Genomic DNA, 71,114 nt, shown 5'->3' with positions numbered 1-71,114 from the left:
AGAGAACTGGCTTTAGTTGGCATCATCCTTTCACAGGAGTTGCTTTGCTGGACTGACTAGGAGGATCTCCTTCCAAAATGTCTGTTGGGTTAAGGTGATTTCTTCTGTTTGTGTGTGAGTTCTCCATGGCCCTCTGGCTCACTCGTGTCTCACCCTAACTGGGCAGCCACATGCGGATTTACACATTTTAAAGGGATGGTCACCCAGGCCTGGATTTACACATTTTAAGTCAATGGTCAACCACACAGGGATTTACACATTTTAAGTCAATGGTCAACCACACAGGGATTTATACATTTTAAACTTTTCTAGTCTCTACTGGAAAATAGCCTGAAGTTCAGTTCTTAACATAGAATATTAACACCATCTGTCTGTAGCCCTAGCAGCTGCTTGAACTGGTGCTTGAACTTTAGAAATTGCTGCTTACCTCTAACCAAGGCCATAAAAATTGTCTCCTTTCCTCTCCCCTCCGTCCAGGGGACGTCTGGTCTCAGAGACGTTTTACGTCTCTCTGACTTTTGGAGAGGAGGGGATAACTTCTGTACTGGAAATTATCTCAAAATTTCTCTTCTAGAGCCAACACACATGTACACACAAGCATTACTTCAGAAAAAGAAATATCTGCTCAAGGGGGAGAGATGAAGCTGCTTTGTAATCTCTTCCATCTAATGTTTGGCAGGAAATATTACATGTTTCTGAGTTGCAAAAGAAAACACCAACTGTTCCAAGCAAAGTAAAGACGTGACTTAGGGTCATTAACTGTCATAAACAGAAATGAGAGAGGCACATGACCGTACCGCAGCACGGGAGATGGCACATCTTTTCGCCTCATGCCTCCCTCCAAGAAGCCCCCTGGGTCTGCCAGCGGAGCCCGGGGAACTCTAACTGCGGAGCCTCACACACAGCGGAAAGAAGGAAGCGTCGTGCACAACACCCTCGTCCTCTCCCACCTCCGACCGGGAGTGGGAAACGTGGGAAACGCCAACAACACGACTGAGTCTGTGTGGAGGAAAGGAAGTCCCCAAGTCCCCGGGATGCCTGTGAATTGAGGGCCAACGTGAATCCAAGGTCTGGCAGGGACTAGACCCTGACCAGATGGGGAGAACCAGGTGCCGGGCATCGGAGGGAGCCTCTCAGTGAAGGCAGGGCACACGCACACGCGCGTGCACACACACTCGCGCGCGCGCACACACTCTGTGCCCTCGGGCTACAGGACAGCGAACAAAATGCAAGCTCAGCTGCGGCACCAGGAGCCGGCGACCTAAATGGGCACAAGGTCTCTCCAGTCTTGAGAACCGGGGAAGATGACGTCTCAGACCCTGCGTGTTTCCTCACCTTGTTTCACTACCGAGTTGGCAAACAGCACGAAAGTGCAAGGTCGCAGGCAGGTGGGGGTAGGTCCTCGATGCCCTCGCTCACTCCCCAGGGTCACCCCAAGTCCCGCTGTGACCGTATCTTAAAGAAAGCGCAGAATCTGCGGGACAGAGGCACGAAGAGCCGCGGCCGAGAGCGACGGCGAGTTTCGTGAGCACCAAACGGCACGACAGCGAGGGCAGACAGGAGAAGAGAGCAAATATCCAAATAATGGAGAACCGGACTTGGAAAGAGCAAGAAACAGAAGGAGCTTTGAGTAATAAGTCAACAACCCCTTGAAACTGGCAAAAGAAGCACACAAAAATTAGTCCACAAAGAGACTGTAATACGAGAGAAAAATACTATTCTCAGAAAATAAAACGAGAACAAAACAGTGTCATTAGAAATAAGCAAGTTAAAAACAAGGCTGACATAGCAAGAAACAAAATGAACTTACATTTGGAGAAAGATCATGATCTCGTGGTAACGCGAAGGAGCGTGGCTGTTTGAGGGTCACAGAGAAGCTGTGAGGACGGGGCCGGAACAGGCCCCCAACGGGCGAGGAATTCGCGTCCCACGAGAACAACAGCAGGTGCAACGAAGTGGAGTGAAGAACTATGGCGGCACAGGGAGCCCACGTGGAAATCAGGGGTGGAATTCCTTACGTTGACATATGTCCCCGTTACATTAGTGAACATCAAGAATGAGAAATAATGACTCAAGCTTTGGGAAAACTAATCCCCCCCCCCCCAGGGGGAGAAATTCAGACGGACCTGGACGGTGGCACAACGACACTTCCCGTTCGGCGGAGGCCACCGAGACCTGCCGGCAGCGTGTGCCCCGCCCCCGCCCCCGCCGCGGGCCGTTCAAGCTGCGGTGTCCTGCGCGGGTAAAACGCACGCTCCATCCTGACTACTCGCTATGAAAACAATTTAAGTCTCATTAATGATGTCTTATGTTCACTCCATGTTCAAATGATATTTTGACATATTGGGTTAAATAAAATATTAGAATAAATTTTACTTGTCCTATACATTATTTTAATGTGGTAATAGATAAATTTTAAATTACATTTTCTATCACATAGCATTATCTACATAGTTTTTTATGAAAGAATATAATAGTTGCCTAAGATGTTTTAAAGTAATTTGTAGTAGCTATACATTTTTTAGTATAAAAAAGGAAATTCAGCTCTTATAAACCTTTATTGAAGAAACTGCTTGATGAAATCCAAAAAAGAATCAAAATAAAGGACTCAGGTTGGAGAAGTCCCGGTAAACAGAGCTCAGGGTGAGCGTCACATGTCATGACACCCCACACACAGGAACCGGGTGCGGAGCCGCCGAGCACCATGGTGCTGGAGAGCATTGAAAAGTAACAACGTAACAGGCCCCACAGGCCGTCCCTGAGAAGGGCCAGGCGGTGGATGCTCTGGGCTTGCGGGCGGTATGGTCTCTGTCTGCATTGTTCACGTCGCAGCTGTGGCTCAGAAGCAGGAACAGGCGACACCGAAGAAATGAGTGGGGCCACTGGGCAAGTCACAGTGAAGCGTCACAAAGGCAGAGCTGGCTGTCGTTTGCTAACCTGCAACAGAGGGAACGGGACAGAACTTGGATGTGATACCCCCGTTAGAGTGGGTGTTACAAACCCCCCCCCTCCCGCCGGCCGGTGCGGCTCCGTGGGCTGAGCGCCGGCCTGCGAGGCAGAGGGCCCCCGGCGCCGTTCCCAGGCGGGGCGCAGGCCTGGGGTGCGGGCCAGGTCCCCAGCTGGACGTGAAGTGCAACCACGACAGGGATGTTTCTCTCCCTCTCTTTCTCTCTCCCTTCTCCTCTCTAAAAGTAAGTAAATAAATCTCTTAAACAAACAAAAAATACCACCTAAAATCAAAATACAGGGTCCGGCAGAAGCAAGGCCTGCTTGACTGTGGTTGGTAGGGTGGTAATGTGGGGGTAATCATTTATAGTTTTAATTTCAACATTTCACCTAAAATGTCATAGGATGTGTGCTTGAGTGTGATATTGTCACGTTACAGAATTCCATGCTTATGATTTTGTAATAAAAAGGGGCATTATCTGTGCCTGGACCTTGTATATTGTCTTTAAAACACATAAAATCCATTTCCAAATGTGTTTACTATAATTTTCTTTAAAGAGGACTTTTTTACAGAAAGTAACATCTTTGGCGACTGGGAACTAGCCTAAAATTCAGTCATTTGCTCAGTTGCACCCAAGTTTATTTTCTCTATCAATTCAATTAAAATAACAATGAAAATTTTTACTTTAAAAACCAGGCCACCGGACTCACGGCCTCTCTGCCTCACCCCGTGTCCCCGGAGCAAGCGGCTCCTCCGTCCTCGCGCGTCCTGCGCAGCCTCCGCGCAGCCCCCGCGCCCGCTGCCCCAGCTCGGACCGACCCTCCCGACACTGCGCGGCCCTAGAAACGCGCCCCGCCGAGCGCGGAGCACGGGCTCCTTCCGAGCCCTTCAGGCGGCGCGGCCCCGCCGCAGGCCCCGACTCGGGCGTATCGGCCGCAGAGCGCGGGCGAGGGCCCAGCGGCCCAGGCGCGTCCGGCCGCCACGTGCCCCGGGGTTTCTGCGTTTGCCCGGGGGCTCGTCGGGCTCCGGGAGCGCTGTTCCCAGCGCGGCTGCGACGCCAGGGACCCCCGGGGACCCCCGTCCTCCGGAGAAGCAGCACCCGAGCTTCGTTGGAAGTGCCGGCATCGAGGAACAGCGCAGACTCATTTCTAAGCGGTGAAGCCTCCGCCCGGCGAGTGTTCCACGCGAGCTCGGCCTCGGGCGCGCCTGGCGCAGCCCCTTCCCTGAGCCCCGGGGGAACCTGCCCCGCAGCTCCGCGCGGCGGGACCCCGCGGGCACGGCTGCCGCCGCTGCCGAACGCCAGCCCGTTCAGGGCTGAGACTTTTGATAACCCCTCCCTTGTGTCTGAACGCTAATCTGTGTGAACTAGTTCGGGCCGGAAAGGGACAAAGGAGAACTGGGTTACCGGAACCGCGCACAGCGTTGCCCGCTGGCACCTCCACCCCTTCCCCGTCGGTGTCCTGGGAGTCGTCACCGCTGCAACGGAGCCTGTTCGCTGCGGAACCAGCAAACGACCGGGCCTGTGCGGGACCGAGTCTGTCGGTTCCTCCCCGATCGCACCGCTGCTCTGAGGCCGAGCCGTCCTGCGGCGAGCACGTCGCTAGGTGATTTTCACGGCACCTGCATTAACGAGGAGAACCCGCTCCTGACGTCAGGCAGGAAAGCTCCCCGCCCCCCCGTAACAGCGAGTGAGGTCGCCCCAGCCACGGCCGTGCGCTTGTTCGCGCGCAAGGCCAGGCCGCGCTCGGTGCACTTAGGGGCGCTCAGGTTGCTGACCTTTCTGTAGCGCCTTCTTTAACAATCTTCTTTAATAAGAAACTTCTCCAGCCCTAAAGTTCATCCCCATTTTGGACAGAGTCCGTGGGTCTCGTGGTTTGAGGTCCCTTCGCCCACACGGTGACTCAGAGACTCTCACTTCTCCACCAAACTCCGTTAAAGGGGTGTGGGTAAGAGAGGACACCCCTTAGGCAACAGAGGAAGCTCAGGGCGCCTGCACCCCCGGGATGAGCATCAGGTGACCACAGCGCGCAGGCAGGCGTGGGGGCTGGGTTGCTGCTTGGTGCCAATTTGTCTCAACTCTTCCATCATTTCTTCTTCAGTGAGAAGAGTGAGGAAGAGCAGCAATGAGCTCACATCCGTACATGCAAATTACTGGTAGCTGCTCTCCGGATTCCAAAGAAAAAGGTTAAACTACTAAATGAAGCCTCAGTTTTCTTCCAAAAAGACAGGAGAAGGTTGCTGTATTTGTTCTTTTCTCGACCATGAATAAGGAAGGAAAACAAACAGGAAGGCTGGTGTGAACAGCAACATCCGGCCTGGCCAGGTGGCTCATCGGGTTATAGTATCGTCTGGACGCGTCGAAGTGATGAGTTCAGGGCTCATCCAGGAGTCGGCCAGTGATATGGGAACGAGGGGGATAAACCACAGCATCTGAGATCGAGATCCAATTGTGGGGAGATTTTTAGGCCAGTCAATAAAATACAGAAATGATTTACTGGGTGAGGTTGTAAACTTCCCACGTAATAAGGTTTTGAGAAGATCCTGAGTAGTCCTTAGAAAACATGTAAGTCTTTAACACGGACTTACAAGTGATTACTTGGTCGAGTTCACCTTTGCTGCCTCAGTTCTCTTGTCTGTAAAAGTATCTGCCTCAAAAGAGCGTAGCAGCCATTGGATGCGTTGATTTAAAGCATCTGGCGGAGGTGAGCGCACCTGTAATCGCTGCTATCGTGTTCGTTGCCGGTCTCACATTTCACGTCTTACTAGGATGAAATGTCACGTCTATATTTATTTTATTTTAAATATTTTTGCCATGATTTTACTTATTTGTTTTTAGAGAGAGGAGAAGGGAAAAAGAGGGAAAGAAACATCGATGTGAGAGAGACCTGTTTCTCGGTTGCCTCTCGCACGCCCCCTACTGGAGACCTGGTCCACAACCCGGGCATGTGCCCCGACTGTGAATCGAACCGCGACCTTTTGGTTCACAGGGCGCTGCCCAACCCGCTGAGCCGCACCACCCAGGGCTATATTTGATTTTCTTATAGAGGTAGCCTGCTATGGAAACCTGGCATAAAAGCAAAGAGAGATGGATTATTAAATACTATTATTCCTTATTTACTCATTCACTGTGTGTGTTGATTCATTTATTCATTACTGACTAGGGTAAAGGGGCGTTGACAAAGGCATTACAGAGAAAGGGATGTTTAAGTTGACTCTTGAAGGAGGAGTAAGAACCTTCAATGCAGAAGCAACTTTGTAACTACAAAGCCTCATACATACGCATAGATACACATAGTGCAGAACCCTGTATAACCTTCAGGGCAGAAGAGGGCTGTGAGGCTTCAGCACATGGACGTCACTGGCCTTGGGGAAGGCTGGGCAGCGCCCAGGGCAGTCTGAGTGAGGGGGCGAGGAGCTGCGCTCCGAGAAGGACCAGGCGCAGCCCCGCCGAGGAAGGGACTCCTGAGCCGAGCACTAGCTGTGAGGACCGAGCCTGCGGCACGCGGGGGCCCTGGGAACAAACGACCCCACCAGGTGGGCGGAGGCCCTCCCGCCAGCACGTGGACGAGACAACACCGACCCATTTGTGTGCTGATCACAGGGCAGGAGAAAAAGCCACGCTGGAAAGAAAGGCCAGGAGACAAGCCCGCAGGCTCAGGAAGCGAAGCGGGGATCCGCCGCTGACCAGCTGGTCCCACAGACGCAGCAGCCCGGGTAGGGGGGGAGTGTCATACCCACGCAGGAAGGGGGCCGCCGGCATGCAGGCCCGCACAGGCCCGCCTGTGCGCAGGGAACTGGGAACTCTCCCCCGCACCCCAAAGCCTGGAGCGTAGCCCGAAGTCTGCCCGTGGCCTTGGACCCGGGGTGGAGAAAACCGAAAACCCAAACCTCAGGCGCACAGGCTCAGGAGGGTCCGCAGCCTCAAAACCCGAGCTGGCCGAGGACCCATGGGACCACTGGGAAACTGGCAAAACTGGTATTTCCAGTACCTAAGGCAAAATCAACCCCTACTGAGCCGATCCCACAACAAAATCGATCGATAAAAACAGAGAGGGACACTCTAGGGAACAACCCACCAGTCAGTATAGGGAACAACTGGAGATGTCACAGCCTCAAAACTACAAAAGATGGAAGTATGGTCTAAATAGCAAGGAGATAAAAGAAGGAATGGAAACAACAGAGCAGAATAGGGTGAAGCTGAGGAAAGACACAGCAGAGACGCGCGCAGGGGGCCCTGTGGTGGGCGCGGGTGCTCGTGTGGGGAGGGGACTGCGGGCCGGGGAGGGGACCGCGGGACCGCGGCGTCAAACACTCAGTCCTGAGAAGTAGGCGGGGTCACGGATGTAGGGTTTTGGGTGCATCCTAAGAAGTGTCACTTTGTTCTTCACCTTCACCCTCATGACCCTAAGGTCTTGGGAAGGGGAAGCCTTTGAAAACATTTAACCCAGAGAGGAATGAGTGTATTTGTTGCGGAATGTTCCTCCCGGCAGTGACTACGGGACGACTGAAAGGAGAAACAGACACCGCTCAGGAGACTCCTGCCGTGGGCCAGACATCTCTCGTTCCCGCGTGGACAGGCCAAGCTGCTGTCGCGTGCGCCTGCCCCGAGGCGGCAGCGGCGGCACCCGGCTTTCACGCTGCACACGAGCCCTTTGGCTGTGAGCTGGTGCAGACGCCAGGGACGCAGCGGTGACGGGGGCTCAGTGCTTCTCTCCTCCAAGTGCTCATGAACCCGCAGGAGAAGCAGATGTGCAACAGATGCCATCACACAATGTGATGCACAGATGTGAGCGGATGTGGGAGGCTGGGGCAGGGGCGTGTTGACAAAGGCATCACAGAACAAGGGACATGTGAGAGGAAGCTTGAAGGAAGAGTAAGAACACTCAGTGGAGGAGGGATTTGGTAACTGCAAGGACTCATAAACGTGACAGTAATGTGATGAAATTTTGGGAAAGACTTCCCATAAGCTCCATCTCTTGGTTTTGTCACATGAATCATCGTGTGGAATAAGCAAAGAATAAAACTTGATCCTCAGGGAGCTTTTGATGTAATAAAATTAAGCGGAACTTTGACTGGAGGCTGGAGTGGCCCTGGGTTCCCGCGCAGGCACGACACAGAGGAGAGGAGAGGGGGCCACAGGGGTCAGGCCGATGTCCGAGGGGCCCTGCACGGGTGCCGCAGCCTGAGCGCCCGAGGGGAGCGGCTCGGCTACACGCGGGGCCGCGCGCCAGGGCAGAGCTGGCAGCGTGGAAGGGGACATTTGGGAAGGGCGCTGAAGCTTGTGACTTTGAGGACTGGATGGGACCTTAGAAATTCTGGAGTCTGTTCTCCCACCATCCCCGCATCTCCGTCCCAGCAGGAGGAGCCGAATAAGCAAGGATCCCGCCTGGACCACAGGGAGCCGGTGAGAACGCGGCCACCAAGGAGCCCCTTGCGCTGGGAAATGGGGGAGAAACACACATCTGTGAACGCTGGACCAGCGGAGCCAGTGTTAGGGTTTTATGAAGGACGTAATTCTTGCTTGTCGAGGGTCCATCCTCTGCTGGCCAGGAGGCCCTCTGGGAATAGGCTGTCCTGAGCCTGTGCTGTCTTCTTGGGCAGCCGGTGTCAACCGCGCCTGCCCCTTTGGGTGCACGGAGTCAGGGCCACAGAGGCGGCTATGTCTCTGGGAGGAGGCTGCCTCTCGGTTGCAAATTGCTCATCTAATCTTTAGGCCACTGGCAAACTACTGAGAACATGACCATTCCACCAAAATACATTATCATCAAACCTGTGAAAGCATTGTGTCCTGAGGAAGAACAGCCGCAGAGACACAAACTCAAGGTGTAGAACAAGGTCAAGTCTGTGAACCACCCCGAGCCCAGGGCGTGAACGGGGCCCCCTCGGCCAACGCTGCCTGGCACCTGCTTCTGTGCTAATGTTGCCCCAGGACACACCACACCAACCTTCCCTGTGTCGTCTGTAACCGCCGTCCTACTGCGCTGGCGGAGCCAAGTGGTTGTGAAAGAGACCGGATGGCCTGAAAAGCATAAAATATTTAGTCTGGCCACGCACCCAAAGCGTTTGCCAGCCCCTGGCCGCTCGGAGTTTCCCGGCCTCCCACGTGTGGCCGGGAGCACTGCCCAGCTCTGCCGGTTCCCTACCGCCCAGTAAACGTGTGCGGAGCAGCGACTATGGGTGGCGCGAGGCTGTCGCAGGGGCGCGGGGGGAACATGAGTAAGACACGGCTCCTGCCGAGAAGGAGGCAACAGGGTCGATTCGGGTTGCGTTCAACACCGAGAAAGCAGCACCCAGCAACGTCATGGGTCAAAACAGGAAGAGGACTTACTGGAAACGCGGAGGCTTTCTGGAGTCATCAGACCGCAGCCAAGGGAGAGCGGAGCAGCAGCAGCTGCCCAGCAGAGGAGCTGGAAGAGCCCCGGGCCTACCCGGGCGGCCAGCAGCCCCCGCCGGGTCCCCTCCGAGCCTCGGCCGCGGCGGCCAGGCCGAGATGACAGGGCTGAGAGGGTCTCGGACGTTGTGCATTCCTGGGGTTGGCTTCTTGGCACTCGCTGTTCGAAGGCTCATGAAGAGGAAGGGGGGAGTGAAAAGCTTTAACATGCAACTTGTGTAAAATGAAACTTTTGTTTCCATGAAACTCCAGTCATATTTTTTAAGCCAGTTAGAACTTATCAATAAATAATTCTACTTGCAAAAAAAATGTAAACATCAAAATTTTTAATGTGCAAAAATCTGGACAATACACATTATGTAACAGGGTATGAAATGAAACTTTTTCTTATTTTTGTCTGAACTCCCAAAACCGCTTCAACAGGAGACAAATAACCCCCTAAAAACTCTTTGTAGCCCTAAACGGCAGCTCATTTGCTTAAAGCATCGTCCATGACGCCCAGGTTGCGGGTTCAACCCCTGGTCGGGGCTTTAACAGGAGGCGATCGATCCATGTTTCTCACCTCTCTCTCTCTCTCCCTCTCTCTCAAATTAACAAAAACATCCTCAAGTACTAAAAACCCCGCTGTAAATTCGGGTACATGGTGTAACTTGCAGAGACAAAGAAGGCCTCAAGCTCCAGAGGTACCTCTTCCACCGGCCCCACTCAGGGGCGTTCCGGTCCGGCCGTCAGAGACACGCCCCGGGGGAGCACATCCAGCCTCCCGCGGCCACCTGCCCTTCCGGTGCGCACACGTGGTACCCGAGAGGCATCCCACGTAGTGTTCTTTTCACCAAGGGCGATAGAGGGATTTTTTTCGTAATTAGCAAGTGAAAAGCAAACCCCAAAGGCCTAGGACAAGTCACCGCCAATGTGGCCAGGATTGGGGAGCCAGGAAAGATCCAGAGCCTCAGTCCTGCAGATTTAATGGACCCTACGGGGCAGAAAAGGCCAGGGAACAAACAGCGCAGGTGCGGAGCAGGCCGACCCCGGCCTTGCGGTTCTAGATGGAGGACGCGTGCGTGTGCGTGTGCGTCTGCCGGTTTGTGCGTCAGCGTCCACGTGGTCTGTGTGCGTCAGTGTCGGCGTGCGTGTGCGTCTGCGTGCTTGTGTGTCTGCCTGTTTGTGCGTCAGCGTTCACGTGGTCTGTGTGCGTCAGTGTCTGCGTGTTTGTGCGTCAGCATCCACGTGCGTCTGTGTGTGTGTGCGTCCACGCGATCGGATGTCTGTGTGTTTGCGTCAGCGTCTGTGTGCGTCTGCCTGCGTGCGTGTGCGTCTGTGTGCGCGTGCGTCTGCGTGCTCGCGCAGCACGGTGCTGGCTCGTCGTCTGTAGCCCCCGCCAGGAGCCGGCGGGTAGGCGCTGTGCGTCCCCGCGGACTGTGTTCTTCAGTCCAGTCCCAACTTTAAGTGCCGTTTGGAAAAGGATAAAATGAATCAAAGGGCTCAGCCAAGTTACTGATAGGTGATGTGACAGAGACAGAAGAGGGCAACCAGGGGACCAGCAGCGGTTTCACGCCGCTGGGCTCACGTTTCCTCGACCCTTTGCCGCCGACCCGCCGAGCCCCCCGGGACCAGAGCGTCGCGGCGCCTCGGTCTTGGGGTCTTCGCGCGAGCGTTTCCATCACTGAGGGAGCGCTGTCCGGGCGGCCGCTTGTGTCCCTGTTCCCCGGAAGGCATCTCTAAGCAGTGGCACCGCAGGTATTAGGAAGTGTGTTTTTCTGTATCCGTAAAAAAAAAAAAAAAAAATCTAAAAAACAAAATACATTGCTCTACATTTTAGGTTAACTGTGTAAAGAAACTATTCCTAGGGCTGCCTGGTGAACAAAGTAGCCCCTGGCCTCAGGGAGCTGTTTAAGTTAAAGTTTAAAAAATTAAATGAAATGGAGCTGCCACAGGATCCAACAATTCCGTTTCTGAATACTTATCCCCCCAAAATGAAATTGTCTCCCCAAAAGGTGTGTGCACCGCACGGTCCCTGCAGCATTTTTCACGGTGGCCAAGACGCGGACACCCCCGGGGCGCCCGCGGCCGGTGACCAGGTGGCGTGCGGGCCGTGCGCGCGATGCGCGGTGGCTCCGCCGCGGAGAGGAGGCCGTCCCGCCGTCCGTGGCGACACGCACGAGCCTCGAGGGCTTTGTGTTTCGTGAAGGAAAGTCAAGTGCTGCGTCATATCATTGGAACACGGCATCTTTAAAAAGCGCAGGCGAACCGGCGGTGGTTGCCAGAGGGGGGGCCGGGGGGTGCGACGGGGGGAGGTGGTCGAACTTCCTGTTGTAAGAGAAACAAGTCCCGGGCCGGGCCGGGCAGTGTGAGCGCGGCTAACAGTGTGTTGCGTGTTTTACAGTTGCTGGGAGAGTAGATCTTAAGCGTTCTTATGACCAAAAAAGTTGTAATTGTGTGTCGATGGATGTTAACTTCATGTGATCATTTCGCAACATAAACACGTCAAATCATTGTTATGTACCTAAAACTAATACGATGTTATATGCCGAAAATATTTCATATTTTTAAAAAGTAAATACTCAGTTTTTCAGTCTCTCTAGCGAAGGCTTGCGTGTTCGGGAGCCCCGTGTGGCTGAGGGCCCCCCCGCGACTGGGATGTGCCCTTTGGAGCGTTTTAGTCGTTACAGAAAGTGCTGTTGGGTCTCGGGGCCAGTCACTCCGGCCTGGGAAGACCCCTCCTGTTTCCCCTTCGGGACCAGGTTCGTAACACTTCTCTCCTCCCTGACTTTGAGCTTGTCAAGTACGGTGGGCGATAGCAGACGCTTGTGAGGACAGGCTACTATTCCTCAGTATAGAGACAGGGTGCGTTCTTTTCATAAGTTCATTTTTGAACAGTCTCATTTGGGCGAAAAGACAGGCAGGGATCCAGAGTTGCAAAACTCTTTCCTAGAAGCCTGAACGGCTTTCATGCTTGTAAACCATAAAAATTCAGCACTGGGGTTTAAAAAGGTGAGTTGGTGACTTCACGCATTTAACTTTTTCTCAGGAGTTTTCTTGATTTCTCTACTAAACACAGACTGTACTTCTTTATTTCACACTCTTCCCCATATTTGTAAATTTCACTTCCCTTTTACATGATACATATTTTACTATATTTTGGCAACATTACTTGCTGACATGAATAGATTCCAGTTTGAGTACTGAGAGAGAGAACTTTAAGGAGTATTTTTAGCGTTCTGTCATCTTACAGACTAGAAAACGTAAGAGACTTGTTATTTGCTTGGAACAAAAAAAAAAATGAGTTTTGGAAAAAAAAGAAAAAAATGAGTTTTGAATACCTTAGATTTTGGTATACAGCTCTTCTTCCCCCACGAGAACAAGATGAATGGATCTCTGATGAATGTACGTCCCCCTCCCCCCCCCCACCCGCTTCCTGTGAGAAAGTGGAAGACTGAGGCATCAAAAACCACACCATTACCTAGAGAAGACATGTTCAAATCTCAGAAATTGTATCTACAAAATATGTTCTTTAATTTGCCTGGAGTAGAAAAGCCTATATTTAAACTATAGGTTCTCATTATGACTTTTTTTTTTAAGTTTCAGTGAATTACAGAGGGGCTGAAAAGAACTGGCCCCTATGAGCCACATGGCCCCCCAGTCCCCGCCCGCAGCCGCGCAGACGCAGGGAAGCGGGCTCCCCGGCCCCGGGTGCGTGGTTTCCTGTGGCCGCCGCACTGTCCTGGCGGTCAGGCTCCTGGAAGTAAAGGGCTGTGATAAGGAATGTTATTTTTTGTATGTGCAGAATTTATATTTTAACTCTTAGGAACATTTTTTTTAAATGGAAAGGGATCATTCATACACCCCACCCTTTCCTACAGAGAAAGGTTCAGAGAGACTTAGGGAAACTAACCGACAGGTTCCACAATTTAGGAAATGTTACTGTTTTCTTCAAGTCTACCAAGTCTGCGTAGGATTTTCCCAGGCCCCACCGTAATACTGGTATAAAATAAACCACGTTGGCTCTTAGAATACAGAAAAGCGAAAGAGGAAAAAATCATTTGGGTTTATTTGGAGGGTGAAGCTGTGTGTCTCCCGGAAGGGAGCAGCACAGGAATTAGAGGTGGAGCAGGCGCCGAGGGTTGGGGGGTGCGGGCCAGGCTGTAGTCGGACTCAGAGAGGCCAGGCCCGTCGGGCGCGCGGTGGCTTCTGCAGCTGCTCTGTGATCGGGACCTGTGGCCTGCGCACTCGCCAGGCTCCCAGGCAGAGCGCTGTGCGCCGCCGAGTCACAGGGCAGGAGCTCCCGGGGGTAACTCACACGCTCACGGTGCTTGGTCACCCGAGACTGGCCCTCCCGTGTCTCGCTCACTTTGTCACAGACAAATGCGGCAGGGTTCTGTGCCCTAGTCGGTGTCACAGATCAGTTCACGTCTACATCTGTCCTTCCCAAGCTGGAGGGGAGTAGACGTGCCCGCCATGGACACATTTCACGCTGCGAGAAGTTGGACACTGTTGGCTTCAACGCAGTTAGATGAGTTTCTTTACTATGAGACTGTCAGAGCCTTCAGCACAAACGTTCTTTACGAACCTTCGAGAGAACTGACCCCCCAGAAAGCGGTGGTCGCAGGAACCCTTTCCACACGTCCTGGAGAAGCTGCCCCGCACTGGGCACCCAAGTCTGCAGTGTCTGGTTCTTCAGTCCAGACACTGCTTGGGTCAGTGTTTTGGGTGGGCAGAAAAGCCCACTACGCCTTCGCCCTGTACGGCGGCTCTGGTAGCGCGTAGCTGTCTCTAGCTTCCTTCCAAATAGGTTTGTTAGAGTGTATTGTGGCAGCTCTCGTAGCAGCATGCAATAAAAAGAAAACATCAAAATTGGTGGGTTTTTGAGTAGCCATTTTAACATTGACAATGGAAGAAAACGCATAACCTTATTTCAAGAAAAGGCAAAAACACAACTGACATGCAAAAAAAGAAAAGATGTGTGCGGTGTATGGAGACGGTGCTGTGGCTGACTGAACGCGTCAGAAGTGGTTTGCAAAACTTTGCGCTGGAGATTGCTCGCCGGTCACGCTCCACGCTTGGAAACCGGTTGAAGTTGATAGCAATCCAGTCGAGACCTTGACTGAGAACAGCCGGCATCCACGTGGGAGCGAACCGTACTCGAAGCGTCCAGAGCGACAGAGTTGTTGGGGAAGCCGAGAAATGTGTCTTGCGGGGAAGGGGGTATAAGAGGACTCAATGGTAATGGAAAACATATAATAAAGATCATATTTTTTTAATATGTCTTTTATTTTACAGAAAAAACGAAATGGACTTTTTGGTCAGCCCAGTAACTGGTGACCTGCAGGTCCCTGTCAGTCACACGTAGGGGTCCCCAAAGCGGGCGAGCCGTCAGGTTAGAGCGGACGGCCACCTTCACCTCAGGCCGTCGGAGGGGAGGGCGCAGAAGACCCTGGAAAATCACCATGTACTGGGGAGACCCCCCCGCCAGCCGAGGAGCCGGGGCTCCCGCCGGCGTCAGCAGCTCCCCACGCAGGCGGCTGCGCCGGGCGCTCCGCTCCGCCCGGGCAGCAGCGTGTGTGACTTCAGGTCGGGCCGGGCTGTGCCCGTCGCCACGGGCCAGTCACAAAGTGTGACACCGGGGAGGGTGAGGCCTCCAGCCTCCTCATTCCCTCAGGGTTGCTCTGGCTCTTCAAGGTCTTTTGGGGTTTCATCCAAATTTTAGGATTTTTTTCTTTCTATTTCTGTGAAAAAAATAAAGGCCGTTGAACTTGTGACAGGGGATTCACTGACTCTGTAGGTGGCTTCCGGCAGCACGAACACCTGAGCACGTTCCTTCTCCCGACCTGTGGGCGCCGACCCGGCGGGTGCCCGGACGCCCTGCCCCGCGCCCCACGTCCTGTCTCTGTGGCAGGTGTCGCGCCCTGGGCTCAGGCCGAGTCCCGCGGCCCAGCTCCCTGTGTGCGGGGGTGTCTCCCAGCCGCTGCAGGGACCACAGGGAGGGTTGGGGAGCCACACGCGGAGTGTGCCACCCGCCGCGGGAGGACACGCCGGGGCGCGAGTCCAGGGGTCCCCACGCCCATCCCACCGAGCAGGGCGGCTGCGTCCCGCTTCGGAACAGACGGTGAGACCGGGGCCGCCCCTCGGCTCGCCAGGCCACCATTTAGTGCGCGTGTCCCCTTTCCCAGCGCGGCCTGTCACGCAGTCGCTGCTGCATCCCTACCAGCACCCCGGCCTGCGGCCCCCGCACTCGTCCCGCGGCCCTGGCGGCGGGGCCTCGGCCGCTTCCCCGCTCTGTCCCCTCCAGCTGGAGGCGGGGACAGCTCGCAGGCTGCCCGGGCTGCTGTCCCCATTGAGGGGCACCCCGGCTCTGGTGGCTGCTTTTCAGTTTTGTGTTTTGCTTCGTTTGTTTTTTGCCACCGTGCACAGCAGGCAAATGAGAGCCAGACGGAGTTTGGAGCTGTAGCCACTGCGGGACAGGAAAGAGGCGCCTGTGAAATCGGCGCGACAGAGAATGAGAGTCTCCCCCGGTGCAGCCAGAGACAAGGACAAACGCAGCACACCTCTGTTTTCTTTTTAAATATATTTGTATGTTTTTAAACATTTTTTGAAGATTTTTAAACATTTTTTTTGAAGATTTATTTTTCAACAGAGCGAAAGGGAGGGGGAGAAACATCCCTGTGTGGTTGCTTCTCGCCTGCCCCCTGCTGGGGGCCTGGCCCGCAACCCAGGCCTGTGCCCTGCCTGGGAATCGAACTGGTGACCCTCTGGTTCGCAGGCCGGCGCTCAGTGCGCTGAGCCACACCAGCCAGGGCTCTGTTTTTTCTTTTTTCTTTTTTTTATGGTCAGGCACTAAATGACTCCATCGCGGGAAGCCAGTGTAGAGAACAGAGATGGAAAAGGGATGGGGCCGCAGGGAGCCTGCAGGAGGGACCCCGGCAGCCTCCCCCGTGGGGCCGCGAGCGTCTCAGCTCCCCACATGGGTTCACTCTGTGATTTCTTTGCGTTACCTTCCCTGACGGTTTTTCTCCGAGTGGCTGGAAGTCAACAGTCCCAGACTCTAGATCTGTCGGTTACAGCAAAACGCTCAAGTCCCTCCAGGTCCCCCCACTCATACAAGGAGGAAAGCCCAGGTTTTTAGACCCTGAGAAGTTTCTCGAAGCGTTGCTCATAGACAGACCATCAGCGCTGGGGCGGCCTTGCCCCGGCCCCGACCGGAAAGCCCCGGCCGTGGAGGGACCGGGCCTCGGGCAGGGTGGCCGCTCCGCACCCGGGTGCGCTGCGTTGGAAACACTAACTCACATCATCCAATGAAACACATTTGCTCCCATTTTTCTTCTTTATTGAAAAGGAGGAGCTACAGCAAGGAAGTCATGGGTTGCTATTCCGTGAAAGAGGCATAACTATGTTCATCATATGTCGTGTCATGAACATTAAATGTACAAAGTTACAGGTAAAACAGTGCGTGGCGTGGGCCGAGGGACTGGTGAGAACTGCCTGTCACTGTTGGTCATCACGCAGACAGAGGTGGGTCTGAGCACCAGGGAGGGTTGCCGGCAGTGGAAGAGCTGATCCAGGTCATTTAGAATGTTCCATGGAGCATGAATGGAAAATAGAGTAAGTTTTCAGTTTTTGTGCCAAAGTATAATTCATTAATGCTAGACCCTCAACAGCACCCTCAAGTTTTACGTTATCCAAAATGAAGTTCTGTGCCAAAATTCCTGTATGTTCATCTTTAATCCCCACCAACTAATTTTATTCATTAGCTAATTTCTGAATCTTGAATTATTTATAAATACATAGATGTCAGATACACCAAAAGTACCCTTTAAAAAAGCAACACATGAGAAAAACGTGAAAGACTTTGATACTTGCTAAGCGTCCTGTCTAGCTCATGCACCTGGGCTACCTCTGCCTTTGTTTGCCTCTAAGGTATTTCACAATCTTCTAGGTACAGAAATTAGCAGGGAGGAAATTGATTGTCATATAAATCATTCCTTTCCATAAAAATGAAAATGGTGTTCCTGTGAATATTGACCAGTTTTACCAGTTTCACATCTATTTGTAAATTCATTTCACATTCTTTGACTACAACTGTGTGATTCTTTTTTCAATTGGTGGTTCACATCTATTGGTCCCTCATTAATTCATTGAATTAAAATCTTTGATACATGTTGATTTTATACTGTATAAAAACCATAACTTTATCCTCACTGAAAATTTAGCCTTTAATAGGTACACACAAGCTTCCATCTTACATGAGCCCGTAAGGAACGTCTGAAGTTCAAACACATCACTTTCCTTGCAGATTTTCTAGCCCAGGCCCAATGACACCCTTTTTTCTGTGGCTTCTGAACCATCGGGCACCACCTGTTAGAAAAACCAACCCATCAACGGCAGCTGTCTAAGCTCACGGACTAAAGGGCAGTGCCCAATGCGTTTTTGAAGAGCACTTTCTGTGCTAGAAAAATGTGCAAACCTTCAAAGACAGCAGACACATAAGTTAACCCCAAGGAGCCAAGGCCTGCGTCGACCCGAGGCTCCCGGAGAGCGGGCTGGGAGCCGGGCTCCGGCTGTGAGAGGCTCACGGTGCTGGCTCACGGTGCTGGCTCACCTCACAAGAGTCTGTTCAAGACCAACACTGTCGTGTTTTAAAGTCAAATTTGGTTCATGTCTTTTTAAAAAGGGAAACATTTTGTTTTCATGTTTTATCATGTATTTTTGAAAATATAGAAATAGAATTATTCATTTTTACAGATAATGTAGCTAAAATTTCAGGCCTTTTTATTTTCTTTAATCTTACCTAACTATGGTAGTGAATATTTTATAGCTATAATACCAGTCCAGTCATGTCAGTAACATTTTATATCATTGAAATAATGGTGTGTGGGAATTTAGCCAACCCAGCTGTGTAACTATGTAGGTTATAGAATTACAAAGATATTCTAAACGTATTTCTATGTAAATGTGTAGTGTTCTAACAAAAGAGGTACCAAACTATAATCGCACAAGAAGCTGAAAATTATAAATAATGACCATTTAATAAGTATGACTAATGATACCAGTGGGTGTTAGATTAAAAAGGGAGCAAGTATGAGCATTTAAGTGTGTGATCAATGTGGAATATTTAATAACAAATTGCATAAACCTAACGAGAGCTTTTTAGAATGAACTTCTTTGATATTTTAAAAAAAAACCAGTCACACTTCTTACTTGTGAATATTCTCCACGTACTGCCTGTTATCAATCTCCTTAGAAGGTGAGGTACTGTTGTCAGTACCCTCCCCCGCAAAGCCACCTGGGCCCACAGGCCGGATCCGCGCTCCCGCTCCCGCGGGTGAGGGGGGGCGTGTGAGCGCTCAGCGGCCGCGGGGCCTGTGGGTCTGGCCTGTGAGTGCGAGACAAGAGGAACCACGCAGACGTCACAGGCAAATCAGACGGGAATTTCAGAATAACAAATTGTTGAGGGATCACTCTGAGCAGATAAACATTGTGAACCTCAGCAAGATGCACATAATTGCTCTGTTATTACTGTATCTACTTAAGCGTACAATAGTGTTCTCGTATTATTGTATCTACTTAAATATACAATAGTATTATTGTATCATTGAGATTAAGGAAAATTACATAGGAAGCCTAGTAAGTGCTCAATAAGGTTATAGGAGTATGTCCACCTCTTTCCTGCATAGTAAATAAGAAATTTTTGTCTGTTTCATTATGTATTTGCTCTGTAGCATATGCAGGTTCTGGCAGGAGTAAGGCCTGGTAGAGTGTGGTTGGTAAGGTAATAACATGGGTGTAATAATTTATAGTTTTAATTGGAACATTTCACCTTAAATGTCATATGGTATCACATATGGTATGTCAGAATTGCATGCTTATGATTTTGTAATAAAAGGGTTTATAACAAAAAAGGGGCGTTATTTGTTCTGGGCACCTGTATATTCACTGTACTTACCATATAATGCTAATAGGAAGAAACTAAAATGATAGGCACCGTGGAAGTTGTGGTATCTCCCATGCCCTCTTGTTTTGATGTTGTGATTAGTTTTCATTTTTTTCTCAACTTGGTTAGAAAAGCTGTTTTGACACCCGTGTTTGGAACAAGTGCAGGTGGCTGAGCAACCCGTGCCCTGTGACAGGCTCCCGGGGGTCCCTCCTCATTATTTGCCACGAGACGCTGAGGCCCAACCCTGCTCGTGGTGCGCGCCCCGGCCCCCGCTGCCCAGACGCAGGGTCTGCCGCCAGCGCCGCGTCCCTTGCAGTCGGTTTTGCGTCCTGTGCGCGCGGACTCAGTCCCATCTTTTCCAGAGAATCTTCGCTGAATCAGCGCCTGCTCCCCGCCCCCGGCACCCGGTCGGCACCAGGAATCGCTCCCTGCGGCCGCGTTCCTCTCTCGTCGGCCGCGTTCCTCTCGCGTCGCGTCGACACAACACACGAAGCGCAGGCCGACCCTCGTTTTAACAAACAGTGAAGCGTCCAGAGCCGGTGCCACCTGCGCGGCCACCAGCGGGGTCTCTGCGCCTCGGTGCGCTGGGCGCCCCATGTCACCACCGGCCTCGTGGGTCGTCTGCTGTCGCCCGCCCCGTGTCACACCAGGGTCACAGGTGCTGCCCGGGCGGCGGCTCCCCAAGGCCAGAGCAGCGCCCCCGCCACCAACTGTCCTGCACCCTCTGTGCGTCCCAAACACCCCCGGGCGGGAGCAGGGTCCCCTCTGGCCCGTCGGTCTATCCGTCGGTCCGTCTGTCCGTCACAAGGCACGTCGCCGCGAAGGCACCAGCAGCCCCCGAAGTCGCTCTGAAGATGTGGCTTCAAAGGAGGCACCTCCCTTGTCGGGGAGGAAGCCCGGGGGCCGGGGGGACCAGGCCCGTGGCGGAGCGAGTTCAGTGACCGGGACGCGCCCCGAGGACGGTGGGGCGGGGCGTCCCAGGCCCGGTGCCCGGTGGCGGCCGGGCTTGGACTCCCAGTGGTTGATCTGGATCCACCGCTTCCTACGGAACAGCGACGCCGTGAACACCACGCGCTGCTGACACCCGTGCGCGGGTCACCAGTCAGCGTCGGCCAGCGGCTGGCGGGGAGCGGCGCGCGCAGAAGCGGGGCGGGCCCGGCGCTCCCGTTCGCTTCCCGGTCAGACCGGCCGCTGGGCTCCCGCTCGCTCGGACCCACGACCGCTGCCGCCCCGGGAAGCCCCGCACCGCGCGCCCCGGGCGGGTCTGCGCCGCGCACCGTCCCGGTCCCCGCGTCCGTCTCCGCTCCGTCCGAGCTTCCCTTTCTCCCTGTTTCCTCCTCCGCTGCCCCCCCCCACACCTCTTGGCCCCCCAAGTAACGCCTGGAGCCTTGGGCGCTGTGCGACCCCACTCACCTTCCTCTGCGTGACACCCGGCGGCCTCTGCGCGGTGACGAGGGCCCGGCGGGGCCGCCGCGGGGCCCGTGCGAACACCGGCGAGAACCAGGTGTGGTCCCCGGTCAGCGAGGCAGAGAGGGAGGCGGGAGGGGCTCAGGTGAAGCCCGTTTAAACGAAGGCGCCTCTTGCCCACTGACCGTTGCGTCAACCAGCGGTTCTTTCCGCTCCCGCAGCGCTACCGGCGCCGCGCGGGAACCAGCGCTCAGGGCGGCTGCTGGCTCCGCGCCGGGCCGGGCGCGGAGTGTGCGACGCTAACCGTGCGGCAGCTTGTCTGGGCCCCACGGTGCCCCCACACTTGTGTCACAGGTGGGCACAGGTAGCCAGGTTTCGGGTGATTCGCGGACAAAGCACTGAATCGAACACACAGAGAGTTGACCGCCGAGAGAGCAGGTTTACTGAGCGACAGGAAACTCCGCAGACCCCGCGCGCGGCCAGCCCGGACCTCAGGCTGCAGGGCTTCTGCCTCGCAGGCCGGTCGGTCCTGGCTGGGTTCCGTGCGGTTGTATCGCGCAGGTGCAAGGAGTCACACGGCTTTACAGCCACTGCGCATGCGGCCTCCCCGGATTTTCCCGCAGCGGCCGCCGCAGGAGGCGGGCCCCACGGCGCCGGGTCGTCGTGGCGCTGCTGCAGTGAAGCGGGCGTCGGGGAGCACCCCCCCCCCCCCCCCCGCCGCGCAGGGGCGTCAGGACTCACCGGCGTCCGCGCCGCGGCAGGAAGCGGGAGCAGCCCGTCTTAGAACAGGGTCCCTGCCCGATCCTGCCCTTTGTCTCGGCCCTGGGGCAGCCCCGGAGTTCCCGCCCGCCCTCCTGCCTCCCGCTCACGGCCGGGGAGGGCGTTTGTCGATGAGCTTAAGATCTAACCCAGGCGACTGAGCGGAGCCGGGAGCTCTCCCTGCCGCGGGCGCGCCTCTCGCAGCCCCTTGGGGCCTGAATGGAACAGAAGGGTGACCCCGCCCCCCGTGGGAGAGAACCCTCCCGGCCCAGGTCGCTCGGTCACCGGTGTCGGTGCCTGGTGCCTCCGGGTGTCCGGCCTTCGGACTCAGACAGAAGCGCGCACGGTCCCCTGACCCAGGGACGCCTCCATAGTCGCATGACAGCTGCTTATCGTGAGTGCGCGCGCGGAGCCCCTAGTTTCTCGGGAGAACCCTGACTGACTGAACCTCTCAGGACGTCACTCGGGGCCCGGAGCAGCCACCGGGGGCCGCAGCGCGAGGGGAGCTGCGGTGTCTGCGGGCCGCCCTTCACCGCCGGACGCCTTTTTGTGAAATCAAGGACTAAACCTCTCATAGGAGGCGGTAACATCTGCCCTGAGCCACACAACGGCTTCCGAATCTCGGACGCAGGGTGAGTCGTCCTTCACCCTGGACAGGCTGCACCTGAGTAAGACACGGAGAAGGTGAACGGGCCGGCGCGGGTGGGGTTGTTAACTTGCTTTCATTTCAGGTTCCAACAGGCCAGCTGTTGGAGCCACGTGTTTCAGACGCACCGGCTTCTACAATCGCACCCGCGGACGAGCAAGCTCTCTGTTGGGGGAGATATCTGTATTGAACACACTCTAGGTAGAGACAGAACGAAGAGCCTGGATCTGGTTAAATCTTTCCAGAACTTACATCCGCTGCTTCGGACGAAGGCCCTGGGCCCGCTTCCACGCAGGCTGAGTCCGCCCTGAGGACAGGGTCCCGGCCTGGAGCCTGCTCCCGGCTCCCTGGGCCTCGCCACCCACTGGAGGGCGTGAGATCTCCACCTGCGCCCCCTCCTGCCACCCCGTGGACTTGCTGTCCGCCCTCCATGCCAAGTTCCAGGCCGTTGGGCAGGCGGTCAGCGCTCGCCAGAGAAGCAAAACAGCAGGAGAGAGAGGAGTCGCAGGGAGCTGGAGGCCGCCGGGCCCCCAGATCCATTCTCTGAAGCTGGAGGCCCAGAAAGAGACAACGTTTCTGTCCTTGCCTAAAAGCAGGGACAAACAGTGTCCCGTCTGAGGCCGGCTGGGCCCTGGGCAGTGGGCGAGGCCCCAACGTGGGGCCTGCAGGCCGCTTCACGGCGTCCACCGGTGTGAACACAAGTCTCCTGCACAAACACCCCACACCCCCGCCACACGCCCGGGGCAGGGGGTGACTCCATGTCCGGCCCCCACAGCCACTCAGGCTGGCGCGCGAGGTTGGCCGCCTCCGGGATGAGGTGGCGCGTGGGCGACCCTGTCTGAGACACCCCCGGGACCATGGTGGCGGGCGGGCACGGCCCTCTGTCCGGGAGACCCGAGGGCCCACGGGGCAGGGGCTTGGCGCCGGCCCAGGGCTCCAGTCCTTCCCGCCGGAGGAGAAGAGCTTGCGTGTCCGCCCGCGGGGATGGGGGGCCGCCCTTCCCGGGAGGGATTCGGGTCAGGCAGCGGAGAGGCGGAGACACCTGTGGCTGGAAAAGGGAAACCCCGAGACCTGCGGGGCCGCTCTTGGGGGCGGGGGTCACTGACCCAACTTTGCAGGCCTCTCGCGACATCATGACTTCATTCCTTTCTGAGGCCAACCTTCTAGACAGAGAAAGCTGACATCTTCGCCCAAGGCTTCTCTCCAGGGAAAGGCAGGGTAGTCCGCGTGTGGGTGGTAACTTGGTTTGAATTGATTCTTCATATTGGACTAAGTGAACCTGTACAGGACCAGTGGACAATCAAATATTTTAGCGAATAGGAGGCTCTCACTTTTAAGCCTCTTCAGTAATGCAAATTAAGCCTGAAGCCACGATATGAAGGCAAAATTCTGTTTTAACATGATGGGCACCAAGATGATTTTGCTCAAACTGATGTCAGTGGCAACGTACAGTCACCGTGGAAGAAAACAGTATCCGGCCTGGTCTCCGCGCGGCGCTGGGTTTCGGTGAAGCACCTCAGCCCCGAAGGCCGGGAGGGGCCCTAACCCTGGGCGACTCTAGTTCCCATCCCACTGTTTCCCTGCTTTTGACCATGACACTGTTTTTCTTCTCAGAAATCCGTGACATTTCAAGCACCGTGTGGCAGGAGCACAGTGTGGGAAAGGCTCTGCGCCGCCTGCGTCCGGCCCTTTCTTCTGAAGAGACACCCGCTGAAGTTCGGGGGCACCAGGGTGCACCCCGGAGCCTGCCACACCCCCCCCCCCAATTAGCATTCCTAGATTTATCTGACAGGAAACCAGGTTCTCAGTTAAAATTGAACTTCAGACAAACAGCGATTTTTTTAGTATGAGTATGTACCATGCAGTGTTTGGGACATACGTGTATAAAAAAAAATTCTTTATGTGAAATTCAATTTTAACAGAACACCTTGCATTTTGTCTGATAACTGCACCCCTGACCCTGCCCAGGGAGCATGGGGTCCAAAAGGAACACAGGGCCCTCAGCCCGGCCCGGCCACCCCGCTTTCGGTGCGAGTTTCTGGGCACGCCCACCTCTTCAGCTTTGCTCCATGTGAGGGACTCTCCACCCGTCCCCCCTCCCCGCTCTGTGCCCAGGAGACCCACTGTGTGACCACAGACACGAGGCTCCTTGTCCTCTGCCTGTGGTTCAGTTTGGCTAATGGCAGCCGCCAGCAGAAGACGGAAGGACAGGAGGAGGAAAAAACAGGGGTTCACCCCTGGCTGCTGCCCTGCGCGGGCTGTGGCCTCACTTCCACCGAAGGACAAGCTCTTGGGGATGCGGTGGGGAAGCCTCTCCTGACCCTGTTCCCACCAGGTCCCCACTGCTCCCTCCCTTCTTGGCCCTTGAAGATGCTGGGGAAACGTTCTTGAGTCCGCCCCCCATGCCAAGCCTTCGCCAGCCTTCCAGGTTTCCCTTAGCTCCGCCTGCAACCTCGTAAATGGGCCACCATTGAGTTCTCTTTCACTGGCCTCTTTGGAGGGTGCACCTCTTCCCTGCCAGGACCTGATCAATACGGGGCAAGGGATTGAGGGGAAACGGAGATTCTCTGCCTGAACCTTCACCTGAAATCTCAAACCAAACCTGGGCCCTCAGTCTTGCTCTGGGGGTCTTGGCGCCAGCGTTCAGGGTCCTCACTCCCAACACCCGATCGGACGGCGGCGCTGCTCCACTGGCGTCCTGTCCGCTGGCACCCGAGCACCTGCGCTGACGACATTTCACTGACTGTGGTCAGTTTGGGGGTCAGTATATTCAAACGCCAGCAGCGCTCATCTCTCGGTCCATCACAGGAAAGGAGAGGGGACAGATAGATGCGCCTGCAGGGCACAGGGACCCTGGGAGCAGGAGCCTCGCTTCCCGCCCGGGTTGGAGGCCTGCCCGGAGCTCCCAGAAATCAGAGCACCCTGGACTCTGGTGAGCAGAGCAGATGCTCTCAGAATCCTCAGGGCTAGACGCAATGGCGAGTTCAGTTTTAAAAAATAAATAGATAAATGCCTTTAAAAATAAAAAATAAAAACCCACCCCAACTTACCCATGGCCAGTTTCTTGCTTCTTCCCGGCTGTTTTTAGCAAATCCAATCGCCGCGGTGCCTGCGGCTTTGGGGAGCTGCCAGGGTCCTGGGTCTCATCCTCAGTTACGGGAACGTCGGCGTAGTCGGCACGTTCAGCTTTTGCTTCATTTTTGGGAAGTGAGCGGGTGACCGGGAAGCTGGGACAGAGCTGTTTCACTTGTCATTTCACTTTGGCCACGGCCATGTCACCTTTCCCTCTCCAGGGACCAGGCCCTGGAGAACAGCCGTGGCTACATTCAGGGGCAGAAGAGTGGGCTGGGGGCTGCTGGCCGCACACCCATCTTCCTCCTCGCGGCCTTGAAAACCTGGCGCCACGTTTCCTCACACAGGCTCAGCCCCTCTGCTCAGGGCTCTTGACCTAAACACCTGCGTCCTGAAGCAGTGAATAAAAGGCTGACAGACAAACGCATCAGGAAGGACCTGGTTCCCTGCTTGTGTGACGTGGGCCATCACTCACTGTCCTTCTCACGGCCTCGATGACCTGCACGTAAAGTGACATCTTGCCAAAGCCCCCCTTGTATCCGCTGGCCCCAGAGCTGCCTGAGAAGTGAGCGGCTGGACGTGAGGCCTGAAGAGGACGTTTGCGAAGTTTCAGAGAACGAATGAAATGGATGAGATTTTAACACTGTAGCTTAAAATTCTCTGAGTGTAAGACGTTTTTCCTTCAGGGAGCATTTGTTGGGAGCCACAAGAAAGAATATATCCCAGTTCATTACAACATGGATGTCAGAACGGAAGGGTCTTCCCAGACCTGAGGGTGAGCACTCGGAGCCTCACGGGTCACCTCCCCTCTGTCCGCATCGCCCCTTCTGGGTTCCTCCTTGATGTGACCGCATCCTCATCTCTGATTATCATTCTTTAACAAGAGGTGAAAATATTATCTTAAGAGTCCTAATTGCTTCACAATATTCTCGCAGCCCTAGCTGGTGTGGCTCAGTGGCCTGTCAACCAAAGGGTCCCGGTTCGATTCCCAGTCAGAGCACATGCCAGGGCTGTGGGCCAGGTCCCCAGCAGGGGGCGCGTGAGAGGCAACACATGGATGTTTCTCTCCTTCTTTCTCCCTCCCTTCCCCTCTCTCTGAAAATAAGTAAATAAATAAAAATTTTTTAAAAAGTATATTCTCTCTTTCTCCTACCAGCTCTGAAAATGTGCAGGTCAGATTTTTCTGTTATCCTGAGGACACACAATGATTGTTGAGAGATCAAAGCCATTCATGAATTAAATCTGTACCTCAGGCCAAATAATTTCAAAAGCAAAACTAACAAATTCCTTCTGCATTTTTACAAGAAGAAAAAAGGAGAAGGAGGAGGAGAAAGGAGGAGGAGGGAGGAAGAAGAAGGAAGAAGAAAGGAGAAGGAAGAAGAGGAGGAGGAGGAAGGAAGGAACTAGTGACCACGGTCTGATCTGAGAGCTGGACCAAGGCAGGGCCATTGGAGGTCCCCACTTTCCCCGCCCTTGAAATGTTACTTCGTTACCTTCCCAGCTCCCAGAAGTGCCCCAGGAAGTCCGCATGGATAGAAATGCATTTGGAATTCTTTGTGCTGGGTATGACCCTGCTAAAGCCCCCCGGGTATGTGACTGCACCCATGTGGGGTCCCCGGATACTTTTAAGATTTGGAGGGTGGATGGGGGAAACTAGTCCTCCTGCCGGTGCCTGAACAAGCCTCATAAATAAGTTCCCTGGTTTACCTGGCCAGCCACCACCCCCCTGGAGTGGCTGCCCCTCCCCAGGACGCTGCCTGACCCCCACTTGTGGAGGAAGCCCCCTAGAGGGTTGTGACCCAGCATTCGTGTGTAAGACACTTTGTTGATTTGACTTCCACACCCTTTTAGTTCCGTATTTGTCCAGAGCTAATGATGCACCCAAGCTCGGGTACCAGAATGAGACAGAGAAACACTATCTGCCAACAGCGGCGGTCAGACAGCTGCCTTCTAGCCCCACGCGACCACATCCTTTCCTGTCCGCAAGAGGTGGACGGCCCGCAAAGAGCAAAGCCCTTCATAAAGCAGCCGCAGGGAGGGGGGCTGGTGGGGCTCCCCTTTCACTGCGGCTCTAGAGCAACAGGCACGTCTACCTGACAGCTGACCGGCCTCTGTGCTCGCCAGGGACACCCCCGGCTTTCTCGCTGCGGTGAACAGCAAGGCCGTCGTGAATGTGTTTGAAGACAGAAAACTTCTAAATGGTTTTGTGTCACCCAGATAATAGGCAGTGCCAAGAAAGATCGAGGGGAACTTGTCAGATAAATGAAAAGGTGAAACTAATATAAGAAATTTTGCTCTTAGGTTTCTCTGACAATGCTACAAAAGTGGGTGATGTTTTCTTATTATTATTTAAAAGTCTGCTTGAAATACACACACCGAGAAATGCTTGCTTTTGAGGCATGAATAGCTGTCCTCTGGAAACACAGTGAAGTCTCAGGCTAAGACCAGCGGAGATATGAACACTGTGTACCCAGCACCTCATCAGTACAAGTAGCATTCATATATTTTGTTAATTATTTTGATTCTTGCAGAACAGAGATTTTGAAACTATGTTTACCAGCCGCCCGCCCCCATTTTCTGTAAGGGGCCATGCCTGCTTAAGACACGAATGCATCATATTTGGCATTTGAGCCGAGTTGTTTATTCAGAAACCACAGTCTTCCCGAGGAAAGGTGCTTCGCGGCTTTGGCGCACACAGCCGCGGCTAAGGACAGATCCCGAGGAGGGCGGGCCAACTCTGACTCAGCACGAGGGAGGTTAACAAAGGGACAAAATGCACACTGAGAGTATTGATCATGTTTAATGAAAAAGAAGTTACATGAATAGAAATGGACATAAAACAAAAATCAATTTGGGGAAATGTGGTGATAAGTAGAACATGGGAAAATTATTTTAATCCTGAATTAAGTCATATATTTCCATTAACTATTACTAAACCAAAACGCCTTCTTTAATCCAAAACAAAGCAATAATTATAATGTTGCTGATGTTTTTATGGGAACTCGCCAAAGTCAGTCTAAACAACGCCTTTCCGTCTCCCCGGCCCCCGCGCACACAGCGCGCGCAGACATTTCCCGGAGGCGGCGCTGGAAGGCGGGCTGCCTTGCCTGCATTTTATCATTTCAACCGCTGGTCGGCCCTGGCAGGTGCGCTGTCGCGCAGCCAGGCTTCTGCGAGCCCTGCCGGGACTGCGCCCTAGGCGAACAGCCGCACAGCTGCGGCAAGACTGGCCGCCAGGAGCGGCTGACTCTGGTGGACGTGGCCGCGGACGGAGGCATTCCTGCCGGCTCGGCTCGGGTTTGAGCGCAGAGGACCCCGAACAGTGCGAAATTTAAAACACACAGACGTGGCCCGGCCGCACGCGCATCCCACCGGCCTGTTCCGCGGCTTAGTTCTGTTTAAGCTGCTTAGCGGAGCCAGTCAGTGTTCTACTTCTGTCATTTTCTACCCCGGTGTGCGGTAGGACCCTATCTTTCTAAGTTAGAAAATAATGCCTCGGAAACTACTTACGATCTTTTAAAACAGATATGGGTAACAGGTCTGTTGCAATCATCTTATTTAAAGTACAATACTACCCCCCCGCACCCCCCCCTTCCTGTGAGACTAGACAGCAAGCGCTGGGCTCGAGCGCCGCCGGCCACGCGGGGCGCCAGCAGCGCGGGCTCTGCTCGTTCCCCCGGGGCGGCGCCCAGCGGCCGGGGCTCCGAGCTAGGACGAGCCCTGCCTCTTCTGGTACTGGACCCTCAGCTTCTCCAGCTGCTCCACGCACTGGGACTGGGCCAGCTTCAGGGCGCGGTTCTCCTCGGTCAGCGCCTCGAACTCGCGGGCCAGCTGAGCCGCGTCCACCTTCTCCTTCTCCGCCTGCGCCAGCTTGGCCATGAGCTCCTTCCTGCAGACAGGGCGGCAGAAGAGCACACGCTGCGATGCGCACGCGCCGGGGCAGGGCGGGAGGGCGGGCGCCCGCCCGTCCGCGCCTGCGCAGCCCACCGTCCGCGCCTGCGCAGCCCGCCATCCGCGCCAGCCTCCTTGTCTCACTCCAGCCCTTCGCTGAGACGTCCCGCAATTCTAACCATTGGCCAGGAAACGCTCGACTAATCCTCCGACAGTCAGAATAGCTGATCTCTTTAAGGGCACAACAAATTGTAAAAACTACAGGTAGTTGAGGGGAAACCCCGGAAACAGCCGCCTGTGACTTAAGATGTTCTCTGGTGTCCTATGGGCAGAACTATGTTCTCTGTCCTGAGGCTGCCTTCTCCCGCCAAAGCCACTCGTCGTCCGTCGTGTTTTCCTTCCGAGTTTAGCAAAGCTCCACTGGTTCTTTGACCTAAGAATCCCGCTCCTCCCTGCAGCCATGACTCCCCCTAATTCACGAAGCAGTTCCGTACGTTCGCCGCACAGCCAGGACCCGGGGACAGGCCGCGGCCAGGGGAGGGCACTTGGGTGATAACCACGCAGTTCTCGGGGAACATCTGTAAAAATCGCCTGGGTGTAAAGACGCAAAAAATGGCGCTCGAGACTCACAGCCCCTGTTCAGAGTTTACAAACGTGACGACCCACACAGGTCGACTCCCCCGAGCGGGTGAGTTAGCCCCAAACCGAATTCCTTTTGCCACAATACAAGCGCACGACGCATCTCTCCCTCCTTGGCGGGGAAACGGGCCGAGAAGCCCTAAGGCCACTGAGTCCAGCGCTCCGACCCGACGTCCCTCGAGGGAGCAGATGTCGCGAGAACATGTCGCCCTTCTGCGGGGTCCCTGCCCACAGTGCAGGCAGCTCAGCGGCTCGGACTGAGAGAGGCTACGTGATCGGGGCCCCTACTCGTCAAAAGGTAAAGAACGTGTTTCAAAGAACTGAAGAGAAATGACAAGTACCTGCAGTGTGCAGCTGTGGACTGAAAAAAACAGCTGTGAAGGACGTGATGGGGAAATGGTTGCAATTTAAGGACAGACTGCGAATTAGATAACTGAATGGTATCAGTGATAAAATTCCTCTTTAACTATTGTGCTGTGGTAAAGTGAGAGAGTGCCCTTGTTCTTAGACCATAATCTGAAGAATTTAGGGCAATGGAGCATGAAATATAACACACCAGGGGCCATGGGAGATGGTCTGAAATGCTGATTTGCTCAGCCACAAAGTTCCTTCGGGCTATTAATGATCTTTGATTCTTCCACGGTGCTTAGGATATAAAGGCTCCCAATAAATACTTCTGAATGAATAACTGAAGAGTCAGCTACCTCAGAGACAAATGATATACATTTTAAAGATGAGAAAAGAGAAATTCAAAGTGTTTAATTTAATTGAAAAAGTCATACAGCTTCTAATAAAGAGCCGGCATCAAGCTATTTTTATTACATGTTTATGGCTCTTTACCTCTAAGCATACTTGAAGCAATAAATGTCAATAATGAAATATTAGTAAAGATCCTTATGTAACTACCTTAAATAAATTGATTATTACAGCATAGGAAATATAGTAGTGATATTATAATAACCATGTATGGCGAAAGTTGGGTACTGGAAATATTGGGGGTAAAAGTATATGATTGTCTAACCGCTGTGCTGTATGCCTGAAATGAATACAAAATAATATTGAAAGTAAACTGTAATTTTAAAAGGTTTTAAAGAAATTGATTAGTAAAACTTACATAAGTAAAAAAGAGCCATGCCTCCAAACTCTTCACCTATCAGATTATCTATTCCTGTCTTTTTTCCCTTTTCAAATCAGCTGTATCACACAAATAACTCAGGTTAAAATAGAGTTTTGCTTTCAAAACAAATAGTTGAAAGAGTTGGAAATCCTGGGTATAACCATGGCTGCTACCCTGGTTCCATGTCTGACCTCATTTAGAACTCCTGGGGAGATGTTAGTAGCTTTGATGGGTAGAGAAAATAAATCACAAAATCAGACTTTACAATACAACCAAAAGGAATGGTCGTGATTGTCTGGTTGAATCTTCATGATTCAGAGAAAGTCAATAATAATTTCTTCCTTACTAGAATTCAGAAGACTTCATTGATAGGTTTCTAAATTAGTTTCATGTATTTGAAAGCAATTATATGTACATATATTCAATGAATACTGTCAAAACGTCTATCATCTTCAGGACCTATTTATGCAGACATATTTATGCTCATCCATTAGCAATTCCTGATTACTGCTGGCACATCAAGCTACAGAGACAATCTTATAAATAGATGATCTAAGGAACAAATCAATATCCGTAACTGGCTAGAATGTGGTCCTGCCTTGCAGTCCTGTTTGTCATTTCTATCATCCCCTTCAGTGGAATGGGATGTGGGGTAGAAAACCACCGTTACAGGAAGTCAAGGACCTGAGACACTCCGTGCGGTGTATCTCACGGGAGAAAAAACCATGACCTTGGGTCTGCCACAGAGCAGCTGTTGTCCTCATCTAGACAACATTCCTGGAAAAGCTTCTATTTGCTAAAACAAACAGGGAGAGAAAAACTCCAAGTGACTTGATAAAGAGAACATTGAGACTGTGGACACCGTGTCTAAAATTAAGGAGATTCTTTATGTTGCAGGAAGTTGGGATGTGGATTTGTCATTAGGACAAATATTTCTCTGTTTCTAGAAAGACTACCACCAAGGTTGTGGAGACTTTCAAAACGGACTAAAGACTTTTACTGGGAAAAGACAAAGTCCTAGAGAGTTTGGCCCCAATGATCTAAAGAGTTTGGGGTAATATAATAAAATACTACCTCCATCACAGGGAGTTTCATTTTAAATAGTGATTTAGACGACACTGCAGGTTCTTGAGACAAGCGTTTAACCCAGAGAGAAGGAGCAGATGCCCAGACGTGACACGAAGGGTCTGCAGTCCGTCTTCGTTTCATACAGGCGGAGGGGCAGTCAATGCGACTGAAACGGAATTCCCACGCACAGCCGAGACGGCGGCGCTGGGGGCCTGCAGGGGACGAGCATGAGGAATCGACGAGCTCTGTCTCCTGGGAGCCAAATATACCCTTGCAGGGGGCGGGGGGGGGGGCAGGAAGTGCTATCAAAAAGACTTTCTCAATCTCAGCACAGTCGACCGTTGACCTTTTGGGCCAGACAAGCCTTTGCTGTGGGGCTGTCCTGAGCGTTGCATCATGGGAGGTTTAAGAGCATCCTTGACCTCCGTGGAGTAGATGCCAGCATTACCAGTTATTACAACAAAAGTGTCTCAAGACATTGCCAGTGTCCTTGGGGTGGGGGGCTGAAATTTTGGCCCAGTTAAGAAATACTATTCTAAAGAAAATAGATATTTTCACTATCACCCCTAAAATAGTTCATTTGGTGTAGGAATAAGGTGAAAGATAAAATATTTCCTCCCTCTGCTCCCCCAGAAATTGGCGCCTTCTTCCTTGGCAAAGGAGGTAAACATTTTCTCTCCTTTAATGTGGTTTTGGGGAGAGGAAAGATGGAGAGATGCCTAGGAAGAAATCCCAGTTAAAAGAGTGGACCGCTTGCAATTAGGTGATACAAGGCACCCAGACCATTATGATTGGGGCATCAACGGCAAGTGTGATCTCACAGCCCGATCAACTCTGGGATACTGGGGTTTCACACAAAAGCAAATCCTAAAATGAAAGAACCCCTTGACTCTCTCTCACCCCTGGAGCAAAGTAAGGAGTGGAGACAGTTCTTTAGTTCTTTTTTCATTCACTCAACAAGTCTTCATTGGAATCCTATCGCAAACCAGGACTCATCCTTGACTCCCCCTCACCACGTTAGTCTCGGGGAGCCCCTCTCCATTGGTGGAAAACCCTGCGCCCCACCCAGGGGTCTCATACTCACAGCAGGCGGCTCAGGAGAGGGGACAGAATGTCCTACCCACCTGCCACCTACCCTGCAGACGCCCGCTGGGGACAGCTCCCCGTACAGCTTCCCTAAGGCAGTGAAACCCCTTCCGGGGTCTCAGTGATCGTTCAAGAAAACGTGCTTAGACTGTGACAGGGATGTTTGGTTTTCAATGTTTTATAGTGGTGGGGTCCTTTTTCAAAGAAGTGAAGAAAATAAAGCAGATAAAATTGGACCTTCTCTGCCCAGCCATGGTCCAGCCTCCGGCCCGAGACCCCTGCATCCCCGCCCAGGCCGGAGGGGCTCTCGAGAACGCGGTTTAAAGAGCCTCTGCCTTTGGGGCTGTCCTAAAGAGATAACTGTTTCTGGCTAAACATTTGGAAATTTCTGAATAAATTAAATACCATACCTACAAAACAGGGCTACTTTAGACTACATTTCTACAAATCACACCTGCTCCCTTTCCCCTGCCCCGTCCTTGATAGGCTCCCCTCAGTGAGGCTACTGTTCCCCAATCACCATTTTATGTATTTTTAAAAGACCATGAAAATACATCTCACATTGATTGTGGTTAACTCCATATGAAAACTTTTTCTAATGTTCTGCATAAACCCACTAACATTCTGTAACTTTTTTTTCAACTCAATAACAAAAAGACAATTTTTTAAAAAAATGGTCAAAGGAGCTGAATGGACATTTCACCAAGAAGACACAAAAATGCCAAAAAGCACATGAAAAAGGACTCAATGTTTTTCGCCATTGGGGAGTATGAATTAAAACCACACGAGACGTCATTTCACACCCACTAGGGTGGCTATAATCTCAGAGACATGAGTGTTGGCCAAGATGTGGAGCAACTGGAACACTCAGACATTTCTGCTGGAAATATGAAGTGGTACAGCCGCTTCAGCCACAGGCAGCCCCTCAGAAGGTGGCCCAATGAGTTGTCCTGTCTCAGCAATTCCACTCTCAGGCACACAACACATGAATTTAAAAAGCTTATGTCCACACAAAACTTTGTATGTGAGCATTTGTAGCATCATTATTCACAACAGCCAAAAGTGCAAACAACTCAAATGTCTATCAACTGATGAAATGGATTAATAAAATATGGTCCATCCATACAATGGAATATTATTCAACAACGAAAAGGAATGAAGTACTGATGCATGCTACATGGATAAATCTCGCGAACATCATGCTAAATAAAAGAAGCCATTCACAAAAGAACAGGTCCCATCTGAGTCCGTTGGAAGTATCCAGGATTGGCAAACTCCCAGAAACAGAGAGCCGGTGAGCGGTTGCTGAGGGAGTCACTGATTGCGCAAGGGGACAAGGGCTCTTTCCGGGGTGATAGCACTGCCCTAAAGTTGCGGCGATGGTCGCACGGTTCTGCGAGTGTACCGAAAACCACTGAGTTACCTTCTTTAATTACCTAACACTTGTCAACCTGACTTTTCTAAGAGTGTATGGTTTTCTGACATTCTGAGCCTATCTTTTAAATACAACAGCACCTAGCACAATGTTTCATACATGGAACAGTCAAGTGATTTCTCCTTTGAACAAGATAAAACTCTACCTGGAGGAAAGCAACTTTCACTAATTGCAAATCTAATGGTAGATCTAATTGTTGTTTAATGGTATATATTAAAAACTTTCTATCAAACGATTCTGTCATAAATTTCACAAGTCACAAAATGTCTCATTTCTATGTGTTTCCATTACATACATAAAAACTGTTATATTTAAAACTTGTAATATTTACCCAAAAAAAGCATGTACATATTTTGTTACTAGATATGTAATTATATAAAAATATTCACATGCAAAGGTCTAAAAAGAAACAGACAAAAATGATAGCAGGAATTCTGTAAAGATGGAAGAATTTTTGGTTTTTTAAAGCTCTCAATAAAATTGCCATTTTTTTCAACTGAGAAGAAAAAAAATCCAATAACAGTAAGAACAAGCTTTTCTTACATTATTGGTCAATAGGCCATAAGTGATTCTTTAACTTAAATTCACTGTGTGCTGAATTTATAATCCCAGAAAAAAGCTTACTCATCCAGAACCATGATTTAAAATCATAGTTTCAATCAACTCTTCTCCTCGCTCCAAACCCTGATCCAGGGAGACCCCCTCTGGAGATGGGAGAGAAGTTCAGCCTGCAGTCATGCCAGTAAATGAACTCTTCTCAAATTCTTGAGTTTATTGCTGATGTTGACTCTGTATTTTAAGTATAGACCATAGAAATCACAAATAAAGTGTGTACACGGAGGGCATTACAACCGCCCATAATCGCCACACTAAGTCACCCTCACCGTGTCTGACCCTCCGCACAGCTCCCCACTCAGTGGTTGGGACCCAAGGTGTGACAGGGTGTGTGAGTCTGCACACACTCGCAGAAAGGCAGGACAGCACCCGCCCGCATAAAATGCCAGCGCAGTCACTCCTGTGAGCTCCACTGGGCGCGTGAGAAGCGCGGGTCCCTGCGGGGTGGCTGGGTGGGGAGGAGGAAGAGCCTTCCTCAGGAAGGGGGTGCTGGGGGGCAGAGAGGAAGCAGAGGCCCAAGGTCCTGAGGCCCTGAGCGCTCGGGCAGAGGCAAGAAAGACCAGGGGTGAGAGAGCTTTCTATGGAAGCATGAAGGCCTGCGAGGTCCATCTTGAAATCCAGGCCACTCACGGGGTGTCCCTCGCTAGCGACAGAAACCACAGGCTGGACAACCAAGGGCAACAGGGCATTGACCCAGATCTGGAGCCCCCGAGTCCCATCCCCAAAGGGCAGAAGCAGGAATAAAGAAAAACCAATTTGAGAGACTATGAAAAAGAAAGGAAAAAATAACAAAAGAATTTGGCCTTTGCCTCACATCTAGCCAGTTACTTAGAAAGACCTATGAGTAGATGAATTTGGCCAACATTTTTGTGGTTTGGCAGGTTATATAAAGTACTCCTCCTGGTCTGCCAGCCGCCTTCTTTCTAGAAGCCGGTTTCGCCTTCTCTCTCGTCACTGCTGTCGTGGTGGCCACAGCTATTGCTACTCTAAATGCGCAGCAGGATGTGTTTCCACCAAGCCCCAGGTGAGTCAGTCTCGTACTGTTATCCTAGCGTATTTTTTAAATGCAACGTACAAAAACATGAGCTTACAGATCATATAATTTAGTAGATAAGGCTTCCAAATAAAGAGCCACACAGTGGTTTAGATAACAGTTTTCCAAATTGAAAATATTTGTATCTACAAATAAATACAGAACTACTGGTTTTTCTGTTATGACATCACAGTTCACACACGCGCACCCCGCACACACTCTCACACAACTACACACACTGTCATACACACACACTCACGCTCACTTACATGCACTCAGACACACTCATACCCACACGCTTTCACGCACAGACACACACACACACACACAAGGCATCTGTAGGCTGTTGATTATACATGTCCTCTTGTAACCTCACCCTGGTGATACTATTAATAAGCTCCCCCAGGTCCTTTATGAAACTTTTCTCAGGACTCAGATTGTGTGTAAGTGTTCCATCTGCACACTCCAGTCAACGTGTAAGAACTCAGACCAACAGGAGTCTCAGAAATAGGAGGAGAAAGCTGTGTTTTTGATCTCGTAAACATCTTTAGTCTATAACCAGAGTCCAGGTATAATTCATGTTTTCAACACGACCAAGCGAGGACCGGGGCCTCCCGGTACGGGCAGAAGTCTGGACCTAAACCCTATGCTCCCCGCCGACTAGTCTGTGCGACCATCACGCTGGGCCTGCAAAAGTACTGACAATATCATAAATTTCTCAAAACAAAACATATTTCACTCACTTTGATTTAAAAATTAAGAAATAGATGTGATGTGTCTCTCCAGTAAGAGGAAGAGGAGAAGCAGAGAGTGAAGAGTATGTTTGGACTCAACACACAATACTCATCGCTCTCAATGCGCATGCGTCACTCATCCAGTGCACATGCGTCGCCCGTCCAATACGCATACGTCACTTCTCCAACGTGCAGACGTCGCTTTCTCCAACACGCATGCGTCCCTCCTCCAACACGCATGCGTCGCTCGTCCAGTACGCATGCGTTACCCGAACCGTAACCTTCACTTCAGGGGCTTGTGCCCCTGCCGGGGGAGCTCCGCCCGGTAAGCGCTCCGTACGGTCCACCTGCAGCCCAGGTCCCCTGGGGCCCCTGGGCTCGTTCGCAGGAAACAGAGGACGGCTCTGGGGGGTACTTTGGCATTTTTAATGTCCTGAACTAAAACGCTTATTAAAAACAAGTTTGGGGGAAGGAAACACCCCCGTTCCTCTCACTGCTCATAAAGTAAAACCTCGAACCCACAGCGGTGCCCCCGGGGTCATTTCTGGGGCGCACAGGGCTGACCCGGCGGCGCCCGGCGCCCCAGCACTTACTTCCTCTCCTCCAGCAGCGCGATCTCCTTGCGCACCTCGTGGTACTCCTCCGCGATGCGGCAGTGCTGCCGGAACACCTGCATGGACTCCAGCGAGTCGTGGCGGGGCGGCAGCGGCTTGAGGAGCGACAACAACAAGTCAGGCGTTTCCTGGCATCGGAATCAGTCACTGTCCCCGTTGCGCCCCTGGGGCCCGGGCTGGGGCCCCCACGCGTCCTGCACCGGCCGTGGGGCCTCAGGTCTGCCCGGCGCCTCGAACGCCCAGCCCTGCGCTGGGGGCGGCTCAGGGCTCCGTGCCCGCGGCTCTGGAGCTCTGGTCCTGCCGCTCAGGCCCCCTCTCACCGGCAGGAGCAGCCCTGCCCCAAAGGCCCCTTTCTGGGACGCGCCCCCGCTGAAGGACGAAGGCTGGGCCGGAGGGAAATCGGCCGTGTAACAGGTGAGGCCCGGTCTCCGGTGCTTCCGACCCCCCCCCCCCCCGCCCCCGCGCCCCACCCCCACCCCCACCCCCACCCCCACCCCCGAGGGACTGAGACCTCGGGTGACCCTTGCCAACCGCCACGTGTCGAAAAGCCTACGCCCGGAAAGTATCTTTTAAAGAACTAGCTCTCCCTGAGTTTATAACTCTATTTTCTAGTTAGCAACACATTATTAAAACCATTATTTTTAAGAAACGCTAGTTAATAGTCTTTTAAGGAGTTTTTAATTACTCCTTTCCCGTATATACAGAACATGTTATATAATATCTGAGAAATAGGAGTTCACTGTTCAGTAGGCCTGCCTTCGCCGTGGTCCAGACGCGCGAGCTGTGCGTCTGGCCGGTCGGAGCCTCGCTTTTTTAAGCGAGGGAACGTGAGGACTAACGGAGCCTTCCCTGCTTGCCCCTCCCAGTACGTTCTGCAAGGACACAGCTCTCTTTGGGTGTCACACGTAGGGAAGCGACAGAAATGCTATAGAGTTTATTGCTTGATGGACGAGATGACCCTTCTCCTTTATCATCAGGCCTCTGCATGAGGTCTTTTAAAAGAAATAAAATTCAAAAAAGATGTGGAGGAAATTTACCTTCCTGTGGAACACCTGTTGTGTCCTAGTTCACGGAAAACTTAATAGGAATTACGTTAGACAGCACCCGCCCCCACGGCCCCGAGGACACGGCGTGCCTGCCCGCTTGGCTGCTGGGCCCGCAGCCCCAGCTCCGCGGCGGCGCGTGGAGCGCAGCGCAGCCCAGGGCGGAGCTCCTGCCAGAGGAATGCCGAACTCCTGGCTCCCCCGCGCCTGCCCTTGAACTCGCCGCCCTCACCAGCTCTCTCACCTGTTCCCCTGGCAAGGTGCCCGCTGTGACAGCAAGGCGGATGAAACTCATTCACTGCGGGCAGCTGAGCCAAGCCGCCCTCGTCGGCCAGGCCGCGCTGCCCGGGGCCTGAGCCTTGTGTGGCCGCGTCCTGCCCGTTTGAAACTCGCAGCCCACGCTCGGTTCAGTCCCTGGCTGGCCATGTGCGGCAGGGGCCCGAACCGCGCATTCAGCACAGTTACGGCGGTGCTGGTCCAAAGCCTCCAGGACTCTGCGAGAGAGTCGGTGCGCCTTGGAGGACGCCCAGAGCGCAGCTGGGTTGGGCGGGGGAGCTGGGGGGGCGGGGCAGGGAACAGGGGAGAGACACGGCTGTCCTTTGCTTCTATAATTAAAAAGGAAAACTGGAAATTAGGTACATAATTTTCCTAAGACATGGAAGGCCTCTTCCTCCCTTGCCTTTTTATTAAGTGGGATCCCCCCATGGGTTTTTTTTTTTAAATTGGCGCTGCTTAATTGTGGCACGTTTGACGGTATTGTGATGCATCGGTGGTGGGCCCCTCCCGCCAAGGGTGCTGGGGGCAGGGGGCAGTTCAGGAGACTCGACTCCGCACCCTCATGGGCTCTTACCAGGGTGACCGTGCTACATGATATTTTCAAGATTTCCCACAAGAAGTAATTCCAGTTTTTAAATAACAAGCCAAAATTGCTCAGTGTTTCAGGGAGGAAAGGCACCAGGTGTGACTCGGCCTCTGGGTCCTGGAAGCTCTACCTCACCCCAACCTGACAGGTAAAGTCAGCACCGTGTCAAGGTCTCCCAATTTGCATGCAGCATTAAGCAGCCAGGTTCTTTTAAAAGGACGGGAGTTTCCTTACGGCGCCCACCACAGCATTGCCAGGTTGTGTGTTGGGCGCCAGGGGCTGGGGGAGGGGCTGAGCAGCCGCTGCTGAGCAAGGAGAGTTTCCGTTCTGCAGGACGGGACCTTCCGCAGGTGGTTGCTCAGCACTGTGAATGCACTTAACCCTGCACACTGCACTCTTAGAAGTGATTAAGATGACAACATTTATGTCATGTGTTTTTTACCACACTTTTAAAAAAAGCGAACGCAACAAAAGAGTGATCATTAAATCTCCCCGCTGCCCCAGCCAATCTTCTAATCTCTCTGAGGCGCCCGCCTTGGCGCGCTACCCTCCTCCCCAGGGAACTTAAACCCTCTCGCCCCATTATGACCGGGAGTTCCAACCTCAGCGTCGCTGGACAAATTAAAGTGCCCTCTGCTCAGTAGGACCCCAGTCCTTAGAAGGCATCAGGCATCACGGGACATTTACTCCAGCCCAGAGGACTCACCAAGGAATTTTTAAATACGTGTGTTCTTACCCCAATAGGAATTCTGATGAATAAGAGCATTAGAATATTTAGATTTCAGACACAAAAAACACAAGATGGAGGTGTAGGTAGATACACTTCACCTCCTAGCACAACCAGAAGAAGGATAACAACCACTCTAACAACAAAAAACCCCATGACTGCCGGAAAATCTTAACTGTATAAAAGTCCAACAACCAAGAGATTAAAGAAGAGACATTTGTCCAGGCTGGTAGGAGGGGCGGAGATGGGCAGCCAGGGCAGCGAGGACACGCGACAAGGTGGTGGCTGGCAGACGGGGCGGCCTCACATTCACTTGCAGATAAACCAGGAGGAACAACTGGAGAGCAAGACAGACCGTGCGACCCAGGGCTCCAGCACAGGAAATGAAAGCTTCAAAACCTCTGGCTATAAAAACCTGTGGGGGTTTCAGAGGTACAAGAAACTGCCAGTCTCAGAAGAGTCCTTTGGAGGGACCCATCGGGTCCTAGACGTACATAAGCCCACCCACCCAGGAATTAGCACCAGGGCAGCACCTGGAAGGGCAGCACCTGGAAGGGTACCAATCACTTGTGGGAAGTGGGGGAAGTGACCAAAAGCAGGGCAAGAGCAGAGCAAATGGCCTTGTTCCCTCTCTGACCCTTTCCCTACATATGGCACCACAACCTAGCAAAGGGGGTTGCCCCGCCCCAGCGAATACCTAAGGCTCAGCTCCTGATGATGTAACAAGGTGTGCCAAGACCAAGAAATGTGGCCCAAATGAAAGAACAGGTCAAAATTTAAGAAAAAGAACTAAGCAACAAGGAGATAGCCAACCTATCAGATGCAGAGTTCAAAACACTAGTAATCAGGATGGTCAGAGAAATGATTGGGTACAGCTGCAAAATAAAGGAAGAGGTGAAGCCTATACAAAGTGAAACAGAAAAATATACAGGGAACCAACAGTGAAGGGAAGGAAACCGGGACTCAAATCTATGATTTGGAACAAAGGGAAGAAATAAACATTCAACCAGAACAGAATGAAGAGACAAGAATTCAAAAAAAATGAGAGGCTTAGGAACCTCTGGGACAACTTTAAATGTTCCAACATCTGAATCATAGGGGTGCCAGAAGGGGAAGAGGAAGAGCAAGAAATTGAAAGCTTATTTGAAAAAATAATAAAACTTCCCCAATCTGGTGAAGGAAATACACATACAAGTCCAGGAAGCACAGAGTCCCAAACAAGTTGGACCCAAAGAGGACCACGCCAAGACACATCATAATTAAATTGCCAAAGATTAAATATAGAAAGAATCTTAAAAACAGCAAGAGAGAAGAAGAGAGTTACCCACAAAGGAGTTCCCGTAAGACTGTCAGCTGATTTCTCAAAAGAAACCTTACAGGCAAGAAGGGGCCGGAAGGAAGTGTTCAAAGTCATGAAGGGCAAGGACCTCCACCCAAGATTATCCAGCAAAGCTACCATTTAGAATGGAAGGGTGGATAAAGTGCTTCCCAGATAAGGTTCATCCTCACCAAGCCCTTATTACATGAAATGTTAAAGGGACTTATCTAAGAAAAAGAAGAACATCAAAACTATGAACAGTAAAATGACAACAAATGCACAACTATCAACAACTGACCCTTAAAAAAAGCAAAAGCAGACAACTAGAACAGGAACTGAATCACAGAAATGAAGATTCCACGGAGGGTTATCAGCAGGGAGGGGGAGGGGAGAGAATAGGAGAAAAGACACAGGGAGTAAGAGGCATGATTGATAGGTACAAAATTGGCAGCGGGGGCGGTTTAAGAATAGTATAGGAAACGGAAAAGCCAAAGAACTTTATGTGCAACCCATGGACATGAACTAAGGTGGGGAATGCTGGAGGGAGGGGGGTGCGGGGAAGAGGGGAATAAAAAAGAGAAAAAAAATAGGACAACAGTAATAGCGTAATCAATAAAATATACTTAAAAATATTTATATTTCAAGTCAAAGAACATGTATAAAGGACCCACGGACAAAGCCAAAGTGGGGAAGGACTGAGGGTGGGAGGTGGGGGTGGGTGGGGCAGGGGAAAGTGGTGGTGGGAAAACGGAGACAAATGTATTTAAACAATAAAAACAAAATTTAGGGTTCATACCTGATATAAGAAGTAACACTATAGAGTATTGAAATGCGATGTCCTGTGTGACACAGAACAGTCTCAGTGCTTTGTGGCAGTGTGTGTGGGGGGGAGGGCATCTCCAGGTCCTCGTGAGAGTGACTGTCTCACCTTCTCACAACCTCTCAGAATAAGAGATAATGAGTGGCCAACGGTGTCCATTGATGTTCTTGCCGGAGGAAACAGATTCCTGAAGTTCAAGCACAAGAATCAAGTTTGCAATTGAAAAATGGAGCCACCGGTAAGCTTCCGTCATGATGTTTAGAAACACTGGCGCTCATGAATTAACTGACCTCACGTGCGGTTAAGACCCCACCACTTGTTCACACCCATAACTAAAAAAATAAAAGAAAGCCTGTGGTAACTGGCTGAAACAGTCTATTACCTTCCTGGAATAAGAATTAACACTTTTATTTTTGTTTTAATTCTCATTGCTTAATTTTAACTATTCTTGTCCAAGAGATTTTTGTAGGTATGATCCAGGCTGGGAATGAACCAGCAATAAATAAGCTTTTTACGTTGACGGTGAATTTCTTTTTTACTTCAGGAGAAGAACATTTTCTTATTTTCTCCATAATTATGCTACAGCCTCCCACACTTTGGATACGTTTATCTCATACTGTTGCTTCAAGAGTGAAGTATTACATTCCACGGAAAAGAAATGCAAAGATATTTTATTTGAAAGTGAAAAGGTGGAAGTGTCTGAAGGCACACATCTGTGGGGTCCTGGAAGGCTTTTCAGACTCTCCCAACACCACGGTATCTGTTCTACTCACGATACAGCCAGTTCTGAGAAGGTTAAATTAAGACATTCTCCTAGCGGTGTCTCAAGCCAACTCTGAAATGCTTTTCCAAGACACCGACGGGGGTTTGCATGAGGTCAGAGCCCAGGAGGGCACTTCCTCCTGCCCCCCTTCCCTCTCCACCTCCTCCAGCTGCTGGGGATGGAGCTTCCAGGGCTTTAACTGCAGGGCAGACGGTGCGCCTCTGCCCGCTTCCCCACCCGCTCATCAGGCCCGATTTAACAAGATGAAGCAACACAGAAGCTGCGGGCTTCTGTCCCCAGAACGCCAGCCTGAGCCACGCCACCTCATCCTGCTGGCTGCCCAGCCACCAGTTTATAGTGGGGCCAGCCAAGCACCTCTCCACAAGGGGCAGAGCCAGCTTAAGCGTTTCCGTTTTCTGCTTGGCTGCTTCTGACACTACTGGCCTATCCACTTCGGAAATGTAAGAAGTTAGATTTTCTTCTCCCAGCTTCCCACACACGAGATATATTTAGGAAGCTAAATGTTCTACAGTTGCTGAGCAGACTTTGTATTTATTCCCGAAGTCTCGATGTGACCATTATATTGGGGGGCAGTAAGGGGTGTCTGCTTTAAATTTATGTTGCACTTTAATGCCCTCAAATTAACAAGCATGATTTGTTAAAACTAAATGGAAAAACATACTGAGGACTGATTGCAATATTTGAAAATGCTGTTATCGTAGAATATTAAATATTTTTAAAACAAGACTGACATTTCTATAGTATCTACGTTACGGTCAAAGTTGGCACTAGTAAATATACCGTATATCTTATACATTATGTAACATTGTAATGAGTAATATTTATCATTACTATTGATAATAGTAAAGGGGGTGACAACTCGAGAGAATCTCAGACTTTTCCTATAAGGCATATCCTAATGACCACTGGGTACCCCCCCCCCCCCAAAATTAAAGGTATGGTAAAGCTCCAAGGATCTATATATATTTTCTCTCTGGTCTCAGCCACCAGAGAACACTGTAAAATACTTTTCAACATGGTCAGAGAAAAAAAAAGCCACTTCCCACTGGATGTTCAAGAAGTCTGGAATGCTAAGACTTCTCTGTTTTCTACATTTTCCTTGTTGAGCTACCAAGTGATGTATTAATGCAAGACCTAAAAGAAGTTTCTGGAGAAACCGCTCGGATAACAAGATATGATAGCACACACCTCCAGCCACACGCGGTTTATTTGCGGAGGTGACCTCAGTTTCTGGACTTGCCAGACACTGTCTGAGAAAAGGCAAGTTCAGTGTGTGCCACAGAGACACCTGTCACTGTCCTCTCAGATTAGATGGCAGACTTTGGGGTGGGATGGGAGGGTGGGCGAACTGCTCAATTTGCTGTCCCTGACTCCATATTCCAACGAGACGCTCCTCTTGTTTCATTTGACACATATAAATTATTAAGTGCTTCGTTCAATGAATATTTTCATTAGGGAAGGGGATTAATGTGAATTGAGCAATTATTTTGCCAAACACTATGCCATTTCAACTCATCATCGCATTTCATTCCCACAACAAAACGGGTGAGCGATACCGCCCCGGCTGTGCAGCTCGGGACAGCGGAGGGTCCAGAGCCTGCACAGCAGTGCCAGCCGCCCTGGCGCGGAGCGCCTGCCCCGGCGGCTCGTCCTTCCTCGTAACTCCCAGCCGCCTGTCTGTTAACACCTCTCGCCAGCATGCCCTTCACCCGTTTATAGCGACATACTCCGTCCTCTGGCTGGCATTCCACTCGGCACAACGCTCTCCAGGTCCATCCACGCTGTCGCCAAAAAGCCAGAGCCCGGCCTCATCCCGGCCGCGCAGTGTTCCGTTGCGTGAACGCCCCCCAGCTCCCCACCCGCTCATCTACCGGCGGGCACTTGCGCTGCTTCCGAACTCTGGCGGTTGTCAAGAAGGCTGCTCTGAGCAGCGGGTGCGTATGTGCTTTGGAATTGGTGTTTCGCTTATATGTGGAATCTAATAAACTGACCAAACAGAAGCAGACTCATAGAGAACAGACTGACAGCTGTCAGAGGGGAGCGGTGTTGGGGGTCTGGGTGAAAAAGGGGAAGGGACTGAGCAAAAACAAAAACCAAAGACCAAAAAAACCTCAACAGACAGAGACAACAGTGGTAATGACCACAGGGAAAGGGGGTGGGGGGATAAATGGTGATGGAAGGAGCCTTGACCAGGGGCGGCGAACACACAATGCAATATACAGATTTGTGTTGTAGAAGTGCACCCCGGAAACCTATATAACTTATTAATGTCACCCCAATAAAGTCAATTTTAAAAAATTAAAGAAATATTTTCCTCATTCTAGTGCTAGTAATTAAGACCATATTGCAGCTTAGCTTTGAATCACTTACAGGCCAACCATGATCTCCCAAACGTAGCAACACTGTTAAATTTGAAAACAAATTTAGTTCTGACCAAAACCCAGGGCCTATTAAAGGGTCATACACCCCGCAGAACAGAGAGGGAGCCGGTCGTGGCCGTTTTGAAAGAGAAGGAAACAGGCCTAAAGAAGCGTAATGACCTTTCATTCGGTCTTAGAAGTGGACATAAACTCGGGCCTCCATAGGGTCTAAACTAGTGCTGCCCGGACATGCCCCTCGCAGGCACGAGATGTTAGACACCCACTTCCAGAAGAGAAACCCACACAAGATGGACTCGACCGGCCGCCCGCCCCTGGGCCAGGGAAAGGGATGTTCATCTGAACACCGTCCTGGCCCAGAGGCCTCCTGCCCAGCGTTCTGCATTAATAGAGACGTCAAGAGCCATGTTTGTCACTGCTATTCTTGCAAGGACTTTTTTTGGCTTCCATGAAAATAGAAGCACCAGGAATTACATGTTCAAACATGTCCACATTCTTGGCAAAGCAACAGAAAAATCCTGGTGGTCAAATTGGTGATAGCACATCCACCAAATGGCTGTTTTATAGCTGCTTCTTATAAGTGACAAAAGGCTGTGCAGTGGATACCGGAAAGTCGGAGCAGATTTTACATGGCGGCTGTGTGGCCGCTCCGAGGTCACCTGGCAGAGCAGAAACAAAACACCTGCTGCAGCGAGTGAGCTGCCTGGGGGCTCGCAAGGGGCTTGGACCAAAACCCGGCCTGGGTTTCTCTCCTTCAAGGTGCTGACACGATCATCAGCTTCTGCAGCTACCGCCAGGGCCGGGGCCTCAGTGCACCGGTGGGCCGGCCGGGGCCGCCCCTGTTCCGCAGGCCGTGCGTTCAGGCCCAGCCAGGTCAGCGGGGGGCGGCTCGCTCGTGTGCACTGGGCTCCGCACAGGCCTCCCCCTGCCGGGGTCCCTGGCTCCGGTTCTTCTGCAGGCAACCACGACAGCCAGGGAACCTCGAGAGCCCTCACCTGGTGGTAAAAGGGGACAGGGTCGTGCCTTTCGCCCAGCAAGCGTTTTCGTGGCTTTCAGTGCAGGCACTTCTGCCGCAGAATGGCTTAAATTTCTGTGCTTAGGTTCCCATGGAAATAACCTTAAGACCTCGTTTCCTGGGGCAGGTTGCCCCCAAGTTCCCGCCGTCCCGTGCCCCGGACGTCAGCAAAGCAGCAGCACAGCCTCAGAGAGAGGCGGCCCTGGCCGAGCGGCCGGGCGACAGGCAACTGTTTATAATGCGCTCAGGGCTAGCCTTCCCTGACAAACAGGCCGTTACTTAAATTCCGGAATGTTCTCCCCATTCGTGGAGAGGCAAAGCAACTGGGTTTGAAGGCTCCAGGACACTTGCAAGCCACAAGCCCGATGCTGCCTCTCAGCTGCCTGACTCACTAAGGGCCAATACAGATGAAATAGTCTTGTTGGAGTAAAATAATTAAATAGAGTTAATTTCTAAAACGTGTCAAGTGGAATTAAAGCTGTAAAACTAAATGCTTTTTCAGAGAAATGATGCGGACGATCGCAGGGCGCTGTAACTCCCGCGGAGAACGACCCGTGAGCCAGGGGAGGCCGCCCTTGTCCCCAGAGAGAAAAAGTATTGTTGCCAATATGGCAAAGCAGAATTAATGACCCACAATTCCATGGGGGAGCAAGAACCTGAATGTGCGTCTGTGTGAGTTTCAAAACACGTTCACTCTTGATTTTTGCCTAACACCCATGGTGACAAAACAGCTTTGAGACGGTAGTGAACTAAAGCGGAAATAAAAACGAATGGGGACAAATACATAGTTACTATTTTACAATCCCAGGCGCCCACGTGGGGCGCAGACAGCCCTTCAGCAAAGCCAGAGTCCAAACCAGAACATGGTGCCGTGCCAGCCGGACAGACATGCGGGCACAGAGCCGAGGTGTCCTCTGGGCACAAAGAGGAGGGACCGAGGTGTGTGGCCGGACCTCCGGACGCAGGGCAGCGGCTGTGGACCTGGGGTGGGGGGGTGCGCAGGGAGAGGGAGGCAGGAGGCTGGAGCTGCGTCCCCACAGCAGAGCGCGGCTGTCCCCGACAACCTCCGCAGTCTCTGCATCCCTGCTCGGCCGGGCGGGCTGCCTGCGGGGGCCGCGGGGGCAGGGGCTCCTCGGGGGCCCCACATGCCGGCACCGAGGTGAGAACTGGCCGAGGCACAGGGATGCCGGCTGGGGCGACACAAAGACCCGTTCTTGGGCCCTCCCACCCGCAAGGGCTGTTCCGGACCAGGGGCGCCAACCCCAGTGACGCCAGGGGCGAGGCCCAGCCCCCGGCAGAGCTGCTGGTGTGAGGGAGCGTCCAGCCTGCGGGGGCTGGAGGCCACACACCCTCCGGAAGGCTTTCCGAAGCAACACTCCGAGAAGCTACTGGTGGCCGGGCCCATGTCCGCAGGGTTCGAGCCCCTGTGAGTCCTGGGCACAGCGCCTGCCACGGGGACAGCACCCGGGCAGACCGCTTCCCGGAGCCGTGGGCGCTGGTGTCACCGTCTGTCCCCTCAGGAGAAGGGACATCGCTGTGGCGTGTTAAAATGGGGCATCTGCGACACACCGTCCCTAGCTACATACAGCACACGCTGTCCCCCTGGGCCAAACCAGGCAGCGTCTGAAGGTTTAACCTAACCACGTTCACCCTGACCCGCGCGGCTCAGTGGCTGGGTGTCGTCCTACAACATGAAACGTCGCTGGTCTGCTTCCCAGTCAGGCACACGCTCGGGTTGCGGGGCCTGGTTCTTGGTTGGGGCACATACAAGAGGCAACCGATCGACGTTTCTCTCTCTCACATGGATGTTTCTCTCCCTCTCTTTCTCCCTCCCTTCTTGTTTCTCTAAAAATAAATAAATAAAATCTTTAAAAATTTTAGTTAAAAAATAAAATAATTATGTTCTATTAAAAGCTGTCAGAAAACAGGGGCGGGTGGGGGCGGAGCAGAGAAAGGGAGACCATTCCGACCTCCCGTGACGCCCACACGACGTTGCCTCTGCTCAGGTTTTTACCACGTCCCTCAGCCGACCAGGCCCCGTCACGCTGCCTGGAGACCTGCACAGCCCAGGGGAGCCGACCCAGGGGTCTTGGCCCCAGGGGTCCCCGAGGACAGGAGCTGATCCCCTGCGCGTCCCTGACAGCCGGCCTGCAGCCGGATAAGCCGGCGGGGTCTGTGCACCGGGCGCCCGCCTGACCGGGCAGCTCTGTCTCCGTCTCCCAGGTGGGCTGCTCCTCTGTTTAGTTGATTTTGCAAAACTAAGAAGGAAAGAAGAGATGAGAGAACCCTTACCTGTAGCTGCTGGTCTAACTCCGGGAAGACCAAGGGAGCGGCGTCATCGGGCGGCGTGTCATCTGCAACGGGAGAGGAGACGCCTCACTGCGGAGCCCTGGGCTCGCAGCGCCGCCCTGCAGCGCGGCTGCCCTGCCTCCCGCCCCGGCCACTTTCATCCCTTCAGTTGCGGACAGAGAAGAGGCACAAGACAATTTGCTCGTTTTCAGTACACGCTGAAGGATCCAGAGCTCAGTCCTCCAGACCAAAATCTCGCAAATGTTCTCTGGTCATTCTCCAACTCAGAAGCACAGCTCAACTTTCAACACTCCGGTGTTGGCCACGTGCAAAACACATGATGTACAGGAAAGCTCTTCAGCAGGTGCCAGCGAGGTGACGCGGCCCCCAGCAGGGCAGCGGGGACGTGGGCGCGAAGGCGAGGGGCCTGCTCTCTACGGCCCAGGGCGGCTGCTCCGACTGCTTTGCGCTCTGCCCTGCGGCAAGCGCCCCCGCCCCGACGGGCGTCACCGTGCCTGGCTCTGGGTCCCAGGGGCAGGAGAGAGGGGCACTCCTGCCTCCAAGCCCGCGGCCTGGCAGGCGTTTCTGGGTGGACAGAGGCAGACCCCAGACGCGTCTGCGGAAACCTGAGAGCAGTGTGGCCTCGCAACCCAAGTCGCCCCCCAACCCCTGCAAGAGCGCCCTGCTGGCAGGAGGGCCCGCCGCCCCGTCAGCGGTGCCCCAACAGCCCAGGGGACGCTGGCTCCTCTGTCCGGTGCCGACCCGGCCCCAGAACGCAGGACGGTGAGTCTCAGAAAAACCACAGGCTAAAGAATAACTTAAAGCCAAACCTACTGTGAGCCGTGATAAAGAAAAGGAAGAGAACAATTTTTGCTTTCTTACTTCCGTAATCCAATGCATCTGTGAGAATGGCTGAAGTTCGGCCTGAACTACAGGGGGACACGGACAACTGACAAGCCCGAAGCTCGGGTCCCCCTCGCCCTCCGCGTGGGAGCCCAGCTGGGACAAGGCTCTGACGTCGAAGGTGCTGAAGACAATCTCCCGAAAGATGACCGAGGCGAGGACAGCACTCACCCCAGCCGGGCACCGCCAGGGTCAGGCCCTCGCAGCCTCTGGTGCGTGCGAGCGAAGAGCAGCACCGAGGCCGGCACAGCGGGGCACGGGGGGCCGCCACTGCCTGCGGGGCCCCGACACCCCCAGCCGCGTGGGGACGCGTGCCCTCGGAGGCCCTGTCCGCAGGCGGGGGACAGTCCCAAGAGGAGCACGCCCCCAGCCCCCGAACGCTCTCTTCCCACTCAGACGAGAGGGGACAACTTCTGCCAAAGACTGCAGGTTTCAAATCCACCATCATTTGCAAAGAATTGGACCAAGGACAGAAATATTTACTGGTTGCCACTGACCCGTTAGACGTGGCCTTCATATAAAACCTATAGTTTTCAACTGATTTGGGTCAAGGGTATGTTTAAATATACTTAGATAAAATATCAACTTCCCAGACATCACGATTATTTTAGCTCAGTGAGTTCAAAGCCAGAACCACTTGGCACAGGTAAATGGGAGCATCTTATACTTTGGTGTCTGAACCCCAATAATCACAAGTGAGCAGGCCTGCGTGGGGGCAGAAACCAGCTGTGCAAAGAGCGGAGCAGGCAGCAATTCAAGGGGCCGAAGACCAGCAGGGAACGGCGCCGGGGCTCCCCAGGACCCCATCCCCCCGGCACCCGAGAAGCCATGCTCCTTCCCCCTGAGTTATGGAAAAGAATTCACTTGCTTTGCTACAGCAAAGTAAATAGCAAATACCCGATGTGGCCCAAAATTAATGTTGCCTATGACAGAAATCTGCATGATTATTTATAGTCACAGCACATATGGGCACACGTATGTGACCGCGGTGATAATTTTGCAGGTTAGTGAAGGTTTAACATTGGATCCTACCTCACTGACATACAAATAAATATTTTATTTTATGACAACAAGCAAAATAAAAGGAAGGCTTTTATTAAAAATGAACCAAGTGGGATTAATCCCAGCAGGACACGGCAGCGGAAACGAGGAAACCGGAGACTGCCGCGAGGTGCGGCTGAGCCTGCAACCGGCCCTGCCTGTCCGGTCCTGCCACCTGCTGCGGCGGCACCCGGCCCGCCAGGGGCTGCTTGCCACGCTGCCCACGCTGCTGCGTGGTGTGTTTACTTTTACACGGTGGCTGCCTTCTGTGACTGGTTTTAAAAATACGCAAACATGCTAAAAGCAGAATGATGAATCACAGGATCGGGCCGAAAGGAGAGAAGGAAAGTGACTCAGGCAGCGCGGACCACAGCTGTGCCGTGAGTGTGTGGCCGGAGCAGCGGAAGACGTCTCGTCGGTGACACTGGATCGGCTGCTGAGAGCAGCGAAGTCCGTCCTGACGATCCCAGAAGCAAGAAGCAGCTTGTGCGGCCGCTCTGCAGGGGACCCCACCCCCCACAAACTTGTCTTTTTATAAAAAAGAAGAGCAGCTGCCAGGTATGTTTATAATGTGACAAAATCTGATGCAAGTACATGTCATTAAAATGTATTTATTGTCCAAATATTTATTGAATGCCCTGACAGAGGCTCTATGCTAAATCGGCAAATCACTTTATCCTATTTTTAATGTATTAAGGAAGTAATTCGTAGGCTTCCTTTTCAGAACGGCGCTGTGGGCTTGATGGACCACACAAAGCAGAGCCCAAGAAGTTGTTTAAAGGACGAAGCACAAAGGCAAGAATTGAAGAGGAATTTTTTTACAAGCAGATGTTCGCTGTCCACATCGCAAACACGCTGTGACGAAGCCCATGGCACCGAAGAGAGAACTTTGTGACCGGTGACGCTCCCTCGCGCACGCTAGGGCAGGCGCATCTCGGATGCTCTGACCCGTGTCGGGCCGTTGTGCGGTGACTCTGTTCCAGTCCCCAGACTCTGTCTCTTTAACCTGTCTGCTCGGCGTTTCTCCACGCATCAAATAAGAGGCCACTGGCCTGCCGTCCAGGTGCCCACTGCTCCGTAGTGACCGGAGCCCTGCAGCTGGAAGGCACTGAGTGACCATCTGGGCCAGTCCTCTGGGAGTAGAGGACACGAGGGGCCTGGGAGACCGAGGGTGTCCCAGCCCAGGGCTCCGCGTCACCCCCTGCTTTCCTCCCCTCTGGTCCCCGAGTCCCCACGCCCTGCACATTTGTGTCTCAAGCCAGCGACAGTTTCCCCCAACACTGGGAATAAGGCCATCGAGTGTCCGACTTCTGATCCAGGTGGTGGGACCGATTCACTGCTGCTGTGTGTCGTCAGCATCTCTTCATGACAGAGAGAACATTTATTTTATCCTCACCTGAAGGCAGTGTTTCTCCTTTTTTTTTTTTTTTTTTGAGAAGAGAGAGAAGGTTCCAAGAGAAGGGAAGGGAGGGAGAAAAAGAGGGAGCCAGCAATCATTGCCACTCGTACGCCCCTTGACCAGGAACCTGACTGGCGACCTTTTACTTTGTGGGGGACAATACCCAACCCACTGAGCCACACAGCCAGGGTGACAGAACATTTTAACACCAAAATCATAAGACAAGTGTCATCTTAGACCAGAAGAGTGTCCATTACCTTGAGGAGACTTAGCTCTATAAACAAACAAAAACAAACAAACAGTAAGACGCCCTCGCCGCCACGTCCTTATTCCTCCTGCTTTGTGTCAGAGAGGTGAGCGCTTCGCCCGGCGTGTGGGCCAGCTCGAGAGCCGCTGCTCGGCGACCTCGTGACTGGACGCACCCCCCATTCTGCCCCAAGGCGCTCTCCATCCCATCTTTCCATGCCCCAGGCACTCCCAGGGGCTATGTCGGAAAACCGACCGCTCACAGAGGGGACCCCCAGGAGGGGAAGCCACACTCAGGGGACACCCTCAGCCTCCTTCCCCTGCTGGCCAGGAACCTGAGAGGCCACCTGCTCGGACCCCTGCCATCGGTCTGCATGCCCTGCAGTCGGAGCCGGCCCTGTGGTCACCCGCCTGCCCGGGCACGCGGAGCCCGGGGACCGGGCGGCCCACGCGAGAGGAGAGCTCTGCCCAGAGCGTCCACAGAGCCACCCCCATCTCTGAGCAGGAACCCCACTGCGCCTCACGCGGTGCAGACTGTGGGCTGGCCCTGTCTGTGGTTTGACCTGTGAGCCATCGTGTCTGCAGACCGTCCTCCAGGGCGGCAGGGACAAGCGCACTTAGGGGGCCAGGGGGTTTGGGCAGTGGCGACGGGGCCAGACTCACACAAGCACTGTCCCCGGACTGTCTCCTGTGACGGCTCCTGTGAGGACACCCCATTCCATGGGACAGGCCTGTGCTGGGAGCTTGGGGATTGGGGACAATGGACGTAGCCTCTTGGAGACTCAGCTTTGTCCTCTGAAAAATGCGCATGGCATTCGCTCTCTCAGGAACTAGTTACCAGGAAAGGAACACACCTATCACTCATTTACCCAAAGCCTGGCCCCAGGAAATAATCACTAACAGTAATAAATGTTTAATATAATCGCATTTAGTTTCCATTCCTTTTCCCCATAAATCAGACAGAAAGGAGAGTGGGGAGGCGAGGCAAGCACCTGCCTGTGTGGGTGTGTATGAGTGTGTGTGTCAGTGTGAGAGCGCACAGATGTGTGAGTGTGTGTGTGGGTGCGTGTGCACGGGTGAGCATGTGTGCGCGCGCCACAGTGGAGGCTGGCGGCGCGGCCGCCCGCTCAGGCCCGGCCCTTCGCGCTGAAGTCTCCACGGAAGGACAGTTTCCCTTTCGCTCTCCTGTCCAAGCAAACACTTTCTCTATGAAATGCTGTCCAAAAAATGAACTGATGCATGAAAGGACTTGGAGCACTTGCACTTTAAATCATGATTAATGTTTGATTTATAGAAATAAGTGATATAAGGTTGCCAACCCACATTATCAATTTATCAAAGAACTTTAAAAACATGTCTGGATGCCTAGCTTCTCATTAGAATAGCACATCATTTTAAAACATCAAAAGCTTTTCTAAGCTTTGTTTCCTGCTTACCGAACATTAGACATGTGAATTCTTTAATACACATTAGATTTTCAGGGCCATAAAATTAAAAGGATAGATAGAGATATAAATATTGACACAGATATAATTGCAAATGTGGATACAGGTAGGGATTTGGTATGACCCCTGGCAGGTAGTCAGTTCTTAACGAATATTAACCGGCACGTCACCTCAACTCGAACCTAAAACTGTCCGCCAACCGAGATCGCGCACCCGGTAAACCGACTGGCACTTCTCCGCGCAGAGGCCTGACTTCGCGCGAGGGCGGCTTCGTGTTTCCTAGAAACGCTCACCTGGTCGCTACCATTGCGGCTATGATGCTGGGACTCCTGTCCGTGTATCCTTCTGTCAGAACACTTTCACTTACTCAGCTTAAAACTCTCACCCAGAGACATCTGCTTCAAAAAGAGCTCCTTGGAAGTCCATTTACCACCAAACAAAATCGGCCCCCACTTCCGTCCTGCTCCGTGAGAACGCGCCGGCTCTGCGCTTCCTCACTGCGGCCCCGTCGCACCCCCGGCCCCCGGGAGCCCCGCCCCCGGGAGCCCCGCCCCCGGGAGCCCCGCCCCCGGGAGCCCCGCCCTCGGGAGCCCCGCCCCCGGGAGCCCCGCCCCCGGGAGCCCCGCCCTGGGCCTCCGTCCTCCGTGGGCCCTGCCTCCATGAGCGGAACTGAGGGCCTGGCTTCGGATCCCTCTTGACGCTACTTATGAAGGGCCATGTGGGGTGTTACCCCACCGGCACAACGGGTGCGACAGCATTTCCCTCTGCATTGGTGCCAGGACTCAGGTGATGAAATGGCGGTTCACAGCCCCCGAGGACTGAGTAAACACCCGCCTCTCCTCGGGCCTTTTTCAAGGCCTTAAGCGACAGGCCAGCCAATGACCCCAGGTGTGTCTCACAGACTCCGCACCTGGCATCGGAGGGGGAAGGCGGCTGTCCCTGCTGGGCTCCGGACCTGACGGTTCGCAGGCGGGCGCCCCGCTCGCCGCTCTGTAAAGGCTCAGGGATTTCCTCAGGTCCTGTTGCTGGGAGCTGAGCAGCTTCACACGCAGGGCGGGAGCGGCGGCAGGACGTGCCCTGGGAGAGCTCTAGCCGGCGCCGCCAGCCGCGGCCCCCGACGCCGGCCCGCCAAGCTGGTGACAGAGGCCGGCGGGAACGTTGCGCCTCGGCCTCCCACGGAGCCCCCTGAGCACGAGCAGAGTCGCGGAATGCCTGGCAGAAGCCGAGCCTGAGCCTCCGCGCTCGTCTGTTGCCTGGCGAGGGCGAGGTGTCTGGGGGTCCTGGATGAAGGGACCCCAGATCCTGGCGTCCGGGGGAGGAAGAGGGAAATAAAGACGCCAACGCCAGGAGAAGGCGAAGGAAGGGGTCAATGGCAAAAGACCTGGCACCGGCTTCCCGGGTTTGCTGAGAGCCAGCGCGGCCCGTGACGCAGGAAGACATTCACACCAGCCCGGTGAAATCAGACCCGAGGGCAGCCCTCTCAGCCGCGCCACGCAGTTGCCACGGCTGCGCACACAACTACCCTGGCGTGCGAGAAGAAAATAGTATTTCTTAAAAGAGACACCAACAGGAGGGGTCTTGGGCTTTTTTAAACGAAATGCCATGTGATCACTTTATGCCTCGCTATGAAAAACCTGACAGCTTGCGAGAATTTTTTGAAAACAAAATGTTGAAAGCCAGCAGCTTGGGCTCACATCAGTAGCCTTCCCTCTTTCTAAATAAAAACTTTATAAAAAAAGCCAACCCAACGTTAAGGTCTAATTTTGCATGGGAGCTGCCAGGCTTCAGCGACAGTGAAGAGAAAGAAAACTCTCAAGCCCTGGACACGCCAGGCCTGCCCTCGGCTCTCCCCGGTCGGAGCAGGAGCCCAGAGGCGGGACTGGCCTTTCCCTTCTGCGCGATTCCCCGGGGAAGACGGACCCCGGGGCCCCAACGCAGCCAGTCCGCTCGAGAAGCCGCAGCGCGCGCCAGGCAGCCCGGCTTCTCACAGACGCAGAGCGCCCGCGGGCTCCTTCCCGGGGGCTCCTGGTGACGGGGTTCCATCTAGAGATGGCAACTGGACCACAGAACGCTCTCCTTTCAGACCCCGAGGACCGAGGTCTGTCCGGAGCCTCGAGGCCCGTTCGGCCATCAATGGCCAGTGACCGGCTCCCCGTTCCCGGGGGACAGGCCGAGCCCCGGGCCTTCCCGCCCCGCGCAGACGCGCCCTGAACACAGCCGCTGCCTCCCGGCCGCGGGCGCCCGCGGTGGGTCCCCGCGCCGCCGCAGAGCCTCTCGCAGCGGCCCCCCCGGCCCCTCCCGGTCCCCCCACCACCCCCACCTGCGCAGGGGCCCTCCGCCTTCGCCGCGTCTGTCACTCCTTTGCTCAAGAGCTTTCACACTTCGCAGCTTGGGATCAAGTCCAAGCTCCTTGGCGGAACTTCTAAGACGGGCTTGGGACTCTAGTCCCCGCCGCCGGGGCGGACACCGGCGCTGCACGGGCTGCGGCCGACGCCGGTCAGAGCGGGGCGCGCGGTGGCCCGCCGTTCCGACCTCGGCGCCAGGAGACGAGGCCTTGCGTGTGTCCGGAGCACGTCGTGCTCTTCCTGACTCGGGTTTGCTCCTACTTCGGGTTCGGAAGGAAAGGTACCCAGAGGCGCGCCTTTCCTGCCCTGCCTCCCGCACCCTGGCCGTCTGCAAGCCCAGGCCGACCGCCCTGCCTCCCAAGAAGAAGCCGGTGTGTCCGCTCTGGGCAGCAGATCCCCCCAAACCCCTTACCTCGTGGAACCCGCCCGCTCTGCCGCGCCTCTCACCCACCGCGGGCGGAGTCCGGGAGCGCAGAAGCTACGGAAGGTCAGACCGCCGGGCGGAGGGGACACAGGGACACCGACAGCCCACTGGCTGGGCGGCTGGCCTTGGCTTCTTGCCGGTCCCTTGGCGGCAGACTCCGTCTCCACGGCGAGGAGAAGCGGGAGATTGGCGGGAGGCGGGAGCCGGCTGGGCGCTCAGTTGGTGTCCAGCACCGTGGGGAGTGTCCTGCCTGTGCCGCGGTATTTGCCTCCTGAAACAACTCTCTGAACGACCTTACGCGTCTTGTGGGAAACTGCAGTTGAGCAAAGTTAGTAACTTACCGAGGATCACACAGACAGTGATGGAAACGGGCATAGAAACCATGCCTCGCCGGCGCTGGGGCTCTGTGTTGTTAACCTCTGTCCCAAATCATCTCAGAGAAATACACAAAAAAAGAAAGAAAAATAGCCCTCACATGACCAGGGGAACGCGCATGGTATGTACTAGGCTCACGAGCCATGAACACGTCGATGTTCTCAGGCAAAAATGAGCCCCTTTCTCATGGACTCTGCTTCCTGCTCAGCAATAAATTCAGCACAACAGAGCAACTCCCGAGACGTCACCGCAGTTGCCCCATTTCCTGTGGAAGTCGGGCCGTTTCCCTGGAATGCGTGGTCTGCATGCCACGCAGCGTGGCGCACCACAGCTCCTGACGCAAGGCCTCACAGGGCGTGTCCTCAGACACGTGCCAAGCTGCCTTCTGGGCAGGGCAGGCCTGTGCACGCACATGCCAGGCTTGGGACTTCAGCCTGGGCCCCCGGCACCGGAGTGTGCGGCGTGAGAGCCCGAATGGGGTCTTCACGAGCGCTTGCAGGCGACCATCTTAAGAAAGGCCGAGACCCACCCGCTCCTGCCTTGGGTCCCCCAGTTGGGGCTCTTCCTAGGGATACAGGGACACACTGGTCATACGGAGAGGGCTTCCTACATGGCATCAATAGGAGTTACTTGAAGTAAACGACCACCCCATGTGAGGCCACAATGTCGATTTTTTTCACAAGTGGGCACTCTTGCATCGTTTGAAATAGGCTGAAATGACTCGGTCCGAAGTGGCTGAAGCAGAACACGCAAGGCCTCCCAGGCAAGGGCCAGGAGAGCTTGAGGCATGGTGGCAATTAATGGCAAGCTCCCCACGTGGCACCTCAAGGAAGAGTCTACTCATGCAACCCGCGATCAAGACTCACCTCTCCTGGCTTTCCTCTGGGCATTAATGAAATGCTGCCAAAATAAGGATGAGGGAGGAGTACACTTACTTGTCTTGTCGTAAATGAGGACACAATAACATCCTTGGGACACGCAAGCTGTATGCACTGAAACCTTCTTGGTAAGGCTGTTGACTCTAACAGGACTTGCTCTGCTCGTAGGGGACGTGAACACAAAGACGGAAGTGATGCTTTTGCTCTCTGTCCCTGGAGTCGGGGTTGCGTGTGTCTGTCCTGAGAGCTAGCCACGCGGCTCTGACGGCCCCTCACAGACTTGTATTTACAAAATGAGTAAAAACAAGCAGGGATTTTTCTTCTTTTGTTTTTTGTTTGTTTCTTTTCACTTAGTAGACTTGGTTTTTAGAGCAGTTCTAGGTTTACAGGTAAACTGAGCAGGAAGTACAGAGCCACCCCATTCTCTCTCCCCCTACACACACCGTTTTCTTCGTCTTAGAGAAACGGTGCGGGGTGACAGCCACAGCCCAGACCGTCAACCTGGGGGCCTGGGCTCAAGCCACGGCGCCAGGACTTGCCCGCAGCACAGCCTCCGGCCTCAGTCGCTGTCCCTGCAAGTTGGGAATATCAGTGCCGACCTGAGCGAACGCCCAACGCACAAGACAAGTGCAGGGGATGCAGCTCTCATCCCCACGTTGCAGGGGGCGGGTGTGCCTGCTGGGAAGGTCCCCTTCACCCCCGCCTTTGACGGGGACACAGCTTTGCCGCGTTGGGGCAGGACCCTGTCCCTTTCCCATCATTGCTTGTTAAAGCAGCACCTCCACGCGGACGTCGCAGGGAGCAAAGGCCGATGATAGATACACAGATAGAAGTGATTGACACATGATAGAGAGACAGCTATAGATGACTGAGAGATGCAAAATCGGTCCTCAGAAGACAGGAGGCCTCAGTGGCCATGCGTTCGAGCACATGTTTATGGGCCATTTACAGGTGGCATCCCGCCGAAGGAAGAGGCCCCAGGTTCCCTCTGTCGCGCTGCGGCCACACACAACCCCCATGTCCCCTGCCGAAGGGGGTGCACCTGAGCTCAGCAGGTGCAAAGATGCCATGAGGGCCTGGGCGCAGGGTTCTGAGGGCAGCAGCCCCTCGGCCCTGCCACTCCCCGCAGCCACCCCCCCCCGCCCCGGCCCCCCGCGGCCCGTCCCTGCTGCACCCGCCGCGTGGGCCCCGCGCAGCGGCTGGGGCCGCGGGAAACGCTGTGGGGCCGGAGTCGGGCGTTTCACACCCCGGTCCCTGCCAGCTTGTGCGCGCGTTTCCGGGCGTTGGACCAGGGACCTGCTCCGCTGCCATTAGACACTGTAACCGCCCCCGGACCTTTGGATAAATGCCGAAATGGGGACGGAGAGAGGAGGAGAGAGGGGCTAGCCCCCCGCCCCCGGGCAGGCGGTACCTGGGGCGCCGTCGAGGCTGAAGGCGATGCGCACGGGCCGGTCCGCAGGGACCCTGGTGGCTCTGGTCATGTGGGCGCCGCGGCGGCGGCCTTCCCCCGGGGCTTCCAGCTGTGGGGACAAGAGGCGGCGTCACTCCCAGCGTCGCCCCGCCCCCGGGGCCCGGCCCTGGCACGGACGGGCTGTCCAGCCCCGCAGCCGGCCTTCCTGGGCGCCGACCCCGTCCCTGTTCAGCGGCCCCTTTAAATCCTTGTTCGGACTTAAATAAACATCGAGAGTGAAATGTACAGGACTTTTCAGTGTCCCTTCACGCTGGTCCATCCCACCCCGGCCCTTCAGGGTCTCACATCTTATTTTTAACGGGGGGGGGGGGCGGGAATGACGCTGCTCGCAGGACATCAGACGCCTGAGCTGGGGGCGCGCTGCCGATCCGGGGGCGGCCAAGAACGAGCATCATGGGGTCGTTTGAAGATTTCCAAAGCCTGTCTGTAAACACCCTACAGTTACGGCATGAATAGCACATGCTCTGCATATCTGATTAACTACCTGTAAATCAGTCGGCGTCTCCTGACGTCGGCCGTCTTAACAATGCAGGGTACAAGCAAAAGACGGACCCTGCCAACATCCTACGGATGCTCTACCTCATCGTTAAAGTCTCAGCTGATAAACAAGGGTAGAGTGAATGGGAAAACATCCTGTGGGCAACATCGGTAGGAGCAGGCAAAAACATGAATGTTTCTTTGTTATAACAAGAGAATTTAGCCCAAGTATATTTAAACCGAGATAGATGACAATTTTTGCTCACTAAGAAAAGATATTGTTATAAATACATCTTTGTTATTTAAATACATCTATTTAACTTCTCTATTTTTAGTCACGTTTCCCCTACACCATCTACTTTCCTTCTTGTGCAGACAGTAAACCAAAAACTCTGACTGATATTTTAAGGAAAATGTCTCTAAAAATGGCAAAATACAAATCATCTCTTTTGCCATCTGTAGCGAGACTCTGGGAACAGTTTCAGCGGGACGTTTTCTCACAAGAAGGTCCCTGAATCTTTCCCACAACTTTTCCCTACCTAAAAATAGTGTCCAGAACACTGGATTTTGTTTTTACAATTATTTATAGCACCAAAGCAAACGCATGTATACGCACAAGTATATTTAGACGCAATATATATGGAATCATCTCATCAAGTATGTGGAGAGAAAACAGGCTTATGTTAAACACTTAGCCTAACTTTGGAGGAAAAAAACCCAGCAACTGTTCATCACAGTTAGAATCACGTTTGGTCCATTCATTCCGCAGGACAAACAGCAGCGCGCCCTACAGCACCCCAAGGCATGTCAGCCTTCGCGAGAGAGGAGCAGTGACAAGACACATCCAGCTGAAGAGAAGGGTTAACCTAAATGCTGCTTCTTGCCCAGGGCTTCACCCTCTCCCGCATTTCGATGCAGCCCCGTCTGCTTAGAATCAAGCGTCCTGTTAGCCACCTGACCCTGGGGAATAGAACAGACTGTCTCAAATTTAGCAAAACAAACAATGAAAATCTCCTCGATGTTGTCGCTAAAAGAAAAAGTCTTATCGTCACACCTGGTACAATCAGCAAACCACGGACCCAAACATCTGAGGGTGCAGGGCTGGGCTGCGGCTCCAGCGGGGGCTCGCGGCTTCCCCGCACCAGGAACTCAGGCGCAGAGGCGGCAAGCTGCCTCCAGGCCTGTCTGGGGTCCCAGCGACGGCCAAGGGGAGTGACAGGCTCAGACACAGGCAGAGCCGCTGCGCTGCGCACACAGACATCTGTGTGCCTGGAAAGGGCGGCAGCGGCCGCGGCGCGTGGGCTTGGAGCCCGGCAGCCGGCGTCTCTCCGCCGTCAGGGCCGCAGCCCGCGCGGCTCGCTGGGCGCGCACCTGTTCCTTACCTCACTCGGTGGGGTGTGCGCCCTTGTGTAATCCAGGGCCACACGGCCTTGGCCGGTCGTTGTCGCCGCGCGGCAGAGACTCAGGCAGAGACGGCTGCACCTGCCGCGTGGCGGCCACTGACAGTCTGAGGAGCAGCGACAGCTGTCAGGCCGGCTCTGCTACCTGCTGTCCGCAGACCCACGTCCCACGGGCCTCTTGTTCCGCTTCCCGCTGCCACCCTCTCCTGTCCTCGCCTCTCCCACAGCCGGGATGTGGTCATGCTTCTAGAAAAAGCAGGACCAAGAGAAACCCTCCTCCTGTCAGAGGCATTGATAAACAGCGAGCCGCGGGGAGTCCAAACGTTTTAATTCATTAGTCCTGGCAAACCCAAAATACAAGCAGGCTTGCTTCACACGGCAGGAATGTCTTCGGCGTGACCTGGTCGGTGTCTGGCTATTCCAGCAAGCTGGCAAACACAGCTGCCCCCAGTCAGCAGAAATGCCACCCGGTCAGCTCCGGGACACCCAGCCAGCCGGATGGGCCACAGGCTGGCACTCGGAGGAGGGCGGCGACGATCCCCATTAAGAAAGTGAGGTCTGAGATTGAGCGCTGAGGACTGGGTCGCATGTAGAGACATCACCAACGCAAAACGCATCAACGGTGCGTGGGAAGGGGCCGCCACCATTGTCAGCATGTTAACAGCCATAAACCTGAACGTCAGCAGTACTTGGAAACAGCCGGGACGGGGGCGGTGAGGTTAAATAATGAAAGATAAACACGTACTAAGGGGGTGCAAAGCCAAGCCAAGCCTCAGGCTAGGAGGAGACCTTTGCAACATGCGTTCCAGGTGGGAAAAAAGCGTGGCTTCCAGAATAAAGAACTCTGAAAACCCAACAGTAGGAAAATACACAACCCAATTTTTAAATGGGCAAATGATCTAACAGACACCCTGTCACCAGGTAAAAAGATGGCAAACACCGTGTGTCCTTAGGTGGTTGACAATTAAATGGGGCCACGCGGGCGCACGCCTGCCGGAACGCGCCGCCGGCGCTGGGAGGCCGGGGTGCGGCGCGCGCTTGCGGCTGCAACTCTGAGGACCGTGCGGCAGGTCCTCGCCCGGCCAGCAGTCAGCCGGTGTCCCCAGAGGCGAACACTCCCGTCCACACAGACCTGCACATGGAAGCGCACAGCAGCGCCATTCACAGTCACCAAAATTTGGAGGCAACCGAGACGTCGTCCTTCAGAAGGTGGTGGAAACGCAGGCTGCGGTCCAGACACAGCAGGGGCCCTCAGTGACGGAGAGGCGCGCGCCGGCCGCCCACAGACGCGGAGGGAGCCGCAGCGTCTGTCACTCAGTGGAAGAGGCCAGCCTCGAAAGCCTAGTGCGGTGTGACTCCCACTCTGCGACATTCCGGAAGAGGCAGACGTACGGAGACGGGAGAAGGTCCGCTCGCCAGGGGCCCCGGGAGACGGGCCGAGGTCGAGGAGGCGGAATGCGGGGGCTTCAGGGCAGCGAGACTCCTCCGTGACACGAGACGGTGGACACATGTCATTATCCATTTGTCAAAACGCACAGAATGCACCACAGCAAGAGTGAGCCCTCGTGTAAATTATGAAATGCAATTAATGGTGACGTATCGGTATTGGCTCGACTGTGACAAGGGTGACACGAGGATGCAAGGGGTTACTAACAGGAGAGGTTACAGGCAGCGAGTGTAGGGAGCTCCGCGCTTCCTGCTCGCTTTTCAACCAGGAAGCCTGGACAGGCTCCAGCAGATGTTAGCTAAACACGTAAAAACTTAGCAGGTTCCCTAGAGCTCGTGAATGGAAAGCCAGCTTGTGACGTGCACCCAGTTAGTGCAAAGAGTCACATGATTAGATCGCTTGCTGATGAACCTCTTTGTATTCTAACGGAAAGCCTTCCCAGGAATAATTTCTGTTATGATTTTATTTTACAGTTAACAATATCCCCTTACATACGCATTGCAATTTAGCAAAAGACTCTCTCCCACTGTGTCGTCTTCACTTTCCGAAGGGCCTGTAAAATAATCATGGTCCACGTCGTCGCCCCAGTTGCACAGATGAGCAAACCGAGGCTCCGACAGCTCGAGTGACAGGCTCGAGCTGTCGCCACCACACCAGGGCGCCATCTGCAGGCAGGCCTCAGCCAGACCCTTCCCTCGCAGCAGGTCTGGCTCCCGGCTCCCGGCCCAGGGCAGACACAGGGCAACCCTTCCAACGGCCCAGCCTCCAGGTCCACTCCGCTCTGGCCGCCTCTACGGCGAGCCCCCAGGCAACCCAGGCGGGGGACAGCAGCCCCTGGGTCTGGCTTCAGAAAAGCCAGCGGTGACATCGTCGTTGCCCAGGAAGTCAGCGGCTGGAAGGGTCTGGACTCCAGTGAAACTGACCCGTAGGAATAGAAACACCCAGAAGGACGCAGTGCCTTCCTCCCCTGCCCTGACCCCCACAGCCCTCGGGAGCCACCAGAGGTAGGAAGGGACAGCCGCACACAGTGGAAACAGTCGCCTCGGGGGAGACCCTGGAAATAGCTCGGACCCTCACCGAGACGCCTGCAGGTCCTGGGACGCCCGGCGCGCGGGCTGTGGCATCGGCGCTGTGTCCTCGGACAGCGAGGGGCACCGCCGCGCTGCGGTGCAGGCCCCGCTGGGGAAGGGCCACACAGGAGGACATTTCATCAAAGGGCCACTTGGCAGCAACGAGACAAGAACAACACAGCTCAATAGGCTGAATGTGCGCTGTCGTAGCCTGATTATATAGATTCAAGATTTTCAAATAATACTTGATACTTACCAGTTCTCCTAGTCCCTTAGGAGCAGCAATGTATTTTCTTGGCTCTTTAGCTAAACATTTCCAAGAAAATAACAAATCTGAAACTCAAGTGAAATCCCCTTCCAGAACTGTAACCCAAAATAACCACGTGGCATTTTGAGAATTCAGTAGAATCACAGTAAGTCAATCCAAAAAGAATTACATGTCCATCAAAATATTAACCGACTGACGGTATGACTCTGATAGTAGCAATATGTATTATTCTTATTTTATCCTTTTCAGCAATAAGTATAGTTTTACCGTTGTATGGAACGTGATTTTTATAGCATCAAGGAGCTTCTCAGATAATGAACTCCACACGCGCTTCTGAAGAGCGGCCAACTGTCTGCCGCAGCTCACAGCACGGCCTGAGGTCACAGCTCCTGTGATCCGTTTGTTCTGGGCTAGTGTTTTGGGAATTTGCCTGCCTCCTGGGTTCCTGCCTTTTGACCACCCCAGGCTCTCTGGGGCGGGGCCTCCACAGAGCTGGGTGGGTCTGCAGTTTTGTGCATTTGCACAAGGAGCACCAATACCTGTGCACATTTAGACACTGGTTTAAAGATAACACCACGTACTCTTTCAAGTTGGGTCCCTCTGCTCGGTGACGTATGTAACCCACAGTCTCCAAAAAAGAAACAGTTCAGATGGTGAACTAATCAGCCCTCCCTGTAACCATCACTCCATTTTTTCTGTAAAGAGCCAGAGAACGTGTTTTACACATCACAGGCTGTGACACACTCTGCGGGAACTGCTCATCGCTCCCAGGTGGCACATCGAGGGGGGTGGGCTCCAACTTTATTTACAGGAAACACAGGGGCGTGGCTGTGTCCCAATAAAACTTTATTTACAAAAACGGACAGCTGCCTCGATTCAGCCCTCAGGCCCCAGTGTGCCAACTCCTGCCTCCACCTGCCCCGGCCTGATCCCGGTGGTTAAATGACCGGATACAAGTGAGGTACCTGCAACAACACGGGAAGGCAACAAGCACCACGTAAGCAGAAATGATTACCTCAAAGAGGCAAAAATACAGGGAAAACCACACCCAAAGTTGTTAAAAACATTAGAAAAGCTCGGTTTGAACATTGATTCTGCTTCCGAATTCTATACATGTGTAGACCAGGCCCTCCAAACCTCCGAGCCTCAGTGTGTCATCTGGAGCGTAGGTCGGCAGACTTCGCTGAAAATATTTTAGGCTTTCCAGGCCATACAGTCTGTCACAGTTACTCATCTCTGCCATCGCTGTTGAGAACGGCAGCCACATGCAGTATATTAATGGATGGATGGGCTCTGGTAGAACTTCATCTAGAAAAAAGGGGACAAATGGGCAGGCAGGGAAGCCAGGCCCTCGTGGGATCGGCCCCTGTGTCCTGCTTTGAACCGGGTGCGACCGGTGCCTTCACACAACACGCCCATGTGGCGAGGAAAGTGCCGAGCACCTGGTGTGTGTAGACACCGGCCTCTTTCTAACAGCTGCTTCTCTTCTTTACCGCGTCCTCTAGCTTCAGAAGTGGGTGTATCCAAAGGCACAAAGACATCGGGAAACAGTTGTTCTGCACCTCCTGGGTCCACTTTCTCCGATGTCACCTCCGTTCTTAGATGGAGTCCCCCACAAGATGGCCACTAGCTGCCTAAGGTCACAGTTTACCCATGTTACAAGCCCAAAGCACAGAGCTCCCTCCTCCAAACACCAGAGTCTGATGGTCATTGGCCAAGCTTGACTCCCATGTCCACACTGTGAGCATGACTGGGAGTATCTGGACCACTGAGACCTGCAAGGGCCACGCATGGAGCTGGGTTGGGGGTGCAGGGCCATTGTGCGGGGTGCACAGCATCAGCGAGTCCTGGAGAGTGTTCGTGAACCTGCAGCCTTTGCCCACAGCAGCACTAGAGGAGCCTCAAGCCCCCTCTGCTCAAGAACTTCCAGGTGAAGATGAAGCTTCAACATTTTCTATTCCCAAAACCCTACAAAAGTGATGGTAGGGTTTTATTATTGGAATTGGTTTCTGTTTTTATTGGTTTTGTTTGCTTTTAGGCATAAATCCACAAGGGTGGAGAAATTAGGAAAAGACCAATTTCATGAGCTAGAAAGCAGGTGAAAGAGTGTAAAGAAGTAATTATATTGCCCGGGCTGGTGTGGCTCAATGGACTGAGCACCAGCCTGGAACCAAAGAGTCACTGGTTCGATTCCCAGTCAGGGCACATGACTGGGTTGCAGGCCAGGTCCCCAGGAGGGGGCGCGTGAGAGACAACCGCACACTGATGTTTCCCTCTCTTTCTCCCTCCCTTCCCCTCTCTCTGAAAATAAATAAAATCTTAAAGAAGAAGAAGAAGCGGTTATGGACCAGAGAGAGAAATAAACGTAAGGCAGAGAAAGCTGAGAATCAAAGCAGATCACATGCCACACAGGAGGAGAAAAAAATGAAGGAATCAGTAGTCAGAAATGTGTTGGGAGCTCTCAAAAACCACAGCAGACAACACAATTGAAGGGAGCTAGTCTTCATTATTCTAAAAGGAAAAGTATCTTCAACCCAGACTTCCATACCTGACCAAACTACCCGCCAAGTCTGAAGATCAAAGTCTTATAAAAAATTTACATCCTGTGCACTTTTCTCAGGAAGCAACGGGAATGACCCAGAAGGAGGAGCCTCAGGTACAGGGGACAGAGCAGCTCAGCGTGAGGGGGAGCTCGTCCTTGGACGGCAGTGGGGGCGACAGAGCGGCCCTGGGATAGGGGAGGGACAGTCACCTCCGGTCCCCACAGAAGCGTGTCCGCAGGCCACAGGATGGCTCCTTAGGGGTGTAAGTGGAAAGACTTCATGGGACTGAACGAGAAGAGATTCACACAGTTGGCAGAAGAGCAAAGACAAGCGCACGAAACGGAAAGGCAAACCCACAGACCAGCAGCCCCAGGGGCGGACCCTGTCAAGGGAGAAGCACCTGCAGGTGGCTGCTCACCTCGGCTGCCCCGAGCACTGCAGGGCCTCGATGAGGTGAATACTGGCTACCGGTCTCACTGAAACGCAGGGCTGAAAGGGGCCACGGGAAGGTGCCCGTGGGGGAGGGCGTCGCGAGAAAGGGCCGCAGCCCCACCCTCCAGGGCGGGGAGCCCGCGGGCAGTGACCCAGACTGGAAAAGCAAGAAATGGTACTGCAGACACATCTCGTGGGAGTGGAAGAAGACCTGCCCAATCATCTACATCATCTAGAAAGGAGGAAGGTGGGGGGCAGGGTCCTGCTGGGGGTCCTGGTAACAAACCCCGATGTGGGAGCAGAAAAATCATGGGTCAAACGGGAATGTTCGCAGGCGCGTGCGCTGACTCCCTCTTGCCTGGAGGGTGGCGCTCAGCATTCAGAGCCCTTCACCGCGGGTGCTCGCCTGCTGCCCCTCCCTGCGAGGGGCCCATGCCCAACTTCTCCCGGTGCCACCGATGCCACGGCCTTGGGGCAGCGTGTCCTTTGTGGACTCAGGCCGTTCCTGTGCTCACCCCCTCATGCAGCGTACCAGGCGTGGCACTCCCGAAGCCCTTCCTCATTCCCTGCTAAAGCTCTTGGCAGCCTTAGGTGCTTCCTCCCTCTCAGTTCAGGTTGACCCTCCCATTCCACTACCTGAGCAAAGGCGCGAGCCCTGGGCCTGGTCTGCAGCGCGAGTCGGTCAGTGTTTCTGGAACTACACAGAACCTGGAATAGGAGCGCGTGGTAGGGAAGGACACAGGGGGGCCAGAAACACTGGCCAGGTTGAGAGACCTTGGTTTGCTTCACCAGCATCTCTCACTTTGTCTGCTGTTAGCCTTGCTCCAAGGTAACCTTCTAACTCTAGAGCTGCTTTTGTGAAGAATCAGTAGCCAAAGAGCCTCAGGTGTCACCACGTGAGCTGAGCCCCGACCCCGCCCCACAGGCTGTTTGCAGAACACACCTGCTCAGTGCCCAGCGCAGGCTGCTCCCCCGGGGCCTGCGCCCTCCAGGCCAGAGCTGAGCAGCCCAGAGACAGAAGGGGATGAGAAAGCTGCTTGAGAGGAAGGAAGGTAGGAAAGGGGACCAGGAATGTGAGGAGAACCATGACATTGTAAGGGACGGTCCGAGTTCTTCGGTGTGGCATCCCCCGGCTGCCAGGGGAACATTCAGTACACACCGCTTCCCGCTCCGGTGCTTCTCGAGCCGTGCGTTTTGCGGATGTAAAGAAGTAGTAAGTGTGGTCGCAAAGCTGGTTGTGGGGGGCAACGGAGGTGGCCCAACGCGCACCGTCGCCGATCCTAAGCAGCATCACAGAGACGATGACACGGAGGGCTGCCGCATCTGTCCGAGTCAGCAGTTGTTTGTGAACAAAACCGAGACTGCCCGGGCAGGTGGGCAAGCTCAGCACCGGAAAGGAGCCTCGCAGGGCCTCCTGTTCGCTAAAAATGCTCCAGGCTGAGTAGGTGACAGTGGGAGATCACACCCTAAGGCCTGCGTGACAGGTGGGTGTTTACCCTGAGCAAGCCCTGCCCACTGTTTTTATGCAACTAGAATAACAAGCTGTGAGAAGGGTCTCTTCTCAGGAAGAGCGAACACCCCTGGAACCCAGCACCCCTGCCGCCCTTGCTATTCACCCTGTTACTTGCGTATCTGACAGACGCACACCTGCCTGGGCACACAGGCCTGTGTCTCCGCTGCACGGCTTACCCAGCCCCAGAGACCTCCCCACGCGGCCGCTGCCGCCCCGCGCTGCGCGGCACCCGTGCGACGCCTGCACCTTCCCCGCGTCCTGATTCTAATGTGGGAAGTGACCCGCCAAGGGGCCACTCCTCGGACACGGGCTCGCTCCTTGGAGATTTTGCTCCCAGGACTGGCCCCTCAACCGTGGCTCCAACAAACTCTCCAAAACTTCCTTTAGGTTGGGGACTTTCTTTCATTGACTTTGGTGTGGAAGCTTGTTGTTGGTGATGGGGGAGGTGTTTACTTAATCAAGTTACCATCTCAGACTCCTCTGTTTGGTTATCAGTTTCCATAAATGCAGTGTTTTCAGAGGAAGGGTCAACAGTGCAGTGGCACAGATGTGGGGCCTGAGATGTCGCTTCACAAGTCACCTTTCTGAGAAAATGTCACCAACACAAGAACATGAGAACAAGGCCCTGCGTCCACGGGCGGTGCTGAGCTGCCTGGTTCCCTTCTCGGCCTGGCGGCCCCACCCGGGCACCCTGGGCGAGGCTGGCTCCGTGCCGCGGGGCCGCAGCGCCCTGTGCTGGGAGGCAGAGGTGTCAGGCTCACGCTCTCAGAGTCTAAAGCCTTTCATTCTGGGAGGTGGAGCAACCCCAAAATGGAAAAAAAAATGATCCCCAGGATTCCTTCCCCGGTTTTGATTCAGTAAAGAGTCCACTGATTTGTAATAGACCAAAAATACATTTACAGCAAATGGCAAGAAAGAACAGAATGAAGATAATCCCACTTCCTTTTTCCTGTTGAAGCCAGTTGCCAAAAACACCCACAATTTTACCGCCAAAGCCTCTCAGTCATCAGATATTTTGTACCCAAGCAAAACCCATTCAGTCCCTGGTTGTACTATGAAACCCAAGGACATCCAGAGAAGCGACAAGGAAGAGATCATGTTTTGTTCATCAAGACGTTTTTCAAATTAAGCCATCACATCCTAAAATAGCAGAGCAGACTCGCCCGGCAGGACCTCTTCCTGAGGGCACGCAGATGCCCATCCTCGTTTAGAAGCTGGGTGTCACTCGCTTGTGTGAGCACAAAAATGACTGATCGCTGAGGCCTCCCAAGGCACCTGTCCGCGTCCCTTCTTTAGCTTAGGTGCTCTCAGCCCACAGGAGCCGCCCCGCACAGCGAGCGTCCGACGGCGGCCCAGGCCGAGGCCACGTTGGAACCGAAGCTTCACAGGTGTCCGCCCACTGCTTAAAAATACATTTTAAAAATTACAGTATTACCCACGATGGGTGGCTGCCCAGCCGCTCAAATGAGATACAGAAATAGGGTTGTTAACGCCATTGCGGGGCGGGGGGGGACGGGGGGAGGCAGCTTCCCATCAGCACTGCAGCTAAATGAGAGGGAAGGTTTCCTAGAAGAGTCTACAAATAGAAATGGGCTTTTTCCTGGAACAGAAAAATCCAGTGAAGGACAGGAAATTCTCTCCTTTTCAGATCTGAGAATATACCAAATCTATCAATAGTTAGGACAGAGTTCACACATGCTTTATCGACCAGCAAAAAGCCTTGCTCAGAGTGAACGTGACGAAGAATTAGACAAGTCTCCACTGACCGCCCGATGTGGCTGCGTCCGTGGAAGTGGAAGTTACTTATCTATCAGGAAAACATTCCCAAACACGAAAAACGCTCACTGCTCTCAGTAGGCCCTCTGGACTAACTATAGCTAATTCATACTTTGAATGCTCAAATTATTTATGTATTCACATTTTTAAAGAACTCTCTGCCAAGCCCAATTAGCATTCCTTTAGAATTCTCTGTCCAAATTTAGAGTCTGAAATTAAGAGTGAACAAGAATGACATTCCTTTTTTACGAAGAAAAAAAGGAAATGAAGATTAACGAAAATATAGACAGAATAGTATTTTGTGCTCCATTTGTGTTTTCAAGGATTTCAAGACAATGGCATCTGTCATAGATCTGAGATGTTTTTAATAATTTTCTTCAAGGGCACAAAAACTAGAGCGATTCTGAGTAGGTCTTTGCTGGTGCATCTGCAAGGGTGGTAACAAAGAACAGGCACGTGTGTGATTGGGTCACTGATACCAAAAGCAGAAGACTTCTTTTACATCACCTAACTCATCCTGTGGTTTAACCCCTGTAGAAGCTCATGCATCATTTATACTGACATCTATCGTTTAAAAATAACTTGCACTTGTGCCCTGGCCGCCGTGCTCAGTTGGTTGGAGTGTCGTCTTGTACACCACGTGGTTGCAGGTTCGACTCCCGGTCAGGGTGTCTACAGGAAGCAACTGATGGATGTTTCTCTCTCATACCAGTGTGTGTGTCTCTCTCACAAAATCCATAAACATTCTCAGGTGAGGATTCAAAAACTTTTTTAATTAAAAAAATAACTTACACCTGTAAGTTGTGTTGTTTATTCGACTCTTGTAAGTTCGCGTGGCTCATCAGGCGAGAGCACCGAGGCCTCACCCGAGGGCGGGGTCAGGACCTGCGGCGGCCGAGCCGGCGGCACCGCGGGTGAGAAGCAGGCGGCAAAACGCGAAGCTCGCGCGGCAGCGTCACCGCCTCGCACCGCCAGCGCCACCGGCCCCGGGGCCCAGAACGTGGCCCGCACCAGAGCGCTGCCTGAACGACGGCCTTCGCCGG

The 71,114-nt window shown here is 53.5% G+C and overlaps 1 protein-coding gene across 1 annotated transcript; it reads right to left on the bottom strand.

Annotated features, from left to right (window-relative positions):
- Positions 1-28,858: 28,858 nt before the first annotated feature.
- MAP3K7CL (MAP3K7 C-terminal like) lies at positions 28,859-63,134 on the bottom strand. Its single transcript, XM_054577343.1, is given in 8 exon segments — positions 28,859-29,039; positions 37,362-37,477; positions 48,622-48,683; positions 59,086-59,194; positions 61,005-61,047; positions 61,049-61,096; positions 61,098-61,129; positions 62,997-63,134. Coding segments are annotated over 8 exon segments (729 nt in total).
- Positions 63,135-71,114: the final 7,980 nt, after the last annotated feature.

The sequence above is a fragment of the Pteronotus mesoamericanus genome, unplaced genomic scaffold (genome assembly GCF_021234165.1).
Source record: "Pteronotus mesoamericanus isolate MK-2021 breed Mesoamerican mustached bat unplaced genomic scaffold, CSHL_Meso_final contig_116, whole genome shotgun sequence".
Lineage (NCBI taxonomy): Eukaryota > Metazoa > Chordata > Mammalia > Chiroptera > Mormoopidae > Pteronotus > Pteronotus mesoamericanus.
The sequence above is the reverse complement of the archived record's forward strand: the minus strand, read 5'-3'. Positions and strand labels throughout refer to the sequence as shown.